The 60,948-nt window shown below is 37.7% G+C and overlaps 1 protein-coding gene and 1 long non-coding RNA gene across 3 annotated transcripts; both read left to right on the top strand.

Annotated features, from left to right (window-relative positions):
• The first annotated feature begins 2,279 nt into the window (after window positions 1-2,279).
• On the top strand, window positions 2,280-58,929 carry ptpn12 (protein tyrosine phosphatase non-receptor type 12). Of its 2 annotated transcripts, XM_062994309.1 has the most exons (17): window positions 2,280-2,668; window positions 25,572-25,680; window positions 27,846-27,922; window positions 28,877-28,972; window positions 29,259-29,297; window positions 29,550-29,621; window positions 29,906-29,965; window positions 30,058-30,200; window positions 34,558-34,624; window positions 34,729-34,806; window positions 34,919-35,017; window positions 36,715-36,800; window positions 45,608-46,368; window positions 54,890-54,954; window positions 55,056-55,089; window positions 56,757-56,861; window positions 57,783-58,929. In XM_062994309.1, the coding sequence occupies exons 1-17, from the start codon at window positions 2,570-2,572 to the stop codon at window positions 57,842-57,844; spliced, it is 2,052 nt and encodes a 683-aa protein (XP_062850379.1). In that variant the 5' UTR covers window positions 2,280-2,569; the 3' UTR covers window positions 57,845-58,929. The 2 variants fall into 2 exon arrangements, with proteins under 2 accessions (XP_062850379.1, XP_062850388.1); XM_062994318.1 differs by lacking the exons at window positions 2,280-2,668; window positions 27,846-27,922 and having other exon boundaries at window positions 25,669-25,680.
• LOC134322468 (uncharacterized) lies at window positions 40,922-44,407 on the top strand. Its single transcript, XR_010013966.1, has 3 exons — window positions 40,922-41,036; window positions 44,001-44,101; window positions 44,215-44,407. It is a non-coding gene; the product is annotated as an uncharacterized LOC134322468 (long non-coding RNA).
• Window positions 58,930-60,948: the final 2,019 nt, after the last annotated feature.

Below are 60,948 nucleotides of genomic sequence, written 5' to 3'. Positions count from 1 at the left end.
CAAGTTTTTTACTCAAGAGGATTAATCACAGGTCTCCAAAACCAAGCCGCTTTGACCAACCATGCAAAACATTGTTAATGCAGTTTAGAACTATTATTTTTATTACTGTTATTGTTATAAATATATTATATTATATACTTACGTTTTTATTTATTATTTACTATTGTTGTAATATGTCCAATATATAATAGGTGTTTGGCCTGTTCTTTTAATGGTTGTGTGTGATATAGCAGATATAGTAGTAGAAGATATAGCACAAATAGCACAACACTTCTTTTTAAGGTGTTTTATGTAAAAATAAATGAATAAAAAGCATAGTAAAACCGTGAAATTCCAGTGATTAGTTTGGTTTTTCAGCTGACACATGTCGAAACATTCCTGTGTATCACATTATGTAGCTGGAAGGCAGTTATTTTAACACAGGCAGTTGCACGCTCACCATTGCACCAACACTGGGCAGCAATTCATTGGTGTGTTTAAACCCAGAGAATCACTACACAGAGAGGGACAGAGAGTTCAGTGATTGCATGTTATTACCTGTTCTGGTTAAAAACATTCAAAGTTTAAGGCTAGACAAAGATTGTGTAGAGTAAAATCACATCCATGGATATGGTCCATGAACTTGTGTATTGTTTATGAATGTGGGTGAAGGCAGGAGTGCAGACATGCTGTGTGATTTGTCGGGAGGTTGTCAGGACTTGTTGCAGTGAATTCCTTTGCTCAGCTGCTCAGGCCAGTCTTCTTCCTTCTAAGCATTTTAGCACACTCTGTATGTTCATATTTAGGATACCAGTGTACACACACACACACACACACACTCAGGTTCACAAGTACGGACAGATCAAGTCCTAGCATGAAATAACACAGCTACAAATAGCCTATCAATGTTAAATATTGCTGCATTAATAGTTTATTTAGTTAATGCTAGGGCTTGGTGTCTAGGTTTCTAATGTTAAATGCATTAAATGTGAAATAGCCTTACCTATGACATGTCCAACTGAAGTCAAAAGTTTATATATAGTTGTAGGGGACATGTTGATCAATCTTTAATCTTAAAGTTTTACATGTTTTTACAACTTTTTTTTTTTTTTTTTTTTAACTTTTTTCAAGCAAGCCGCTGCTTCAAAATCGACATCCTTAAACTCAGCTAAAGTTTGTTGCTGATCACATGGAAAGACAAATAACTGTGGGAAGGTCTTGTTTTTGTACAGCTAAATCTAAGCCCATACCAGTGCAAAGCTTGCATGATTTGGGACAGTGCTACCTAAATTGCTGCAGATAATTTGTAAGAACACCAAACCCACATAGAAGTAAGGTGTGAGCATCATGATATGGAACTGCTTTTACTAGAAACAGTACTGGGGCATTACATGTGATTAAAAAACATGAATGAAGCAATAAACATGTACATTTTGGAGAAAATGTGTGTTCTTTGCCACAAAGTTTATAAAGTTACCTGTATACCTGTATCTGTATAAGCATGACCTAGCCAATCTCCTCAGTGGTCAATGTCTGTAAGAAGGTTTCATAGTCTCATTGTGTTTGATGGGTTTGGTTAGTCCTTATTAGCCCTATGTGTAATTAAGTAATTAAATGTGTGTGTGTGTGTGTAATGCCAAGAAGGATACTTTATTATTCAGGGCGTATTCCTGCCTTGTGCCCAGTGTTTCCAGATGGTGCTGGCTGCACCACATCCCTGACCAAAATGAAGTGTTAATTAAATAAACAATTCATCAGGGCAGCACAGTGGTGCAGTTGGTAAGGTGGGTGCTGTATAGCAACATGTACCCTGGGGTCTTGGTTTGATCCTTGCCTCCTGTCAGTCTGTGAAAAGTTTGGCATGCTAATGAAACGAAAGGTGTACCTTGAAAGTTTGAATGTGTGTTGCTGCGACATTAACCAGTATATGAATGAAAGAATGATTCACCGGCTGTAGTCGACATGTCTAAAGGTATAACAATTATCCAGCGGTTCTGCATTGAGGGTGAGTAAAATCTGTGTGGAAGGCACGCACTGGCTTCAACGAATCAGAACCAAGCTTGAGATCCTGATCAGATTGACAGCCAGATCTCGCTATCGGTAGTTAGATATTGATTTGATAGACAGACAGTGTAAACTAATCATATTGCTTAAACTCGTTCAGTATTGAAAGTGAGTAACCAATAACAGCGTCGGGTTCTGACTGGAGGGTGGAGTCTTGTCTTAGCGGCTTTTGGGCGGTCCAGCCAGTTTAGTTTTAGAGAGTAGAGTTGTTAATGTGGCAGTGTAGAGTCAGGGAGGGGCGAGCAGGACATTTTAAGATAAATATATGTTTGTGTATATAATAATATAACAAAATTAATATAGACGGCCTACAGGGATAAAAAAGGACATATTTACAGTTTGGATCTGGATTACATTGTATTCTTTGGGGAGCAGAGAGGAGCATGGAGGCATAAAGATGTGGGAATAGTGGTCAGAAAGGATTATTTTTGCTTAATGATATATTTATTTAATTTATTTTTCTATATTTTCCTACCGGGATTATTTGTGTTTCGGCGGGAGGTGCCGCTGATCAGAGACTGTGAAGATGGATCAGGCGAGTATTTTGAGGAAGTTTATTCAGGGGGTTCACGCCATGCGATCCGGGGATCAGAGAGGCGAGGACAACTTCGGCTCCGACTTCATGGTAAGAGGCGTGAGATCTGTCTCGTTTCTTCACCACATTTACTGTACAACACGGTTTTACTCTACAGTCCATAAAGTAACAGTCTGCTTTTCATTTTTACTAATTACATCTAGTGGTCAGGTTGTCCTTTATGCACTAGATCATTGTTTGCTTTAAGAGTGGTGTGATCCCCTGTGTAGCCTCCTCTACATCCTGCCATAACTCCAGCTACCAGGCTTCCGCCGCGGCCTAATATACGGTCGTGGAATTCCGTACATGTTTTAATTATTCTTCATCTACGCATCCATGTGACAACATAGCAGCTCTACTAGTAGGCTCACTCACTTGGTTAAACTCACCGTTATTCTTACCGTCATTCCAAATCTTTACTGGTTCTATCAAATTAAAAAAAGCCTAATATTTACAGGCTGACATGCTGGATGGGACGCTGGTGGTGTTAACAGGAGTCAATACAACGCAGCTAAGTCTTCACAATAACATTCCTCCTTCAGATTGCCTTTACTGCTCATTACATGAGCAAAATATCCTGAGTGGTGGATTACAGAACAAAAACGGAAGACGTTTTTGCAACGGTATTCATTTATTTTGGTGACAAGGATAAAATGATGGTCAACTGTTTTGAACTTAGTCGTTAAGAACACTGCATAGAGTACGTTACTTTACGTTATATAAATTTTTTTGTATTCATTGTTTATTGATGCATTGTATCCTAAATACATCCTGGTATTTAGTTTTAGGATCTTGTTTGTCCAGTTACTACTGTTAAAGTTTTTACATGTGTCTATAGCTTTAAACCTCAGCGCAGTCACAGATCTGTTTGTACAGAGGAAGATTACTGCATTAACTTATATTGCTACATTACATTGCTACATGTCCTCTTTTGCGCTAACAGTTTTCTTAATGTGGCGAAAAGTCCATCAAGACCATTGTTTGTTGTATCATTCCTTTTTTTAAGTTAAGACGGATAACCACTATTCTCTATTGCCACAGCGTGTTCGGGGCGGGTCAGCAGAGTACATGGTGTCAATGGTGAATTACGGAAAGAATAGATGTCTGAAAAGAATAGAATGTCTGTAGTCTGTTGTGTGTATAGAAACATGAAAACGGTTATTTTAATGATAATAAATGTGAGCCAAGTGAATAAATTCAGTGAACAGTACAGTGTAACTGCTTTGTCAGTTGTTGGAAGGCTACAGTGTTAGCAGTCGCTACTAGCTCAGTTATTGTCTTTGTCCAAACGCTGTTGTATCTTAATATTCAGCGTGTTTTAATCTCACTTTTAGTCACAATGTTTAAATAAGGACAATTGATTTTGGGTTTTAACAGTACATCCATATCAGTGCCCCTGAATATTGCTTTATATGTGAAGACAATACATTTTGGGCGTTGGAGAGACACCGATAAGAGACCTCAGGTTCTCTAGCTGCACTACTATTATTTAATAAATAGATCAATAATACACTTATTTGTGTTAAATTCCATTATTTTTCTCAAAAGGTGCAATTGTCAGTTTATTGTTGTGCTTCCTGCATATAATGATATATCCAAACACATAATGAAATGCAATTTATTAAAAGCAAATGTATAATAAGATGAGTGCATAAAAACAGCAGATTTTCTGTTGTGCTTACAACACCATAGACACAATTATTTAAGCAAGTAATGATTACAGAACAGGTCATTTTTTCTGTGTTGATATTCCATTTAGTAAAAAAAATACTCCTGAAATCTAGCTTTACTTGTAGGAGAAGGGTTATACTGTGCAACTGTAGGTTTTTTCTTTTTCTTTTTTTTTTTTTTTAACAATAAGTATACTACAGTATGGAACACTACGGCTCTCTGAGTTCTATGTAAACTACCATGACCACAAGGTTGCTGGCTGGCCCAAACACCAAAAAAGTTTATACTATTTTATACATCATAATTTACTGTAACTATAAATACATCATATACTGTAACTATATAAATATATACACATACTCTTTTTTTCTCCACATTCTAAGTGTATCCAATTTCTCTTGATTGCAACCTTTCTCCTGCTGCTGTGGCCCCCACCCCCAATTGAGGAGGACTGTCATGCATCCCCTCTGACACAAACTGAAACATTAGGACCACCCGACTAATATACTGTCAAAACACATTTCACCCTCCGAGACATGAATGTCACAAGACGTGTGAAGGTGTCCAACGGCCTTGTGCTAGGCCGTTACCAGCAGGTCCTTTAATTTCTCTGTATTGTGACATATTCACCTCATACCCAGTATTAAAATTATCTAAAAATTTAGCCCTGGTAGCTCCTCTGTTGGTCTGTACCAGCCTTTATGTAGCCTTCATGTCATCTGGCATCAATGAGTCTTGACTGCCCAACAGCCTGTTGATGGTTTGTGGGTTGTCCCTTTTTGGGCCCACTGTTGGTGGGTACTTATATGGTGTTTCAGAGGTACTAAAACCCAGTCAATGTAGGTCCCTTTAAAATTCACTTTGGAACTGTCCATGGGTTGGAAAGATCCAAAAATTCTAAAATAATTTGATACTGTTTTTGACATGTTAACCTTTAAAGCATATATTTTTTATCCACAAAGTTGAATCAGTTCATCTGGACACAAGTTTGTTGTAGAGATACGTTCGTCACTCAATCCGAATGATTTCTCCAGTCTTCAGACGAAACGTATCTCTACAACAAACTTGTGTCCAGATGAACTGATTCAACTTTGTGGATTTGTGTACCTGGATTATTGAGCATGCATCAACAGATATATTTTTTATGTTATGCTTTATGTGAGCTTTCAAAAATCCCGTAATTTTTCTGTTTGTCTGAGTTGGTAAGACATATATACACATTCTTGTTCAATAGCTAGGTAGGGAATGAATAGTGATGGAGTCACAGTTTGTGACATATCTTTTGTATACATATGCAAGTTATAGTATAGCCCCGGTGTGTTTTCTGTTCACGTCAGGCATTTTTACCAAAACTTTTTGATTAGTCAGTGTTAATGTAATTTATTCATTTGAGCTGCGCATGCTGATACTAAAGAACCATTTACCATAATTTCTTTCATATGCAGTGAGTGTCAATCTGGCTTTTTGAGCTTTTTGTAGATTAACAAATTACATTTGGTCTGGTTTTTATCTGAAAAATTATGTCTTGTATTTTCTCCTGGTATATTTACTGCTGCTTTCCTCTGCCTTGTCCTAATGTTAAGCAATATCACTAAATACTAAACGGCTTCCAACAACACTGACAAGCGGACATATCAGTGGACTAGATTATATTATTCTACCTGTGTTACTTCTGTATTGCTACACGATTTCTTTGCAACAGTTATCTGGATATCTAGGAAACTGTCAGATCCTTCATTAATCCTTTTATTTAGCTTTGTGTTTAAAGTTTTTTCAATAAACACAGATATAGCTTTAGGCATCCAGTTAAGGACATGGTGTCAAAATGGTACTTTCAGAACAGAATAGACATGAGCTAGTTTAGTTTTATCTATGCTTTGTATATAAAACTTACAAACTACATATACCTCCATGTCAGCGGTACCTTCACACACATGCATGTCACCCATGCCATGGGCACTGATGCACCCCCATACCAAAAAAGACTGTAAATACTGATCCTTTGGTGCATCCTTTTTTTATACCAAATCATGATGCCCTCATCTGTTATTAGTTCACCTGCTTATTGTGAAATGCTGTAACTTAAATATTCTATAAACCTTTCACTCTTATTTCGCCTTTTAATTCCAAATGTGTTTACAAAATACAATGAAGCTGATCAGTGAAAACACTAACATTTGTTCTTTTTACTTTTGTCAGTTACAAAAAGATTCAAGAGAATTAACAAATCACAGATTCTTTTGCGTTTTCCATTACAAAACTGAAAGCTTTCCACAAATACTTTTAAGTCATATTAAGAATGCATCAGTGTATTATAAACTATGGCAGGGGTTTATGCTATACAGTACATTCATTTTTATTAGTTTTCAGTTTTATTATGATGTGAAGATTATTAAATGCAAAAATTCCAGAAATAAACTATTCATAAGTTTGAATGGCTTAAATAGTGTGGTGTTTTCCTGCTGTACACACGGTGCGGTTCAATGCATAGTAGCTGTTTGTGTTCACATCAACTGTTATTTGCACATCAGCGATATTGCAGTGCTGTAGTGTTTAAATACTTTTGTTTTACTTAATATGGCCCCAAAACACAAAAGTATTGATGCTGGTTATTCAGCTAAGTAACACCATGATACTGTTATTACAGCTCAGTTTTATTACTATCATTATTTGTTAATGTCTAATTGTCTAATTTCTAAATAACAACATCAGAGCTATGAAAAAGGAAAAAAACATTAAATATAAGGTTCAGTATGGGGGGGGGGGGGGGGGGGGGGGGCTACTGTATAGATACTACTACTGTGTTGTCTTTTCTTATTAGTAGTAATTGTTTGCACCATCTGACATTTTCTGCACAGTGCAACTAATTTGTTTATGATATGATAGAAATATTACCTTAAACTTTAATAAAACTCTTATTCTTCATTGAGCTAAATTCAATTTTAGTACATTTAATTTACATTTAATTGTAACCCTAGCAGGAAAGACAGGGTTTTTCAGGCTGCAGGACAGCAGTGGGGATTTCCTAAATATCTTCTAAACACCTCAGGCAAATCAAGAAGATTTTTAGTGAGAGGAATGTACAGTAGATGCAGAATAGGTCATACCAGATTAACACACAGACATTTAATACTAGGAGAAAAACCCACACTTTGCGTAGACTGCCACACCCTAATCACCATAAAACACATCCTGATTGAATGCCCAAAATACAACAGTGAAAAACAGAAACTACATATGCCCAAAACAATAAAAGAAATTTTAACCCAACATAACTCAGAAATAATCCTCAATTTCCTTAATAATATAAAACTGAAAACCTATATATAATACAAAACAAATAAAACTAGCATAAAACACCAATTTCTGCAGTGAGTGTCATAGATATAACAACATGGTGTTATGTAAACAATGCTGTGTATTTTTTGATTGTTTTTATATTAGGATGTTTACGTATGTTTTCCTTGGACAAAGAATTAACCATATAGGACATTTGGCAGCATCTTATTTAAAATAAAAACTTAACTTCATCATACAGTCAATCCAGTACACTGTACACGTGATGTTTGATTATCTACAATTGCCTGGTAACACTGGCAATAGTTATTTTGTATAGGCTACGATAACACTGCTAAATACTGTCCAAACAGTATCAGCAGATGTCTATTTTTAAGTAGCATGATTACATTTTAGTATTATTTAAAACAAAAGTTTTTACAAGTCTAAGACTGAAGTTTATGCCTTGAAAAGAAAACATACTGGTACAATTTAAATCCAAGTGCATTATCACCTGTATAAAACTGGACAGTAGTACTCCTGAAGTCTAAAAAACACCCTGAGAACATTTTAAGTAGTCTTTATCTTAATATTATTTTATACAAGAGTTAATAAACTCTAATGCAGCCAAATTGGCCAGTGAACAGATAGCTAATTAGAGATGTTAAACACGCTATGCATTATCATATTCATTTTTATCAGCTGACACATAAATAACATTATTGTTCTTGTTTACATTTGAAAAGATTTCGAAGTAAGCTTTTTTCACCTGAAATATTTCTCAGTTTGCAGTGCCTAAATGTGTCTGTGCTACTGCGAGTGCTGCTGTTTCAAAAGTGCTGTTTTATTTGTGGACCATACATTGTCTGCAATTAAAACTATTACTATTGAAAATAGGTTTGTGATTTTTTTTTCCCATTTCATTTTTAACACTTTATCCTGGTCAGGGTTGCAGTGGGTCTGTTTAACCTAGAATCACTGGGTGCATAGCAGTAACACATCCTGGACATGACACCTATCCATCATGGGGTCATTCTGGATCAAATCAGAACCTAAGTATCAGCAATACATCATCTCAAACTTATAAATATTAGTCATTTATGTGCAGTATATATTCACTTTCCATTTTAACCAAGAGGAGTAGGCATGTTTGTGATCATGGACTGGGTTCTTATATTCCAATCTAGTATTGTATTGTACTATTTTATAACTGTTATTTATCACTCTATGAGCAGTGTTGTTTGTTTTGAGCCATGAACTTGATCTCTGTAGGGTATTATTTTCTTCTGGCAAAATTGTGTCTCTTTACATGAAATGTTGGATATATGCTATAAATAGTCGTCAGATTTAAGAATGACTTAAGTCACTACAGAGCGATGAATGAGGAAGGATTTAATGTTTGAAAGTTAAAATGCTACTGAACAGATAATATTTAGCAGGCTCGTCTGCAGAGCTTATTGTTTTTTTAGTGCTTCTATAACCAGTAAAGGAAGGACTTTAGTAGTCCAGTCACACACCTCTCAGGAAATATTTAGCTTTTCTAGTTTGCTTCTGAAATCTGAGCTGTGTGAAAGCATACCTACCAGACAGAATGAAAGAAAAAAATTATTCTAAAGTTTCAATTAAACACTGCTTTATAGACATGGTCAGACATAAATATGGCTTTGTACTGGTGTTGCCATGATAACTTGTTTACAGTTGATGCTTTAATATCAAAACTGATAAAAGTCACAATGCAGCTGAAAATATTCTTTAAAATGTTATAAATGTTTACAGTTTTGCTAAATTTTTTATTGTTTTTTTTATATTTAGGGGTTGCCACAGCAAGTCTGTTCTGCATACCTGACTTTTAACACATACACAATTTTCACGCAGGATGCCCTTCCTGACACAAGTGTCTCTCCCAATGGCTTGGCTGTTTTGGCCAACCACTCATGATTAGATATAAGCCAGTTATATCTGTTCAGATGCCTGATAGTCTGATTGCATCGCTGTGATTCGAACCCCGGATCCCCAGATCTCAGCAGTGGTGAGCTAGTGCATTATTGCTGCACCACCCAAGCATCCTATCAGTACATTTCTATTATAATTGTTCATGTTTATCTTGATGAACAGTGATCACCACTGTTAAATCCATGGAGTAAACACAATAGCAGTAGCAGAAATAGCAGGGTAGAAAGTTAATTAATGATGACCCATTATACTGCCAGTGTTTATCTATAGTGATTTAATTGCTGTATGATCAATAATTGTTTCTTTTCTTTTTTGGTTTGCCTTCTGAAAAAGTTGTCCACATACTTTAGGCCATGGAGTGCAAGTTAATACATACCTGTCCAGAAACATGAGCGGTGGCTCCTGTATGATCACAAACACACCAAGAAGCTGTTCAACTCAGTGTGACCCCAGGATTTATGCCAAGTATTGTGTGTGGGGGTTTAAAGTTTTATTTGCTGTTAACACTGCATGATAGTGTGTTGTTTTATCCTAGTTTGTAGAGCTTTAAGAGAATCGAAGCTGATAATAAATCTTGAAGATTCTCAGAACCAGTTTATGTGCTCATAAAGCAGGAAATGATGTAATGTGCTTGGCATGGGTTGGGTTATGGAGGGCTGGAATTTAAGCTGTTTGCACATACCCTATCTGACCATAAGCATAACTAATATGGAGAACTGCTACTCCCTGTTGCAGATACAACAGCTTCCTCTTTTTTGGTGAAGCTTTCCACAAGATTTTGGTGTGTGTCTGGGAATTTGTGCTCTTTCATTTACAACAGGATGTGAAGTCAGGTGCTGTTGTTGTTAGTAATGGCTTGGCTTGCAATTGAGGTTCCAGTTCATTTTATAGGTGTTCAGTGTGGTTCAACTTCATGAAACCAAATTCAAGGTTAGTTTATTCTGGACCTGGAGATTGGGAAAAGAAGTTTAATATAGCACATTTATTTAGTATATTTACTATTAAACACTGAGTGTAAAAACACCTGAACTTAATAATTAGGAGTGGTGTCCACTTACTTTTCAACATACAGTGTACTTTGAACTGTACTGATTAATCATTTTACTGGGTGCACTTACTGTGTGCGAGTTGTTGGCCCACTTCTACCCTGTCCAACAGGACCATTGTAGGACCAAACATCTTTGTGAGAATTTTTAGTACAGCAGTCATTGTGGAATGACAGTGGCATAGTTTGTTTGATGTTTGATGTTTGTTAGATTCCATGTGTCTTATTATTAATTTTTATAGCATCCTATACTAATGTGAAAGGTGAAGCACCAGCATTTATGCATGCATCACTGTGCTGGAACAGCATGTTTGGAAATACAGTAATTGCCCAAAGCCAACTACGGACACCTGTGGAATGTGTTCCCTCAAGGGTTGAATTAATACAACAGCAGCAAATCAGCATTACCAATTTTGGTGGAGTGAAAGTGGCTTGGTGACTAGCAGAAACAATGTAAATACGTCAGCCTTGTTCTATGTTTTTTAAAGGCAGTTTTTAAGGCTACCATTGTATTGTTATACATGTACACCGATCAGCCATAACATTAAAACCACCTCCTTGTTTTTACACTCACTGTCCATTTTATCAGCTCCACTTACCATATAGGAGCACTTTGTAGTTCTACAATTACTTACTGTAGTCCATCTGTTTCTCTGCATGCTTTGTTAGCCCTGCTGTGTCTGATCCACTCATACCAGCACAACACACACTAACACACCACCACCATGTCATTGTCACTGCAGTGCTGAGAATGATATACCACCTAAATAATACCTACTCTGTGGGGGTCCTGACCATTGAAGAACAGGGTGAAAGCAGGCTAAAAAGTATGTAGAGAAACAGATGAACTACAGTCAGTAATTGTAGTTGTAGTGCTTAACAAGGAGGTGGTTTTAATGTTATGGCTGATCGGTGTATATATTCATATATACACACACATACAAACACACTTGCAATCAGAAATTTTCAACACCCAAGGATCTATAGCTCTAAGCTTTTCTGCAGAGCTAGAATTTGCCTTAATTGAAGTCTTTATCAGTTGGATGATTCAGCAAACTCTGTTTGCGCTAAAGTTGGGTTACTTGGCTGGGTCGGGAACTTGATTAAACCATTGGGAACTCAATAATGAACTTGCTTTAATATTGTTTTTTTAAAACTACAGTTTACTGGAATAACTGAATGGTAAATAATTTTATAATAATTAAATATTCAATGATGAAATATTTATTGATTTCTAATGATAACTACTTTTGTCTACTTTTAGGGCTTGTGTGAAAATCTAATAATGTTTTTTGGTTATTTTTAGGCAGAAATTTTGAAAATCAGATTTGGGATTCAAACTGCAAGTGCATAAGATCTCAGTGGTGGTGGGCTAATGCATCAAACTTCTGCGCTACCAGATCAGACAAAAATCAGAAAAATCCTGAAGGGCTCACAAACCATTGAAATACATATTGTTTCAAACATTTCCTGTTTTATGTAGTTGCTAGTGTACCTTCAGGGGGGTGGCTACAGAAAAGTTGTGAAATATTGTAAAATATGAGTGGGCTGCAAAAGTTAAATGGAATAGAGGTGGGCATGTTATCGATGACCCATTTTGAGCATTTATCTTTTGTGTGCTTGCTTTTCTTTACTGTAGCACTCCCACTTCCTGTGTTTGCACTTTTTTTCTGAGCAGGGGAATGGGTTTTTTATTTTTTATTTTTTTTAAAGAAGACATTTACCCACCCACCTCCCTGTCTGTGTCCTGTACTTGCATTTCTTAATCAAAACTCAACCACTCTGCTTTCTGTACAGGACTTGGGATGGGGGGAGGGGGGGATTTGTGTATTGTATTGCTTCTTATTTTGGTATCATGATGTTGTGGTGTCTCTCTTTTTTTCCTTTCACTGTGGACAGTCATTTGCTCACAGTAGGAAAGCCCTGAGTATGTTCTTGATGGCATCTGTTTTTAAGTTGCTTTAAATAATAATAAAAACTATAGTAAATTAAATATTCACATATCTACGGTTGCAGTCGTAGATGGTGATGTGTTATAGAATTAAATAAAAATATACAAAAGTGTTAGACAGAGAAACATATTTATTGATGCATACAAGTAATTTCAGAACATAAGGGCCAGTGATAGCTCAGTGGTTAAGGTACTGGACTAGTAAACAGAAGGTGGCCGGTTCAAGACCCGCCATCACCAAGTTGCCACTGTTGGGTCCCTGAGCAAGGCCTTTAATCCTCAATTGCTCATCGTGTTCCGCTCATTGTGTAAGTCGCTTTGGATAAAAGTGTCTGCTAAATGCTGAAAATGTAAATGTAAGTTGACAATATCTGATAATAGCTAGTTCTCTTAACAAATGTTCATGTGGAGTCCTTTGCCTTGATAACATCTAATAAGTGTTATAGGATTTAAATTTGGAGACTAAGGCCACTACATGGCGATGTCCTAACTGGTCTTCCCACCCTTAGATACAACCAGTTGTGTCTGCTGAGTGCCGGACTAGGCTGTTGGCAGTGCTGAGACTTAAATCTGGGTCTTTGCAGTGTTTGGCCACCCAAGAACTTTAAACTACTTCTTGTTGTATATAACAATTTAAACCTACTTTTGTTTTAGTATAACTTAAGATGCAGGGCTGTATATTGTCCCTTTGTACACCATACCATTGTCTTAATTCAGAAATGTGTGAAATTTTAAAGTGTAATGTTTATATATACGTGGCATTGCAGCAAAACCTGTATAATAATATTCAAATGACAGTCATGCCCCAAAAGCTGGGCTTATGTGATTATAGCACTAACTTTACTTTTGGTTATATTTTTCAAGTCAAAGAATGTCTGTCTCTTCCTCTGAAAGGCATGTGATTGCGTGTGTGCTTACATGTTTGGGCATACAAAGCATGTGAACAATTTTAGATTCTGTATGTGTATGTTTAATAATCATGAGGGTGTGTAAAGTTGCTTAAACTGCTTTCTCCATCCAAGCAAATATCTTTGCTTTGTAAAAAAAAAATGAAAATACTATCACCTGCTAAATCTGATTGAGGATTGTGTCATGTTTTCTGTGAGGTATTGCATTCAAACTAGTCTGACACACCCTAACGTAACCTCTAAAGAAGAAAACACATCTGGCAAAGACATCATTTTGCAACATCCATAGTTGTATACTGTTGTGACTAGGGGTGGGTTTATAAAATTGATTTTTCGATTCAAATCGATCTTTATTTGAACGATCCGATATCGATTCATATAAACGCGAGATCGATCTTTTAAATACGCCCCTTTTTACGGTGCACACGGAAATCTGTTACCCCCTTTAATTTCGCGTGACCAGCCAGTGTTTTTTCATGCAACGAGATCTGACCTGCACATCAGTTTAGCATGGCAGAAGCTCAAGTTATGACGGGTCGGTGCTGGATTCGGGAGGAACTCGATCAAAACTCGGCTCTCAATCAATGTGAGAAACAGCGAGGGGAAACACAGGGGAGAGGTTGTAAACAGGTGGAGCGCAATATAGTTTCTATCAGAATACATCAGCACACGCGAGTTTTACAGTATTTCTGACCTGATCGTTCTCTACAAAACAAAATATTTATTAACCTCCAACTCACTATAGAACAAGCCATGCTGCTCGTGTTGCCAAATCCACTCAGATTCATTTATTTCATCAGCGCACAAACTTTGATCACTCGCTACTTGTTGATGTGCATGTTTGGACGTGGTATCATTAAACCTTTCATCACTTCTCACGTGTGTTTTCGTGACAAAACGTAGTTTTGGAGACCAGAGAAGCTCGCCTGTGATTCCCCCTGGTGATAGATGGTGTAGTGTAAAACCCCCCATCGCCGATCAGTCGTGTAGTGTGAACATTACAGCGACCAGGTGTTAATCAGAGTGTCATGTAGTGTAAACTTGGCATAAGCTGTTCAACAGCCAGGTGTATGTTTACATTACATTTACAATGTTGTAGCGTGTCAGACATATAAAATAATAATAAAAAATGAATGTTGCTGTTTTCTGTTTTGGATTAATTATTTATGTAAACAAAATACACATATTTTTAATAATGAGTGTTCTTTGTACAATTATCACATTCGTTCTCTGAACATCTGTACATATTTAAACAAAACCTGTTAATGTAACTCAAATATGCCTAAATGTGTTGAATCGAAATTGAATCGAAAATCAGATCGAAGATCGAATCGAATCGGGACCTTGTGAATCGGAATCGATCCAGGAAATTAGTGGCGATACCCAGCCCTAGTTGTGACATTGATGTCATCGCAGCCATTTTTAAGCATAAACTGGCTCACACTCTCACTTGCCTTACAGGTTTCTCCAAGCGATTATTGTTAATCGCATTAAAATTCATTAAAACAATTTGCAAAAGTGAACTGGAAATGACTTAAGAGACAAAAGAGTAAAACATCCATAGGGAAAAATAAATGTAACAATTATTGTTTTTCTAACAGAAAAAAAAATCAGCCAGTGTATGGCTTTCTACAAAATGTTTTGGACACTTGCAAAAAAGGAATCTAAACAACTCTTGAGAGAGCAAATATGTGAGTATGTATGAATTAGCAAGGTTGAAAGAAGGTTGGTTTTGCTTTGTGCTGCCTGTGTTTGTCCTGCCTCATTGGTTCTTATCAGTAAATGAGCTGTACTAAGCACATCAGAGGAAAGGCTGATAAAGAGCCGTGATGCCCACCCCTGACTCACTGACCACCTTCAGGAAAAAAAGAGAGAAAACATGCCTTTGTGTGTAAATGCATGTGTGAGAGATTGGCCTGTCACTGGGCGGGCCAGGAGGTGATGGTGCATTTCCTGCCTCTCACTAAGCTGCAATATGACACACAGAAGAATCTTCATCTATGTTCCACCTCTAATGTACCTAATTTCTCACCCAGTATACACCATGTGGCCGAAAGTACACTATATAGACAAAAGTCAATTGCAAACAAAGTGTAATAATAAATAATGTAATAATAATAAGGTGTAATTTAGGGACAGTGGTAGCCTAGTGGGTAGGGCTTTGGGCTATTAACTAAAAGGTTGACAGTTTGAATCCGAGCTCTGCCATGCAGCTACTGTTGGGTCCTTAAACAAGGCCCTTAACCTTTTTTGCTCCAGGGGTATTGTACAATGGCTGGCCCTGCACTCTGACCCCAGCTTCCAAACAAGCTGGAATATGCGAAGAAAGAATTTCATCGTAATGTACATCTGTTTATGTACAGTGCCTTGCAAAAGTATTCACCCCTTGACTTTTTACCTCTTTTGTTAAATTACAACCTGTAATTTAAATGTTTTTTTAAATCTGAATTTTATGTAATAGATCTAAACAAAGTAATTTAAGTTGGTGAGGTGAAATAAATAAATAAATAAATTTTTTTTTAATAATAAACTGGAAAATGGCGTGTGTGTATGTATTCACCCCCTTTGCTATGAAGCCCCTAAAAAGTTCTGGTGCAACCAATTACCTTCAGAAGTCACATAATTAGTGAAATAAAGTTCACTTGTGTGCAATCTAAGTGTCACATGATCTGTCAGTATATATATATACACCTTTTCTGAAAGGCCCCAGAGGCTGCAATACCACTAAGCAAGAGGCACCACTAACCAAACAAAACCATGAAGACCAAGGAGCTCTCCAAACAAGTCAGGGATAAAGTTGTTGAGAAGTACAAGTCAGGGTTGGGTTATAGAAAAATTCCCAAATCTTTGATGATCCCCCGAAGCACAATCAAATCCATCATCATCAAATAAAAAGAACATGGTACCAATCTACAAATCTGCCAAGAGTGGGCCGTCCACCACAACTCACAGACCGGGCAAGGAGGGCAATAACCAGAGAGGCAGCACAGAGACCACAGGTAACCCTGAAGGAGCTGCAGAGTTCCACAGCAGAGACTGGAGTATCTGTCCATAGGACCACATTAAGCCGTACACTCCACAGAGCTGGGCTTTATGGAAGGGTGGCCAGAAAAAATCCATTACTTAAAGATAAAAATAGGAAAGAACGTTTTGAGTTTGCTAAAAAGCATGTGAAAGACTCCCCAAATGTATGGAGAAAGGTGCTCTGGTCAGATGAGACTAAAATTGAACTTTTTGGCCACCAAGGAAAATGCTATGTCTGGCGCAAACCCAACACATATTATCACCCCAAGAACACCATTCCCACAGTGAAACATGGTGGTGGCAGCATCATGCTGTGGGGATGTTTCTCAGCAGCAGGGACTGGGAAACTGGTCAGAATCGAGGGAAAGATGGATGGTGCTAAATACAGGGATATTCTTGAGCAAAACCTGTTTGTCTGCTAGTGATTTGAGACTGGGATGGAGGTTTACCTTTCAGCAGGACAATGACCCTAAGCATACTGCAAAAGCAACACTCGAGTGGTTTAAGGCGAAACATTTAAATGTATTGGAATGGCCTAGTCAAAGCCCAGACCTCAATCCAATTGAGAATCTGTGGTCAGACTTGAAGATTGCTGTTTACCAGTGGAAACCATCCAGCTTGAAAGAGCTGGAACAGTTTTGCCTTGAGGAATGGGCAAAAATCCCAGTGGCTAGATGTGGCAAACTCGTACAGACTTATCCAAAGCGACTTGCAGCTATAATTGCTGCAAAAGGTGGCTCTACTGACATTAGGGGAGTGAATAGTTATGCACATTGAAGTTTTCTGTTATTTTGTCCTATTTGTTGTTTGCTTCACAAAAAAATTCACAGCTTCAAAGTTGTAGGCCTGTTCTGTAAATGAAATGATGCAAACCCTCAAACAATCAATTTTAATTTCACATTGTGAGCCAACAAAACACGAAAAATGCCCAGGGGGGTGAATACTTTTGCAAGGCACTGTATATATGACAAATATAGGCATTTTATGAAATCAATCACATAAAAGAAAATTCTGTGCTTCCAACTTTGCCCCAACAGTTTTGGGAAGGCTTTTTCATGTTCTAGAATAACTGCGCCCCTAAACACCAAGCAAAGTCTCTAAAGACATGAAGAAAAACCATATGCTCTTTTAACTGAACGGGCGCAAATTCCCACAGACAAGTCTTGTGAGAAGTCTTATCAGAAGACTGCCTGTCACTAGCTGAAAAGATCACGTAGAGGTCATTCTATTTTTAATACCATTTGTTTTTGTAATAGAATGTTTTGACCTTTTGGTCACGTATCAAAATACTTTTGGCCATTTAGTGTATGTATGCACATGATCATGAGCTTTTCCAGACCCCATTTCAAAACCATGGGCCTTATCTCACCCCACTAGATTTTGGAGTTTGGCTATGGGAATTTGTGTCCATTCAGTACAAAAAAGCATTTGTGAGCTTCTCATTTAGGTCAGAGCTCTCATTTAGCTTAGAGATCCACAGGACTGGTTACATAGAGGATAGCATGCTTCTCTGTACGTTATATTGTGTACATAGTGGAAGCCCGCTGTTGGTTGGCCTAAAGAAACGGCTGGCAACTGTATGCTCTTCCCAGCCAGAACAGGGCTGGAATGCGTGTTACAAAAGTGAATTGAAAAAGAGGGTATGCTGGAATGCAAAAATAAGTAGAGAAAAGCAGCAAACTGCATGTTATCATACACTAGAGTTGGAATAGTATGAACTGTATGTCTTCTTTTGTCTTTAAGATATAAGAAGTTCTAGTGCATCCTTGTGTGGTGTGCACTGCTTAGCAAAGCAGTCTTTTTAGTCGTAGATTAGGTTAGGTTTAGGCGGAGACAGTACGAGCAGTATTTCCTGTAGTGTCTCAATACTTCAGCAAACTACCAAAGTCATCTCTCATATAACATGCAGAATTGGTCATACTGCCCTCACCCACCGACACCTCCTGGTTGGCGAGCAGGCACCAACCTGTCAATTATGTGCTACAACCCTTACAATTAAACATATTTTGTTAGAATGTCCTACAATTTCAGCCATCAGAGATGACTTTTATAGGGTTAAGAACATGAAAGAATTGTTCGAGAAGATTCCTCCAATTAAAATTCTAAACTTTTTAGACAGACTTGATATAAAAGAAATGATCTGAACAAATAATGATGTACAATTTCAATAAATGTCTATGCCATAAATATAGCCATTATGTTGCTGATATGGCAATAAACCCAAACAAACAAAAATATAACATGCAAACTCTTTGGGTCAGTTCATTCAGGTATTACCAGGAATTATTATTTGAATTAGAAGCAGCTGATCATGGATGGCAGTGCGTGGATCTCAACGCATGATGCTGCATACTGTGAGGCCTTGCCCCTGACAGGTATTATTAGCTGCACACATGTTGGAAGGAGGTGCGTGTTAGGCCTCAGCTCACCTTGGGGATGGGGATGGGGTGGTGGCAGAAATGCCTAGAAATTCAAATGAATGAGTAATGGACGTGCTATTTGAAGCTCAGTAATGGGACATGTTTAGTAATCAAATTCTGAGTGAATCAACAAAGCAACATTTGTCATTTGTAAAGGTATGTTAAGCAGAAATAGGGAAGTGCTTTAAACTTAGATTCAAGATCCTTTGTGAGATTGTTGGATGCCACTGAAAAAGGAGTCAGCCCAGTAGACTAAGCTACCATTAAAGTAGTTTCATTAGACCAACCTTTTATTTGGACAAGATTGAAGTCAAGACAATCTGTCGGGTAATTTTTGGGTAGGTGGGTAGGTGCTATTAAAAAAACAACTTGAAAACATTTTATAAGTCTGTCTATGGCTTGTCAAGGTAAAATCCAAAGTTATAATGACATTTAAGTAAGCTATATCCCAAATTTCTAATTATTGTACTAAATAGTATAAGATAAGATTCCTTTATTGAAGACAGTTGTAGTATTGTTTGGCGTGTTTGAAAAGACAGTTTGGTGTGGTTTTAAGAAAAGCTCTTAACAACGCTGCTGTATATAGCCACATAGACTCAGAAGTACTCAGATTTTTAGCAGTTGCTCACATACATTCGATTTGTCAGAGCCTTATTACAAGAAGAATGGCTTTGTTTGTCATATATACATATACACAGGTGTACAGTACAATGAAATTCTTTTTCTGCAGATCCCTGCTTGTTTGGAAGCTGGGGTCAGAGCGCAGGGTCAGCCATCATATTAAGTCTAGGTTTAAATTGGCAATCTTCTGATTGATGGACCAAAGCTCTACTTACTAGGCTACCACTGTCTCTCAATAATCCATCAGTAATTTTGTAAGTTTAGGAGAGAGTTGGGTTGGAGTCAGACTACTCTAAAGCTAAACAAATGATAGTTTTCCTTGTACACTTAGGCCTGTCATCATCAAAACTAGAAAGGTACAGGATTCCAGCGATTCCATGTCTTAATGAGGGTTTGACGTTTATCTGATCATTGTAACCATAGCAACCTCAGAAAAGATCACAATGTTATCTTTTTTAAAAATGACTATCATTGTTCTCATTCGATAAAATACAAGCCTACACGTAACCTTTTACATTTGGTAAAACAATAAAAATGTGATCTGTTCCTTCTCTTCAATCTTTGTTTAATTAACAAATGTAAACAAATTAACAATTAAAAGTCTGCAACATACTGCTTTGCATGTGAGGCGTGTTTACTGCTGTGCTAAATCACTGTGGTCACCATTGTCTGAATGTGTACTAATTTTGACACTTGTACACAAGGTAAAATAAATAAATAAATAAATAAATAAATAAAAGGTCAATAGTGCTGCGATATAGCGAAGTTACAGAATCAAACTTTGTTGATATGAAACTCTTAGGTTATTGGCAACAACAGTTAAGCAACAACAAATGCTAATCAAATTTTGAACTTTTTAACTGATTTCAACATTGACATTTATCCATGTACCAATGCTGTTTAAATATTTGTTCATGAATAAACAGATTTTTTTTAGGTTTTGAAGCAGCCTTTTACTGTGTTATGTGTGCATGTGTGTAAATGTAAGGGCGTTGCCATGCCCTGGACCCAGTAGAATCCCATGGGGGTCTGATAGGGGCGTTAAGTGGTGCTGATTGGAGCAGAATAAGCTAACAGGCCAATAGGGAACAAGCTCAATTTGACTGTGTCACGCCGGTTATTGTTCTGCCTCAGTGCTGACAGCAACGGAAATATTACACCTCTGCTCCCTCTCTTTCTCATACACATCTTTCTCTCTTTCTTTTTCTATCTCTCTCTCTGTCTCTCTCTCTCTCTCACACACACACACACAAACACACAAACACACACACAGACACACACACACACACACACACACACATGCCATACCAGCTCCCACAAACAAAACCAGCAGCAGAACTTCCTTAGTTACGTGGGTAGCCAGAAGAAGACAGAACTCTCTTTTCATGTGTAGTTCTTCTTTCAGGCCTGGCATAACTAAACCATTAGCTCTTAGTAACCCGAATATGTAAAATAAATTGGTTTACCGAGTTACAGAGCAGTGTTTCTTTAAAACACAGACTGTCTGGATCAGGTATAAGTACAGACAGGCTGGAGTTAGAGGCTCTTTTTGACTTCCGTTGTATTTCCTCTTTTGAGATGTGTTTTGCACTGAAATGGGTCTCCATTGTGCTAGATGGTTTACGTAACTGAGGAAGAGGATGCAATCAGAGCATGTTCCATTAAACAGGTTTTTGAGACAGATGGCTGAGCATAATAGACAATGTGTGTATTTGCCTAAAGTTCCCTCTGTCTTTGAACAGGACAGCAAATTCTACATCCTTGTCTTATTACTTTTCAATTTTTTGACTGTCTGACTTTTTAAATACAATCATCTCTGTTTCTATGCACCATATGGCACAGAGGTGCATGTCTGAAATAAATTAAGATATTTTAGCTCATTGTGTTTGCACAAAGAAGGGTTGCATGTGTGATCTGAATAATGTAATACCTGCGGTGTTGTATGGGGGTGGGAGCATCACAGTTTGCTGCTGCTGCATACCAAATGTGAATAAATATGAACGAAGTGAGTGTGCTCGTATGGCACAATGATCTATTACTCGAGCCCACCACTGCTCAGAACGAGGTTCGAATCTCAGTGCTGCAATCGGCCAGTTAGGCGCTTACACAGACACGATTGGCTATGCCTTTTTTTGGGGTCAAAGAAGCCCTGCAATGGGTTGGCGCCCTGTCCAGGCTATTCCTGCCTAGTGTTCCTGATTGAACTGGACCTGCCGTGACCCTAACCAGAATAAAGTGGTTGATAACATATTGGAGCAGAATTCAACATTGCAATAACCTTTGTAATTAAAAGCTTGCCAATATGAATGTGTTAAAATTTAACCACAATACTGCAAAAAGTAATCTAGATGTGTTAAAGCTCAGAAACAAAATACTAAGAGTAGGTATGTTAGCACTGGAATGCCACTAGACTAAAACCATACAGTGATTTGAATGCCCTAAATAATGATGTATGCAGAAAAGTGGTGCGTATTGTGATACTTGCTAGAAACACAAAAAAGAATCAATATTTTTGCTATTATGTTCAAGTCTCTTATTACTACACTGTCTTTTTTTTTTAACATGTAGGGTGGTCACGCAGATTGTTGAGCTTAAGCAGGTTCAGGATTTGGTCTGAAAATCTCATTAGGGTAACAAACTTTATTTACTGTAATTTGTAAGTAATAGGCTCCTCATTATCATACTTGTTTCATGAAACTCCAAAAAATGTGTAGTTTTTGGACATTTTCAAAGATTAAGATGTTTTGAAATTCTATTCTCTGATATTCCTTCAATTTCCTATTTGTTGCATTTTAAAGACACTACTGCACTATACTGTGCAACACGGTATTCAAAGAGTAAGAGCATTTGGACCTATAAACTTAGTTGACACAGTTTTATTAATTGATAAAACTAAGACTGTTTAAATATTTTCAAACAGTCCAATCAATTTAATTGTGAACTTTTTTCCCTGATTATTTTTTAAGCCACCTCTCCCAATACAGTCATAGACCATTGGAGCTTATCTCCGCCGCCAGCCCCACTCCCAATTGAGGAGGGCCGAGGCTGTTGCTTCTCCTCCTCCTTGCACTGCCCATGATCGCTTTTTTCATCTGCAAGCTCACAGACTGCAGTATCATGTGCCTTGAGCCACACACTGCCATCCGTGATCAGCTGCCCCCTGTGCAGGGACCTTGACTGGTCAGCAGAGGTTGTAATTGCCCAGCTATGAAGAACGATGTTTCAGTTCACAGCTATTTGTGTGTCTGTGTTGGCACTTGGACGGCTGATAGCAGAGCTAAACTGAAGAGATTAAAATCTTGGCTGATAGCAGAGCTGAACTCAAGAGATCTAGATCTTAGCAGTGGCGGGTTAGAATGTTTTACTGCTGCGCCACCCGAGTACCTTATTTTGTTTGTAACCGTTAATAACTGTGGGTTGACTCAACTTGTGATAAGGACATGAAGGTATTTTGCAGAGCAGGATTTTTCAGTTTGTTACCCAACTTCCATATGGGAAAATTACACTTTGTGTTTAAAGTGTGCAGTTTCTTTTTGACATCAGCCTTATAATAGAGAACTTGTAATATTACAGATTTATGTGGCAATCAATGCCTTTGTACATTTTGTTGGCTTGGTTACATTTTGTAAACCAGTTGCATTAGTCTGCATTCTCTTACATGTAGGTTAAACTAAAATAGTTAGTATCAGAATAAAATCGCTACTGTAAAAAACTCATTCATTCATTTACTTTTATAGGTTAAAGGTTTTGTTTTATGGAAATAAAGCAAACTGCAGAAATACTCTCATCTGTTGTGGTAGGAAGTATTATTGCTGCTCTTAGATTTAAGAATAAATCATTTGTGTTTTAAATATGTGGCTCATTCCTCGAGGTGGTTTTTGTGCTCTGTGTGTATTGTCTTGACCCACTTGGTGTTTCTGCACTGGCTGTGCAATGAAATTTTAATTCAGATGTGACTAAAATAGCTTTAACATAATTACTTATAGAGCTGTTTCAGTGCTATTTTCCAACAAGTAATCAGGCTTGAAGTATACTATGCATAATCCACTTCTTCCCATCGATGTTCTTGCTTTTCTTAACAACACCAGCCAGATTAATCAACTTTAAGCAAGAAATTATTTCATAGACTGATGTTAAATGAAAGTAAATGGCAGTTTCTTGTGAAATGTTTGTAGTTCTGTAAAAAAGTAAAAAGAAAAACAAAACATTTACTTGTAGGTACATAGTATAGCTATTTTATTGAGGAGCTCCTCTAAGACATATCAAACCTCCTTTGGTCCTCTTTTATTTACTAATACAGACTAATTTACAGATTTTATAATATTCTTTATATGTTTAACCTGTTGCGTTATGAAAAGAATAAGGCCAAAATATGCATATGTGACTGAGAAACCATGCCGCCCACATAATTTTCTCAGAGGCTCAAAGGAAGTAAAAGTAAAACAGTTAAACGTAAGTAAAAAGTAATAGTTTGACTGAGGCAAACACTGCTCATTCTAGTGGACTCTTTATGGCGTTGAAAATCAAGGAATTGGTCTACATGTATGATCATAATATGCTGTGTAATTATTAGAAAAGCACTCATATGACTGGATAGCATTGGTGCAGCTGTGACTGAACTACTTACAGTTGATGAATGAGTAATGTAAGGCTACAGTAGGCACAGGTTCACTGTGACTGAACAGTTGAGTATCCTTCAATATGTGGATGGTAGGGTCAGAATTTAGTTCTGGCTGGTGTTCTAACGATTGTTGTCCTGGCAGACACTGGGCCTCCTAACACCTTTCAATCGTCATTTAAATCAATAAAAAAATTTAAAAAAAATCTTAAAACCTGTAGTAAAAATTTCATATTAAGGTTAGCATACCAGACTTGGCACAGTGTAGATTTAACACCGGATGCCCTACCGGCCACAAACCTCCTTTTTTTTTTTATCTGGGCTTTGGATCGGCACTGAAAATGCACTGACAGATGCATCACCCAGCGGCTAAGCTGTTTTGGCCATCCTCCTTCTTCGGACGTCATGTCAGTGCAAATGCCTGACCATCTGACCAAGGTTCAAATCCTGAATGTTCTGATATTATTGGTAGTGGGCGAGCGCACTTCTACTGCTGCACCACCTGAGTACCTTTGGCATGTGGGACATTTAATTAACACCCACACACATTTTATTAGGAATACCACACTAACCTACATACTAAGTAGGAACCTCTTTGCTCCCAGAATAGTACCCACTTTTGGGTATTTCTTAGCAAAAATAATTAAGATGTTAATCCTTGTTACATTAGCTTATGTGCTTTGTTTGCCTGGTAGAGTTATTAATTAGTAATATAATTACTGTCTGTTTTTGTTTCTTCAGTTTTTTTTTGGATGTTGTTTGACATTGGATTTAGGGCCAATTTGCAGATTCTTACACCTGTTGTATATTACTTGTGTCAAATGACTTGTAATGCGGTAAATTATCCAAACTGGCTGACAAAGCCTTGTTGTGATGTTTGATGTGTGTTTACTATTTGAAGAGCTTGACGTTCCGCTTGCAAAACGCCTGTGGTCAGAGTTGAAAAATGTAATAATCTATAAAGGCACACTCAGTCTGGGTGGTCTGTGTTCCTATTTCTACTATTAAGCTGCCACAATTAGTTTCATGTAAGTAGTATATTTAGTTAGTACTAGGACAGCAAACTTAAATTGGCCTGTAGCTTTTGGTCCCAAGCCCGAATTAAATAAAGAAAAAAGGGCAGCTCCTAAATACGGGAGTAGCTGAGAAGGAAAAAGGTTAAGTTCTCAGCAAACTGTGGGATTCAGTAATTAATTTTGTGATCATTTCATTTTCATTTTCATCTTTTTATTTGCTTGTTTAAATTTTTGCTGCAGCAAATATAAATGTAATTTTAATGTTTTTTTAACAGTATGTATTTTTCTGTTTATTTGTATGGTGCATTTAAGAGGGTTTCGCTCTTATTTTTTATAATTTTGTACTTTCCTTCTGCAGTTGTTTAGTTTGTTTCCATCTCATAAATAAAAGCCACAACTTTGTATTCTAATTGTTTTTGTTTCTTGTTTCTCTGTCTCTCTCTGTCCACAGAGATTACGCAGATTATCAACCAAATACAAAACAGAAAAAATCTACCCCACTAATGTTGGTGAGAAAGAGGAAAATGTAAAAAAGAACAGATATAAAGACATACTACCATGTAAGTAATGCACAAAGTGTTGTCTTTACTGGTGTTATGTCATTCTAGACAAAAATGTGTTGCTTCTAGAAAAGTAAATAATGCAGAAATACTGAACCACATTTACCAATGTGTCCTCTCAAAATATGTCTTCCATCAAATTCATTATATATCCTCATTTTACACAAGCAAAAAACACATAGTCCATCTTCCTTAAAGTATAATGGCTATTTGTGTTGCTTGTGTTGAATTTTTAATGCAGTAGGTTTTTTCTTCTGGTGTCAGGATAGCATAACACACACAGAGCTTTATTTATATACCTGATGCAACTTTACACCGACCGGCAATTTTTGTACAGGAAGTCTAAGCAAGTACGGATGAACATGCTACATTTTTTGTATTCTTCCTCTGCTCATTAGCGTATCTCGACCAGCCAGTGGGAGTCCCTGTTGCTGCGGCAAGAGAGAAATCTGACTTTCCCTCCCTCAGCCATGAATTACTTGTTCCTGTTGTTTGCCCAGTGGCAAAGTAAACAATCAAACCTAAGAGTCAAATTTTAATGGTGCTAGGCTGAAGTAAAGTAAGGGAACACTTAAATCACACACTGATCTCAATGAACAAAAGATTGACATAAAAAAAAAATCATTTGACAGAAATTGTGTAATTTGTTAAGAACAAAATGATGTAACAACTGTCAGTGGAAACCAAAATCATCAACCCATTGAGGCCTGGAGACATTCTTTTTTTTTTTTTTTTGTCTGGGTTTGGGACCAGGACTGAAAACGCACTGACAGATGCGTCACCCAGTGGCTAAGCTGTTTTGGCCATCCTCCTTCTTCGGACACCATGTCAGTGCAAATGCCCGACCATCTCACTGAGGTTGAAATCCAGAATCCTTTGACCTTAGTGGTAATGGGCAGTAATCAAAGTAAAAAACACTGAATTACAGGCTAATCTAATAAGCATAAATTTCACCACGGCAATTCATAATGTGACCTAGTAGTGTGTATGGCCCACACATGCCTGTATGCACTCCAATGTCTGGGCGTGCTCTTGGTGAGACGGTAGATGGTGTCCTGGGGGATCTTCTTACAGATCTGGATCAGAGCATTAATACACTTTTGGACAGTTTATGGTGCTACTTGGTCCAGAGGTTCTCAGTTGGATTCAGGCCTCGGGAACATGAATGCCAGTCAGTGGCATTAATGCCTTAGTTATTCAGAAACTGTCTACACACTCAGGCAACATAAGGCCAGGCATTGTTCTGCACCAAAAGAAACCCAGGGCCCATTGCACCAGTGTAAGGTCTGACAGTAGCTCTGAGTATTTCAACCTAGAACCTAACTAGAATCAGGGTGCCCCGGCTATTACATGGAGATTTGTGTGACCTTCCAAGGATATGTTTTTATAGACCATCACTGACCCACTGCTAAACCAGTCATGCTAGTTGATGTTGAAGGGCGCACAACATCTTTAGATTCTTTCACGTCTGTCACATGTACTCGTTGTGAACCTGCCCCTTATCTGTAAGTAGAACGGGGCACCAGTGGTGGCCTGGCGGTTCTAGTGTTCTCTGGCGAATGCCATTCAAGCTGCATCATGCTGGGCTGGGAACACAGGTCCCACTACAGGACATTGGGTCCTCATGCCACCTTCATGGAGTCTGATTCTAACAGTTTGGTCAGAAACATGCACACAATAGGGGGGTGGGGGGTGTTGCTGTTGCCTCTCCAGTGCACTTATCACTTTATTTGCAGAAAAACAGGTAAAATTGATTCACAATTGCTTATGCTTCATAATTGGACAGATTGATATTCCTGCAATTAGATTGACTTGGTGTTACAGTGTGACAATTAAGTGTTCCCTTCATTTTTTGAGCAGTTACAGTTGAGACCATTACATTAAACACTGAAGTGACCAGTGTAAATTATATTGGCAGGGGAAACTCTGTCAAGTATTGTCTAGCTGCTCATATATGCAAATCAAAGAACATCATAAGCCAATATAATTGTATAAATTAACAGTTTTATTATTTTAATAATAATAACAATAACAATAGTTATTATTAAATCTACACATACAGCGTTCAGTCAAAAAGAGTTAAATTAATGAGAATAATTTTAATAAGATTTAAGTGTTTGAAACTTTATATATAAACCTTTCTTTTTCTCTTTCTAACCTTTTAGTTGACCACAGTCGAGTGAAAGTCACACTAAAAACATCCAATCAGGACAAAGATTATATCAATGCAAACTTCATCAAGGTATTGTGTGTGTGCGTGCGTGCGTGCGTGTGTGTGCGTGCGTGCGTGTGTGTGTGTGCGTGCGTGTGTGTGTGGGCGAATTAGGTTGGTGTAGAGCGGATGTGAAGAGCGGCATGTGCATGTACACGTGTTATTAACTGCAAATATCACCAGTTTGAATACAAAAAAAACCCCTGCATTTTACAATGCTCCAATCTGAAACAAAAAGATCTCTAAACACACACATACACACAACTGCAGAAACCATGAGAGGATTAGCAACATTAGTTGGGCCAGCTTGCATACATGTTTAAGCCTGATGAGTCTTAGTGGAAGTTATAATAGAACTAATGCATATTCAGTAGAGCTTGTGCTTGTGTATAGTGCTAAAACGTCTGTTAACTGGTAAGAGCAGCTAACAGTTTTACAGTGACTGTGCCAATTTAGTTTTTACTTATATAGCAACAGTCTAACCTCTTAGTGGTAATGTGATGGTGTGGGAATGTTTTGCTGCTTCAGGGCCTGGGTACCTTACAATTACTGATGGTGCTCTTTATCAGACATACGCCTTTGGGATTCGCTGGTAGTTGTGATCTAAAGCCCAATTAGCATTGAACACCACACAAAATTGAATTAACAATATGCAGTGTTTCTTACTCAATGACTGTGTTTAGGAAGGGAAAAATCAAAAGCATGTCCTTTCAAGAATTTGATCTGTTGTACAAAGGTGTTGACGTAATCGATTTCCAATGTGCTTGTTTCTTTTCAGTATCCTGAATAAAGAAAATTTTATTGAATTTGAGAAAAATGTAAAACAGGAGCATGTCTATTAGTGACATCAGACTTTGGGCCCCCACTATATGTAGCATCTACAGGGAAGAAAGTGGTAATTAAGTAAAAACTACACCAATGCAATCAGAGAAAAACTAATTCTATTCCTGTCTGTGCTGTTTTTTTCTCTTGCCTTGTATACAGGGCGTAGATGGGCCTGAGGCCTACATTGCCACGCAGGGCCCGTTGCCTAACACAGTAATAGACTTTTGGAGAATGATCTGGGAATATCATGTTGCTGTGAGTGCCTTTAATTCCACACATTGCTGAGTCACATACTTTGTGTTTTTTTTTTTTCCTTACATAACCATATTATTTGTATTCATTTGCATATACTGTACATGTAGTCTACTTTGTTGACCTAATTTGACTATGGCACATGATGATGGCAGTGTAGCCTCTTACATAAAGCAACATCAGGGCCCAGCCAAGCATTAATTCTGTCATTTCTTTCAGAGATGCGTTATAAGTGTGAATGTCAAATGTATAATGTGAAATGTAATTTTTTTTTTACTTTATCCTACAGGTGATTGTTATGGCGTGTCGAGAGTTTGAAATGGGCAGGGTAAGAGTATTTAAATTTTTATACTATGTAGTTTCTAGGAATTAAGTGTTTCTTTTCATTAGACAGAATAAAAGCCTTTCCACCAGGAGCTTGAGTTTCAAAAGCTTTAATGTGGATTATGTGGTTCAGGATGATTTACATAAGATGACAAGGCTTTTATATAATACTATCTTTTGGCACTCAGCCAGCATGTATATTTTCACACTTGTTGGTGTTCATTTGAAAGAAAAACCATCTGTTTCCTGCCTGCAGAAAAAATGTGAGCGGTACCACCCCCAGTTTGGAGATGAGCCCATGTCCTTCGGTCCTTTTACAATCTCCTGTGTGAGTCATCATTTTCAGCATACACTTCCCAGCATTCACTCTTTATACTCTTAGCCATGATCACCATAGATGTCAACCATTACTTATGATATCCTCATATGATTGTTTATGAAGCTCGTGGTCAGATGTCCACACACATACTTTGACCATTTAGTGTGTGCAGTATAATAACAGATGAATATGTACATGTGATTACCAGGCATGTAAATGCCTCTAAAAGAAATATACAGTAGCTCTTCAGTAACTTGCTCTGCATTGTTTTCCCCATCCACCCTCTCTTTTAGGAATCAGAACAAACACGAACTGATTATTACATCCGTAGTCTAACAGTAGAGTTTGACAATGTGAGTATCCTCCCTTATCTGCATGCATTCTGTATGATGATCCGGGCTTCATCTAATCTCAAACCTTCTTCTGTTCTCTTTTTTCCCCTCAGGAGACTCGTAGAATAACACAGTTCCATTACATCAACTGGCCAGACCACGATGTTCCCTCATCTTTTGACTCCATATTGGACATGATTGCTCTGATGAGGGAGTATCAAGAGCATGATGACGTTCCTATCTGTGTACACTGCAGGTAAAGTGTGCTCTTAAATGGCTGCGTTTTGTAATTTACACCTCCATTTGTCACCTTCATCAGGTCAGATCCAGTGCAATACAAGCAGATGGCTGAACTGTTGAGGGTTAGGGGTTTAGTTTGAGAGTTGGCTCTGGGCCAGGTGGAGGACATCCACTGCCTGATTTGCTTTGCGATATGCCTAATACCTAGAATATGCTTGATCATAATTATTTAAAATGTGTTTACAATTCATCAGTTATTTTCTTTAAACGGTTGGGTAGTAAACAGCCAGCACTGATGTCATTGTGCTGCTTGTTTTGGTTTGTGCTCATATGGAAAATAGCTACCAAGAAGTGTGTGATAGAATCATGTGCTTCCTAGGGCTGGGCGATTTTGCAAAAAAGAAAAATCTCGATTATTTTAAAATTATACCCAATTGTTGATTACGATTTCGATTTTTTTTGTTCTTGTATAATGCAATTAAAATAAGACTCAAATTTCTTTTTTTGCATTGTAATTAAAGGCTGCAGAAGTGCAAAAATAGTAACAGCACCACCTATAATGATCCTTTTAAGGGACTCAAACTTTATAACAATACTGATATCACAATAATTAAAACTAAATAGATCTAAATTATCTATATCCTTATCTATCTACAGTATATCTAAGAATAGCTCACAAACAACTTTTATTTTAAATAATGTTCAGCAGAACCTCCTTACATTAGGAAAAAACTACAAAAAGTTATTTACAGGTTTCTTAAAAGGAACACGAGCCTGTACTGTGCTGTTTCCACCACTGAGTGAGTCTGTATCAGTATCTACATTGGGGGGGCATCAAGTGATCACTCAGCTCAGCTTTGATTTTGTCCTCTTGTGATTTGGGGGGGGTGGATACGACATTTTAAACATTTAAGGATGTGTAATGTGTCATTTTAGTCCCATAAAACTTTCAAACTGTATTAACCACTATTATGTGTCGTAGAATGATTCGATTCTATTGAACGGCCCTTTAAGCCAAAATAAAGGAACCGATTCGCGCATTTGGGAGTCGTTACATACATACGACTCTTTAAAAGGAACCGAGACAAAAGATCCGACTCCCTATCGCAGAATTCACTGCAGCAGTTTCCCAGACGCGATTTTTTTTTACTCAGTAACGGATGTGATTTAAAATGTAGCGAATTACAATTCTTAGTACAAAACTTACTTAAGTAAAAGTAAAATTACAGGCTGTAAAATCTACTTTAAAAAGTACAAGTACACAAAAAAACCGACTCAATTACAGTAACGCGAGTAAATGTAATTCGTTACTTTCCAGCCAATCCTGATCGCGCTCATCGGCTCCGTATTTTGATTCAGTTCAGCGGTGTTTGATTCAGTGAATCTTAATTAAACTCTTCTGTTTGTGTCTCGTTTTGCTGATCGTGTTTGCGCTCCTTATTACTGAATCTAACCGTTACCGTGTATAATCCTTGTTGTCTTCCGTTTACTGTTTTGGTTTTCGCTGGTTTTGGACTCTACCTGATTTTGTACACCGTTTTCGCCCTTTTTATATTAAACTTTCCCTGATTTATATTCCGCGAGCGTCTGGTCAGTTTCTGCTTTGTGACATGTTGGTATTTTAATTAAAATATGAAGTATGTAAACAATCGCGATTGTCACATTCTAACATCGGGTGAAAACGTTCATGCGAGTTAACCGAATTAATCGTGAAAATTGCCCAGCCCTAGTGCTTCCATAATTAGAGAGCTAGACTGACAGGAATAATACATCAGTCAGTAATGAGATATATTAAGTTGTGTGATTCCTTGTGGCAAAGCTATAGGTGTACAATTGAAAAATAAAGTAGAGTATAATTAACCAAACAGCTATTTTATCCAAACAAATAGCAGGGCTAAAAACTGAGTTGTTGAAGCACCAGCTGTTCTGTCCAATGGTGTGTGATAGTTCATAAAAAGAAGAAAAGAGAGAGGAGGTCAGTATACCCTGGCAGCAGTTAAGAAGGACCAGCGCCACTCCACCACTGACACAGCCTATGTCCAGTGTGAATTTGTCTGTTAATTTGGGTGCTGTCCCAACACTTCTGGAGGCAGCTCAACCATCCAGGGTGGTTACTCCGTGACAGCCAAAGGGGGGCGCAACCCTGTCTGTGTTCTTTGGAACACGTTTGAAGAATGCCAGAATGCCGGTTTAGCCTGGAGAAACAAGATACAGGCCTCACAAACACGCCTGTGACACTGAAGCAAAACTAGTGAGCCAGCAAAAGCCCCACAAGAACCAGTATTTTTTAAAGGCTCTTCCTGGTGCAATGCATTACGACTGATGTGAGAGAGATTAAAGAAACCTTCACAGGCAGTCCTCTGCTCCTTCATGTCCTGTGACGGCCATTAGTGGCTGGGCATATGGACATGATTCTGTGATTTGAGCCCTATAACAATCTCCATCTTGCTGCTTAAAAATAATTCATGAAAAATATATTTAACTTAATTAAATTTATTTAACTGAGAAAGACTTAACTGAAAGCAAAATTTACTCTACAATAAAGTTTAAAGTTATAAATCTCTGTTTTACTTTTGTCAGCTGTGAAATAAAATGATATGCTTCTAATTGTTGGTAACAGTTTGGGGAAGGTCTTTCTGTTCCATCATAATGGTGTGTTTTGATGAGTTATGTGCAGAGGAACTCCAGACCCCTGCACAGAGCCCTACACAGAGTCCTGCACAGTCCTGGACTCAATTATTGAGAACGAAAAAAAAAAATCTTGTGTTCACAAGTTTCTGATATTGACGTATGCAGTTTACATGACCTGATAATAATCAGATTAGTGCTGTGCTTTGGAAAATATTCGTGTGGTTGCCAACACTGTTGTTTCGATGTTAATATTCATTGATTTTTTTTTCTTTGGGGATCTGTATACAAACAGGGTCCCATTGACTTGGCATGGCTGAAGCGTGACATCATGTCTGTTCCCTTATGCTTCCTTACTCATGGAGGAGGGGAAGTGTGTGTGTGTTCGTGCCTGTCTGGTAGAACAGAAGCTCCAAACTGCCAGTTCAGTGCTTTTTAGCGGCTTTGATCAGTACTCAATTAATTAGAGTCAGGAAGTACCTCCAGGCAGGTCATTATTGACCCACTTAAAGCCATATGGATGGTTGACAATGTCTTATTTAAATTAGCGCATTCCCCCTCAAGAAATCTTTCAGCCAGCTGTAGAATTGAGAGTAGAAAATTTGAGTGTTAAAGTTGTTAACACAGTTCTTGTTGGATTCTTGTTGATGAACTTTTTTGTATTGAGAGAGTTTTTTGTATTGAGGCTACAACATGTTCAGTAGTATGTTTTCTTGTTATAGCTTGCTGGATTGAACTCGTTAATATTTTAATGAATTGGTATTAGCTTTTAAATATGTTGTGTGGTAAAGAGTTTTAGTTTTTTTTTTTTTTTTTTTTTTTTTTTAATATATATTGACATTACTAAAACGTGCTCTCAAACTTTTTCTGCCAGGAACACCGTCTTAGAAAGGTAGTTTTTGTACCTTTTTTTTTGTAGGTCATTTTGGCCAAACAATTTATTTGTTTTATCAGACCACACCTTCTCCAGAGGGCTTTTTTGATTAGTTTGATCAGCAACAAACCTCTTTGCATTATAGCTCTTTATATCATGCTGATTTAAAGCCTGCTGATGCCTGTTTTCCACAGTTTTTAATGAATAACTGATTTATAGGGTTTGATCTGTCCATCTTGACCACCAAAATGTATATGACAACATGGCATTATAAAAAAAAATTGATGTATGTCTCTTTTTGTCTAACACATTTTGAAATATCTCCAGAAAACCTACAATAAAGTTAACTTGTATATCAAAGCTAAAGGGCGGCACAGTGGGTAGCACTGTTGCTTCACAACAAGAAGGTCCTGGGTTTGATTCCCAGGTGGAGCAGTCTGGGTCATTTCTGTCTGCATTGTGTGTTGCATGTTCTCCCCGTGTCTGTGTGGGTTTCCTCCGGAAACTCCGGTTCCCTCCCACAGTCTAAAGACATGCAAGTTAATTAAATTAATATATCAAGTCTATTAAAACTTTTGATCTGTGAGTTGTATGTATCTAGTTTATTATATCTTTATTGTAGAGTATGGTAGTTTATTATATCTTTATTGCAGAGTATTGTAAAAAATTCTGTAAAAAGTCAGTGAGTGGAGATTAACTGCCAATGTTGAACTGTAAAAAAAAAAAAAAAAAAGCTACAATATATCCATATTTTTACATTTTAATATTTATGTGATTTAGTGATTTTTGACCTTTATTTCACTTTTTATTGGCTATAAGAACCCTCATGTGAACTGACTATGGATTAAATTTATTATACATTTTTTGGCAGTGCCGGTTGTGGGAGAACAGGTGCCATTTGTGCAATCGACTACACATGGAACCTGCTAAAAGCTGGGGTAACTATTGACATCTAATAATCCAGCTACTAGTAACTTTAACTGTATCGGCTTTTGTCCCCATTAGCTCATAGGTCACATGTCTCAAACGACTTGTTTTGTAGAGAATTCCAGAGGACTTTAATGTATTTCAGCTGATTCAAGAGATGCGGACGCAGAGACACTCGGCAGTTCAGACTAAGGTGAGCTAACAGTGGTGGTAAATAAAGTTAAGCTTTTGAGGCTTCCTGTGTTTTTTTTTAATAAATGCAGGCATAAAAAAATTATTTATGTCTGTTTCTCTCTTTCTTACAGGAGCAGTACGAGTTAGTCCATAGGGCAATAGCCCAACTTTTTGAGAAGCAGCTGTTGCTGTTGGAGAGTCCCACGAATTCAGAGTTGACAGATGGCATGGTGAGTCTGAATTCTTCACTGTTCATTCACAATCTGTGCAGCATTTGGCTCTCTGGTAGCTTCTTCCAGCTCTGGAAAAGATTAGATTCCCCTACAGACTGTACAAATGTTTTTTTTTTATGTTTAGATGTTCTCTTGTCAAATTTATTAAAGTAATTAAAAAAGAACATCTGTTACAAATGTCACAATTATTTCATAATCACTGTAATTTTATTTAAAAAATCCCACATCCACATTGGACCGCCACTAAATAGATTAATTTGATCGGTGGACCATTTTTAGTACTGAAATGACACTTTGTGATAACCTGACAGTGTGTTGTACTAACAGGGGTTTGTTAGATGCATCAGGGTTGTCAGTGCTGCGATGGTGATGAGAATTGTAATGCCAGTAATAAACACATTCCCATGTCACCCCCATCCACCCGAAGATTTGTTCAAGTCTGTGAATTCCATTTCATAAGCTTCAGATAACCTTTATAAAGTAGTTCATGGTGGATTTTTTAAGGTATGTTTGGGACCATTTTTAGCTTCATATAAGCTTCAATTGCTTTTTCATTTTAGCATTTTTTTTTTGTATTTAGTAGAATCCATCTGCCAGTGCAATGTTTACTGTGCCACTGGCTGCCACGCAAACCCAAAGCATTATAGATCCACTTCTGTGCTGAACATTAATCAGTCTGCAGCACGTGTATCCAAAACGTCCCTGTAGATTTTTTTGGCATGCTTAGACTTTTGTGATGAGATTGTACTTAATGTTTACTTTTGATTGCTTTCCTGGTCTTCCAGATCTTGCCTTAAGTTTCACTGCTTTATATCAATTTGTCATTGTTTCCCAATAATTCTATGTAAAATGATTCTTTTCACAATAGAATGAAAACCAGTAAAACACAATCAGTATTGTAGGCCATTGTTATAGTAGTATGTGGTTTAGGCAACAGCTCTTGTCTTTCTTGAGAAGAGTTCTTTTGGTAAAGAATATATGTTTTGAAAAGCTGTTTTGCTCCTCAGTCTATTTATGTAATATAGTTGAATATATAGTACATCATACGCTTGTTGGAGATCTAATTCCAAAACCATCTGCATTTATATGTGTGGAGTTATTTTTTCCAAGTTTTTGTAAATACCCAGCGACTAGTTGCACATGCTGTATGGTTCCACATTCAAACCAGAATTTTACTTTTCAGAATCTAGGAAATGCTGAATCCTAATGGCTTTTTAGTTTTGTCCCAGTTATTATTTCTGTATAAAAACTTGAGATGCTGGTTTTTGCACTTTTTGTTGCTGATAGTCTGGATGTTCTTTTTCATATTTGGCAAGTACACTCTGACATTTATTTTTCCTTCACCTGTTACCAGTTAAACCACAAATTGTGGTACGTTCCAGAACAGTGTTACTTGTATAACCTTAATTATATTTTGCTTCTGTTCTAACTTTTTGAGTATATTCACATTCTATAGTTTATATTGACAAAATACAATTTTGTTTGTCAGTGAAAACACTTTTTATTAGTTAGAAAAAATTCAAGTGATTTAACAAATTACAGTTTTTAGTTTATTGCATTTTTAGAACACGTCTCAACTTGGAAATTTGGCCTGTAAATAAATAATATATTGTTTTATTATGTTCATAGTTTTTTTGTTTTTTTGTTTTCCTGTGTCTGTCTTGTTGTTTTTCCCGCCTACTCATTTACTCAAGGATGAAGGCAGTCCGGAAAAACCCAGCCAGAACTCGGATGAGGACCAATGGGACACTCCCCCACCCAAACCACCACGTATCCGGAGGTAAAACCCCACCCCCTTCATAGCCCACAGTCCACTGTCTGAATTGTGATGTGATGGAAGGTGTGGCTGCTTTGTAATACAGAGTACGTAGAGTCTTGGGTGAATGGGTCGGCTTATATGGGGCTCATATGATGGGGACATTCAGCAGTCAGGGGTTCTTGTCAAGTTCTTTGTGTCCTTACATCATTGTTCAGAGACCTACCACATGCACACAAACACAAAATGTCAAGAGCTCTTGTTTGACATCGTTGTCATCATAGAGATCAAAGACATCATATATTCTGTCTTTCTGCAGTTGCTCCTTTTTATTCTGTTTTGTACAGTAGGTGTTTACTGTGTAAAGCTGTCTAGTTGAAACCTCTAGCTGTTGGTAAGCAGTAGGTTTCTATGTTTTGTTTCTTTCCAATCATTATTTAAACCCTCCAAGCCCCTGTGATGTACTTTGAAATTATTTTAAAGTTTTGCTGACATTCTTGCTAGTTTTGCTGGCATCATTCTTATGTTTATAGTTGTTTGCTCTTTTTTGAGCTATGTTTTCCTTTTACTCTGAGAAATAAATTCCATTAAGACAGGAAAAGTCCTGCATAGCTATCGGGCTCCCTGTAATGTATGCTGAATTTATGACTAACATTAAAAGCTCCCCATCAAGCCCATATGTGGAGAAAAAAAGTGTTTTGTGTGTGTGTGTTCACACACATTTACACAACTGCTCTTACAGTTTGGATTAAAGCTTCAATACAAAGACAAAATTCCAAGATTACATTTCTTATATAAAAACTCTGCTTCTTCCTATCTATCTATAAATCTATGTATAGAGAGAGAGAGAGAGAGAGAGAGAGAGAGAGAGAGAGAGAGAGAATGAATATTCCCACGGTCAAGCATGAATGTGGGTCAATGATAATATAGGGATATATTTTACTGTAAAACAATTTTGACTATATGACTGAAATCATGGACACACACACATCAAGTCATTTTGAGTAGGAATGGTATGGTAAAATTAACTCTTGCTGATATTTGGACTTTTCAGCAAGACAATGATACCAAACTCACTTCCAAGTTAACCAATTCTTGGTTAAAGAGTCAGTCCTGGAAAATCTTGGAGTGGCCTCTCAGTCTCAGTTACTATAGAAAATCTTTGGTGGAATTTAAAGACAGCAGTTGCAGCACAGAAGCCATTAAACCCCAATGAGCTGGAAGCTTTCGCATGAGAAGAATGAATAGTTGAATAATAGTGCAAAAAAAAAAAATTTTTATTTCAACTCAAAATTATGTAAAATTGTGCTATCAAATTTGCTTGTATCAATCAATACATTTTCCCTGCTTACTGAGATTTGTGGTTGTATAATTTCATTTAAGTCTAGACATGTCCCCATAACGCCTTAACTGAGACAAAATTGAAAGATTTCCAATGTTTTTACTGATCAACTTAATTGTAGTTTGTAAAGACAAACACATTTAAAATTTGATGCTTTCAACACACTCCAAAAAAGTTGGGATAGAAGTAAATTAAGCTGAATTGATAACATAAAAAGAGTTTTCCATGACAAGGATGAAAGAGTTATTCAGACTGTTATCAGAGAAAGCTGAACCAACAACTGTTGTGGTGGATTGCGTCAGTGGCCGTGGCATGGATGACTTGCATATATGTGAAGATACCATGAGGCATGTAGGTGTTTATTTCAATTTTCAGAAAGACATGCTTGCTTTCAGCAAGACGATGCCAGGCCAAAATCTGTATGTGCTAGAACAGCGTGGCTTCATAGACATGAAAGGCAGAAGTGTAGTTGACTGGCCTTTCTGCCGACCACATCTGTTGCCCACTGAAAATGTATGGTGTATCATTAATTTGTCGAATCAGACAGTGGTGACCTGTTGAGCAGCCAAAGTCATGTATATAAAGTAAGAATGAAGAAAAATTCCTCTTGAAAAACTGTGACAGTTAGTGTCCTCAGTTCCCAAACATTAAGTCTCATTAATAGGAACACTGATAGAACACATGGCCTGTTGGAGGCTTGAAATTTTAAATGTGTTTCATATATTTACACACCACAGTGAGGTTGATTAGTAAAAACATCGGAAATCGGTTAGTATATTCAAATATTGATAGCAGATGCTTTTGAAGATATTTGCTAATTGGCTATGTATATTTGTATAATATCCAGAGGGATATAATCCTACACAGAAAGCAAAATCGTTGGCCATTAATGGAGCTTGCATATGTGAGACAGAGGCCTTAGGGCAGTGATAGATAAGTGGTTAAAGTACTGGACTAGTAATCAGAGGTTTGCCAGTTCAAGTCCCATCACCCCCAAGTTGCCAGTGTTGGGCCCCTAAGCAGGGCTCTTAACTCTCAATTGCTTATTGCTTATGCTTTGGACAAAAGTGTCTGCTAAAAGTCATAAATGTAAATGAGGTTTGAAATAACCCATTCACCATTGTTACCTCATACCTAGTGTGTGGTTTGTCACATCTGTGTTAATAGAGTGGTTTAGTTTCAAAAACCTGGACAAGAGCAGCAAACTGTGTTTACCACAAGTCTTGGTGCACTAAGTAATGGCCATGTTTGTGTGTCAAATTGGTAGTTCTAAAGTTAGTAAGGCAGATGAAAAGCCAATGTGTCCAAACCAACTTTCTCTGAAAGACTGATTTGTTACTTCTGATTTGGTGTTTGGTGCTCAAAGAGCATGCAACATTTCTTTTGTTAAATCAGGTGCAGGGCAGCAGTTTAGTGTCTATCTTTGGGCACATGACCACATCCTCCCTCACTTTGGGTTGCAGGGGAGTCTTAAAATGCGTGTATGGCATGGTGTGTTTGTGCACATGTGCCTTCTTGAAGGGGATTTCTCATGTGGTTCTTTTGAGGTCAACAATTTTCCATTTCTTTTTTTTTTTTTTTTTTATCTTATCTGTTTATCTACTCTGAATTCACTGTAACTAATAGTGTGGTAAAAGTGTAGCACAGTGATTACAGTGGTGTAGAAACAATTTTTTAACCACTTCTGTGTTTTTAAATATGCCTTCAATGTATATTCTACTTAAAATGTACACAAGATATCTTTTAATTTTGTACTCAAAAATAATAACAAAAACTATGTTTTGATAAACAATTCGAGGAGGGAAGTTGCTCAGACATCACAAATAAAAAATGTTGTTGGCAGCTTCAAGTTACCTTTTAGTACTTAGCTTTTGGCAGCATTGTGTTTTCATGTTGACCTAATCTTTTTACCAATTTTATGAAAGCAATAAAAAGCATTTATTTGTTTTGAGTTATTTTGTTTTAATTTATCAGCTTTATATATTTTATTTAATTTATACACTAATTGCTAATAAATTGGCTGTAACAAAAAAAAAACTTATTTAATGAATTACCATTTGGGTTTAAAAAAAACAGTGCAGACCTTTGATTGGTCGAATGTAATCATCAAGAAAATGCAAACGCAGTAGATTTTATTAAAGTAGTGCTATGCCGTCACAGCCCATAACCATTGTGCAGTTGGAAACGGACTATCACATTTTGTATGCCACTGATAGTTATGGATGTGGATGCATACTGTACTGTAGTGTACTATAGTGTATCGTACAATGCAAAAGGGGCATGCCACACTACCATCCTTTGAACTGTTGACACATAAACGTTTTCTGCCACCTTGTGGTGAAAGCTAAAACACATTTAAGAGTTCCAATTTCTCCCTATATGGAAGAAACGATTAAATGAAATGATAACAGTGTTGTCTTTGTTGCTCAATGAATAGAATTAAAAGAATATAAATGGTGGTGTCAGGAATATCCAAGCAATCGATGCAAAGATGTGTTTTATTTAACGAATGCATGCATTTGTGTTAGCAGCTTGAAGGGAATACTAAAGAACAGGATTAGTTGTTGATGTTTACCAGAGTTCTGTTACAAACAGTAAGCAACAGTGACAATTATTTTTAGTTAGATGTGTTAAAGCATTTTTGTTGCAGTTCTAACATTTATGTTTAGAATAAAAAAGGATCCTGTGGATGATTTGGACTTTGTAAATTCAACCAGCACAAAGCTATATTGTGAGGGCGAGAATATGACTATATGAATATGATTTTTTTTTTTTTTTCATTATCCTGATCAGGGGTCCAGGTGTTACGGAGAATTCAGTTCCCCCTGTTTCCCCTTTAACGCGCATGTGCAAAAATCATGACTTTTTTTCAGTCGCTTCGTTGAGCGTCGGTTTATTTGGAATATGTGTTTATAGCGGTATGTTCTTTTCACATTTCATGTTGTATGTTAGGTAGTTTGTGATTAAATACATACTTTAAAGTACTGAGTGAACTACTGTCAGAGGTTTTATTGCTCCACCGCAAGTCAGAGGTTTTCACACTGCTGTCTTCAGCCTTGCTGTCAAACAACTAGAATTAACGTGTCAGATTTATTTGTAAATAAATCCTAATACAGGACATGCTCTTATTCACACACTAGTTTGTTTCTTCTCGTTTTGTGGCACAAGATAAAGTTTTGGTGCAGATACAAATAAACTATATCGTACAGGACAATAAGCAGTCTGTGTTATTATTTAAGGTTACTCATCTCAGCTGCACTACCATTTACTTTCAAAAATAGTTTAATTCATGGTGATCTCTCTTGTTCATTTAAACTTCACAAACTGCATCCATGTGATTTTAAAATTAACAAACAGTATGTAGAACAAGTTTAACCTATAGATCAGTCCATTACACTAACAACACAGTGGGGGAACAGATTTACCTGAAGGCCTGGGGAATATGGTTCCCCACATATATATCACTGTGTGTGATTATAAAACACTACAGTGATGCTGGTGATGTATTTACCTGTTGCTATTATGTAGAACAAGTTTAACCTATAGATCAGTCCATTACACTAACAACACAGGGGGGAACAGATTTACCTGGAGACCTGGGGAATATGGTTCCCCACATGTATATTACCGTGTGATGATTCTTTTTTTTTTTTATTGCAAACTACAGGCACACACACATTTTAAGAACAAAATATCTGTATTAGAAATTAGTGTTAAACTAAATTATGCATATATTACAATTATGCAAATATATAATAAAGAAATCCACCTCAATGCAAAGTAAAACTTAAATACTTGAAAAACGAACATATTTATAGCTTAATAAAATTTTTTTTTAAAAACTAAATAAAATAAAATCTGACGTGCAAATTTATTAGGGGATGGTGCCCTGAGATTGACTAGCATCACATCCATAGTGCACTCCTGCCATACGTCCAGTTTCCCCAGGAACAGTTCTGGATTCTCCACGGCCATGACCAGGATAAAGCAGTTACTAAACAGAAATGAATGATTAATTTACTATCTACTTTTTAAATAAAATAAAAGAGCAACATAAAATAAAATACAGCAACAAGCAAACTTTTTAGAAATAACGTCCCAGTTAACCTTGGTCTAATCTTCAGTACATAATGAAGATCTTCCTCTACTGGTGGGTTGCCAACACATGACTGGTGGTACCAAAGAAATAGTAATAATGCCTTAATTTTATTGGCTTTTTCATTGCACCATGCTATTATATACAGTGTATCACAAAAGTGAGTACACCCCTCACATTTCTGCAAATATTTCATTATATCTTTTCATGGGACAACACTATAGACATGAAACTTGGATATAACTTATAGTAGTCAGTGTACAACTTGTATAGCAGTGTAGATTTACTGTCTTCTGAAAATAACTCAACACACAGCCATTAATGTCTAAATGGCTGGCAACATAAGTGAGTACACCCCACAGTGAACATGTCCAAATTGTGCCCAAAGTGTCAATATTTTGTGTGACCACCATTATTATCCAGCACTGCCTTAACCCTCCTGGGCATGGAATTCACCAGAGCTGCACAGGTTGCTACTGGAATCCTCTTCCACTCCTCCATGATGACATCACGAAGCTGGTGGATGTTAGACACCTTGAACTCCTCCACCTTCCACTTGAGGATGCGCCACAGGTGCTCAATTGGGTTTAGTCCATCACCTTTACCTTCAGCTTCCTCAGCAAGGCAGTTGTCATCTTGGAGGTTGTGTTTGGGGTCGTTATCGTGTTGGAAAACTGCTATGAGGCCCAGTTTTCGAAGGGAGGGGATCATGCTCTGTTTCAGAATGTCACAGTACATGTTGGAATTCATGTTTCCCTCAATGAACTGCAGCTCCCCAGTGCCAGCAACACTCATGCAGCCCAAGACCATGATGCTACCACCACCATGCTTGACTGTAGGCAAGATACAGTTGTCTTGGTACTTCTCACCAGGGCGCCGCCACACATGCTGGACACCATCTGAGCCAAACAAGTTTATCTTGGTCTCGTCAGACCACAGGGCATTCCAGTAATCCATGTTCTTGGACTGCTTGTCTTCAGCAAACTGTTTGCTGGCTTTCTTGTGCGTCAGCTTCCTTCTGGGATGACGACCATTCAGACCGAGTTGATGCAGTGTGCGGCGTATGGTCTGAGCACTGACAGGCTGACCGCCCACGTCTTCAACCTCTGCAGCAATGCTGGCAGCACTCGTGTCTATTTTTTAAAGCCAACCTCTGGATATGACGCCGAACACATGGACTCAACTTCTTTGGTCGACCCTGGCGAAGCCTGTTCCGAGTGGAACCTGTCCTGGAAAACCGCTGTATGACCTTGGCCACCATGCTGTAGCTCAGTTTCAGGGTGTTAGCAATCTTCTTATAGCCCAGGCCATCTTTGTGGAGAGCAACAATTCTATTTCTCACATCCTCAGAGAGTTCTTTGCCATGAGGTGCCATGTTGAATATCCAGTGGCCAGTATGAGAGAATTGTACCCAAAACACCAAATTTAACAGCCCTGCTCCCCATTTACACCTGGGACCTTGACACTTGACACCAGGGAGGGACAACGACACATTTGGGCACAATTTGGACATGTTCACTGTGGGGTGTACTCACTTATGTTGCCAGCTATTTAGACATTAATGGCTGTGTGTTGAGTTATCTTCAGAAGACAGTAAATCTACACTTCTATACAAGCTGTACACTGACTACTCTAAGTTATATCCAAGTTTCATGTCTATAGTGTTGTCCCATGAAAAGATATAATGAAATATTTGCAGAAATGTGAGGGGTGTACTCACTTTTGTGATACACTGTATGTCCTTGACTTTCCCTCTGGGATTAATAAAGTGATCTATCTATTATAGCCTGTGATGGATGTGACAGATGGTACCACCAGTCATGTGTTGGCAACCCACCAGTAGAGGAAGACCTTCATTGTCCGGCATGTACTGAAGATTAGACCAAGGTTAACTGGGACGTTATTTCAAAAAAGTTTGCTTGTTGCTGTATTTTATTTTATGTTGCTCTTTTAGTTTATTTAAAAAGTAGATAGTAAATTAATCATTCATTTCTGTTTAGTAACTGCTTTATCCTGGTCATGGCCGTGGAGGATCCAGAACTGTTCCTGGGGAAACTGGACGTACGGCAGAAGTGCACTATGGATGTGATGCTAGTCAATCCCAGGGCACCATCCCAGATTTTATTTTATTTCGTTTAAAAATATATATATTTCTATTAAGCTATAAAAATGTATTTAAGTTTTAATTTGCATTGAGGTGGATTTCTTTATTATATATTTGCATAATTGTAATATATGCATAATTTAGTTTAACACTAATTTCTAATACAGATATTTTGTTCTTAAAATGTGTGTGCCTGTAGTTTGCATAAAAAAAAAAAAAAAAAAAAAAAAAAAAAAAAGAATCATCACACAGTAATTTACATGTGGGGAACCATATTCCCCAGGTCTCCAGGTAAATGTGTTCCCCCACTGTGTTTTTAGTATAATGGACTGGTCTATAGGTTAAACTTGTTCTACATAATAGCAACAGTTAAATACATCACCAGCATCACTGTAGTGTTTTATAATTACACACACAGTAATATACATGTGGGGAACCATATTCCCCAGGTCTCCAGGTAAATGTGTTCCCCCCTGTGTTGTTAGTATAATGGACTGGTCTATAGGTTAAACTTGTTCTACATAATAACAACAGGTAAATACATCACCAGCATCACTGTAGTGTTTTATAATTACACACACAGTGATATACATGTTGGGAACCATTTTTTCCAGGTCTCCAGGTAAATGTGTTCCCCCCTGTGTTTTAGTGTAATGGACTGATCTATAGGTTAAACTTGTTCTACATAATAACAACAGATAAATACATCACCAGCATCACTGTAGTGTTTTATAATTACACACACAGTGATATACATGTGGGGAACCATATTCCCCAGGTCTCCAGGTAAATGTGTTCCCCCCTGTGTTGTTAGTGTAATGGACTGGTCTATAGGTTAAACTTGTTCTACATACTGTTTGTTAATTTTAAAATCACATGGATGCAGTTTGTGAAGTTTAAATGAACAAGAGATCACCATGAATGAAAATATTCTTGAAAGTAAATGGTAGTGCAGCTGAGATGAATAACCTTAAACTAGTGTGTGAATAAGAGCATGTCCTGTATTAGGATTTATTTACAAAAAAATCTGACACGTTAATTCTAGTTGATTGACAGCAAGGCTGAAGACAGCAGTGTGAAAACCTCTGACTTGCGGTGGAGCAATAAAACCTCTGACAGTAGTTCATTCAATACTTTAAAGTATGTATTTAATCACAAACTACCTAAAATACAACATGAAATGTGAAAAGAACATATCGCTATAAACACATATTCCAAATAAACCGACGCTCAACGAAGCGACTGAAAAAAAGTCATGATTTTTGCCCTTGTTTTCCTTTATCATTTAGTTCTCAGCTTGAGGGTGACGTCCGAGAAGAGATCTTGCAAGCACCTGAGCCTCGACCTGTGCCACCCATCCTCACGCCATCTCCTCCCTCGGCTTTCCCCACAGTGAGCGATGTGCGCCAGGAGAACGATCGCTACCACCCCAAACCCGTACTACATATGCTGGCCTCTGAGCAAGTACCTGACCTCAATGAGAACTACAGTGAGAGTGCCCAGGAGGCTCCCTCCATGCCTGTCTCTGTGCCTGCCACCTCCCCTCCAGAGACCAACAAACACACCCCTCTGAATGTCGAGATCAAGAAAGTGCCATTGCAAGAGGGCTTGCGTAGTTTCGAGACCAATAGCGCTCTACATCGAACACACGCTTTCAAAGTGCGATCCAACAACAGCATGCAGTCACAGGATTCTGAAAACCCTTCCCGTCCTGACAACCTGCCTTTGCGCGTGAACAAAAGTCAGGGGTCCTGGACACGGTCCACAAAACCATCGTCTGGCTCTAGCCCTCCCTCTGGCCCAGCATCTGAAGAGACTGGCACTTCCTTTAGGACCCCCCTGTGTTTTACCAATCCACTGCACTCTGACCATTCAGACCCAGAGCCTGAGGAAGGTGAAGACTCCCAGCCTGTTCCATGTCACACCGAATGTCAGTCAAATGTGTCCACGGCCACCGGGACGGTTTCTGTGCCTCATGATGACCACATTTCCAGAAAGATTACCTCAGTGTCCATAGCTGGTCTTGGCTCAAATGCAGATGCAGAGACAGGTATGTTTGACCGCCGGTAATTATTCCAAACAAAACCCTGCAGCAGACATTAGTGCTCCACTCCAGAAGAAAAACCAAACATGAATTTAGCGTTGAGATTTGAACTGAGTATTGAAATGGAACTTATTTTTAAAAGAAATGAACAGAATATAGGAACCCACTTTGTATGCACATGTACAGTCACTAAGTACTTTGTTTAGTCTGTACATTTATTTATTATTTTATAAGCTATATCCACCATACAGATTAACTTTGTGGGTATGTAATTACTGACTGTTGCTCTGTACACTTAGTCACCCTTCTGTACCCCATTTATTAATCAAAAGAGACCCAAAAGCTTCCCTCAATGAGCAGCTAATGTTTGAGTGGTGGTTCATTCTCAGCACTACAATGACACTTACATGACATAGTAGTGTGTGGTGTTCTAAATGTACCAGGTGCTGTGTTGTTGGGATTTTCAAATTTAAACATACTGGCCTGTTTTAGGAACACATACACTGTTAGTACCAATTTTAGGTGTTTAGTTAAAGAACAATTTTCTTTTTTATGCTGTTTTAATCTTCCTCTAGTCCTATAAAACCAAAAGCCTTTTGTGATCAGAAAGTGCTGACTGATAAAATTTTTGTTGAACTATTTAATTTTTTTCTTCCCAACACTGACATTGAGGTGTTATAACATCCCAATACCACTGCTGCACCTGATACACTCATCATAGTCTAACATATTTACCATTACCATTATTACCACCACCTACATTTTTTAAAATATCATGGCAAATCTGGTCGGTAGGGTTCCCTTTTGATTGAAAATTGGAGTCCAAATAGGTGGTGAAGTGTTCAGTGCAACCGATGTGCTTCTTTATTGTATACCCACAAAGTTCATCTGTATGGTAGGTGTGATCTATAATTAATGAATGTACATATTAGATAGGTGTACCTAATAAAGTGCTCGGTGACTACAGCTATAGCTATTTATTTTTGTATATACACAATATGGCAAAATGAATATGGATGAATATTATCTGACCATAAGTTTGTTGGAAATCCTGTTCCAAAATCATGACTTGATATGAAGTGGCTATAACAGCCTCTACTCTTCTGTGAAAATTTACACACACAATGTCCTCTGACTTTTGTTGTGTTTTTTTTTTTCATTTGCATTTTCAAAAAAACAAACCATATTCATGTAACAAATCTGCATTTATTTAATACCAAAAATAACAAACTCAGATTACAATGATAATAGAATAAATTTAATTTTCTTCATGTTCTCTTGTAGTGCTGTTGCAGAATGTACGTAGATATGATTACTGTACCAAATATTACGTATGGCCAAGTGACAATGTCGACAATGTTAAATTGCATTAATTCTACCTTTTTGTGTACATCTTATAAATCCAAGGAGGTGGTAGCCAGTCGTTAGCATCTATTAAATCTGCATAACTGGCCAAAACATAAACATTAGTTGCAGTTTAGCACTTTCATTTATACCATTTTGTTTTAGCTATGTAATCGGGTGGCACACTGTCCAGGGTTTATTTTTGTCTTGCTCTCAGTGTGTAGTGAAAATAATAAATAAAAACACATTGGCATGTTTCTCACATTCAGCAGAGCTTGCTTTTAATCATTTTTTAAAGTAGCATGTTACAAACCCCATGTTTCAAAAAGGCTGGGACATTTTGTAAACATACAAAAGTACAGAAGTTTCCACTTGATTGTAGTTTGTTAATATAAACTTATTTTGAATTGTTCTGCAAGGGGTAAGATAACCATAGACTATTAAGCAGCTAAAGTCTTGTTTTAAGCAAGAATAGGTAAAAATTCCACTTGCTAAACTGCAACAATCAGTGTCCTCAGTTCCCAAACAATTAAAAAAAAATTAATAGGAAAGGTGATGGAACACAGTGCTAAACATGTCTCTGTCCCAACATTTTTGAGTGTGTTACAACCATGAAATTCTAAATATGATTATATTTACAAATTACAATAAAGTGAAAACATTGGAAATCTTTGCATTTTACTTGTATCAGTTAAATAAAGATTAAAAAGAATTAACATCACATGTTTTTCTTTTAATTGTGTCGTACAAGATGTCCCAACATTTCTGGAAATGGAGTTTGACAGTCTAATGCCCATAATAAACATATTCAAAATTTTAGCTTTATTGCAGCAGTTGTAGCTCATAGTAGTCCATGACTAAAATAGCAGCCATAAAAATATCAGTCAGTGCACCCTTATTGGATACTTTATGCTGTAATTAAAATAAAACATATTCTTAATTATTAGATTTTATTTTGATGGAATATTCAAAAATATTCACTCAACCATACAAGCTGTGGTCATTGGTGTCATTGTAGCATTAAATGGCTCACAGATGAGTTTGAACAGGCAGCAAGGAGATCACAGAGTCCATGGTGAGTAGGCCTTTTTATCTGTGCAGGTTTATTAAATGTGTACAAACACAACTGGCCATGTCTAAAGGCGGGAAGGATGCCTTATAGTGCTGGAACGGTGTCTCTTGCTGTCTGGTCAAGGATATTCCTTTGTGTTACTGCTCTATGTATGAGTGCTAATTAACCCTCTTATATGTCTACCAATCATGTCCTGCTGCTACACCCTATCTGCTACAGAAATTAAGTAAATCATTTGTTAATATTCATTTTTATTACATTACTTTACAATACTTTAATTTTGTAATTAACAACAATAATTAAACCAAAAGAGCCCAAAGACTAATTAATTATTTTACTACTAAATAGTATTTATTGAACTTGCTGCTAAACGTTCTGGTCTGATAATAGCAGCTGCATTGTCGACTGATTATCATAGCATTGAGACTTTGTCATCAGTCTATTTCAGACAGCCATCTGTTCAAGCGTAGAGAGCAATGAAAAGAGTAGCAGATTACTTATATACATAAGTGTTCAACATGCCTGAAATCTCCTCAGACTGGCAGCTTTTAATAGACAAAAAAGTGTTGATGAAATGAAATGCTGTGAATGTGATCAGCGTAAAGAAAGCTTTTTTTTTACTTTTGGATGCTGGTGCTTTGTCTAATGCCTCCTAGATCTGATGATTATTTTCTTATTTATTTTTTTATTGTTTGAAGAACTGGTTATGAGTTATGTTTGGTTCTGTGTTTATGATTTTATTTTTTATAATTAACTGCTCTGAGAGATTCAGTCGCCACACCTGAATGTTACCTTTATCAACCTCTAAGAACCTTGCTTCACTTTTTAACCACTTGCTTTTCACTCTCTGGTTGTATGCTTAACCCTCTGTTACTCTTTTATCTTTACAGACAAACACTTGGTTGCAGTTTGCTTTCAAAATATTAAAATGTGTAAAATGTTTTATATTAAAAAAGCAAAGTGAAGTGAAATTAATTCACTTCACATTCATTGCTGATTTAGCGTAATAAAGCTTTATTAGAGCGTTTGGACAAAGGAGTTGCTCTGTACACTTTTTTTATACAAACGGGCAGGACGTTTGACGTATGTGTTCTAACGAGTTCACTGAATTTGAGCATGGTACTGAAATAGGAAATCACGATTGTAACCAGTCAGTTCGTGAAATTTTTTTCTTTCCTAGATATTCCATGATCAACTGTGAGTGGTATTATTGAAAGGTAAAAACGCTTAGGAACCTTAGCAACTAGCCACAAAGTGGCAGGCCAAGTAATGTTACAGAGTGGGGTCACCCAATTGCTAAGTTGCGTAGTGCATAAAAGCCAACGCTCTGCTGACCTCGTTTGGCATTAATATCAGCACACAAACTGTGTGCTGGGAGCTTCATGGCATGGGTCTCCATGGCCGAGCAGCTGCATGCAAGCCTTACATCATCTAGCACAATGTCATAGAGGGGTGTAAGACAACACCACTTGATTCGTTTTCTGTGGAGTGACGAATCACACTTCTCTGGCAGTCTAATGGATGAGTCTGGGTTTAAAAAATGCCAGAACATTACCTACCTGACTGCACTGTGCCAGCTGTTGAGTTTGGTGAAGGAGGGATATTGTTATGGTTTTTAAATGTCAGATGTTGGCCTAGGTTCCTTAGTTCCAGTGAAGGGAAATGTGTCAGCATCCAGGACACTTTGGCAAAGTGGGCCATTTTCTGTTTCAGCAAGACTGGACAAAGCATGGTCCATTAGGGCATGGTTGACTGGCCTGCACAGAGCCGTGACCTCATCCCCATCAAACACCTTTGAGATGAACTAGAATGAAGATGGTCACTGTCTGACCACATATGCGCACACACAGATATATAAATATATATTTAAAACCTATGGGGTTTACTGTCTATCTGTCTAACTGTCCACTTTTAATCTGAGGCTGTGGAGATGGCTCTTTCTGTCCTGTACAACTGCAAAATCAGAACTCATCTCGGTGCAGATGAAGAGATGTGTGATTTGGAGTTGATTCTGAGCTGCTGAAGGATCTAACTGATTGCATGTGCTGCTTAGTGCAGTGAGCTGTGGCTGTGTACTCTCAGGCTGATGATTAGCAGGTCTGTTAATCAGACAAGCTTCTCATGTCTCAAATAGCAAACCTATTTCTTCAGAAGAGCACTAAAACCTGTGCTTTTTGAAATAGGGGTAATGAATGGGAAAGGGGTATTTGAGACATTGCAGGGCTTGGCTTGTTTTGGGCTTGATTTTGGCCTTGGTGATTTTGTGAGTTCCCCTAAACTTTGTGAGCCGGATTTTTGTGGGTTTGTGTGAGGTTTTGTAAACTAGGGGTAACCGTGCTCTTGTCTGCTTCAGACAGTGACGAAAGTGAAGACTTGCCTCCCCCTCTTCCCGAAAGAACTCCTGAGTCCTTCTTTTTGGCCACAGGTGCGTCTCAGCCGTTTTTTTCACCCTCTATGTCCACAAGAGGGCATCAGCAGCAGTCATGGACCCGTGTTCTACTCATGGATAAATGATTAGCGGGCAGGAGGTTTGGTAAAAGTGACTTTAACTTGATGTGAAATTTTTCTGTTTCTGTTGTATGAAATGATCTTTCCCAATTTTTTTGTTTTTACAATAAAATAACAGCAGTTCGTAGCATCAAAATCGTTCATTCTTAGGTGTTGTAACATTTAAATAACCATTGGAAAAAATATTCATCTTCAGTGGTTCCGTCTACAGTTGCGGTTAAAGTTAAAAATACACTTGCAAGCACGTAATATTTATTTAAAAGATTTTATTTAATTAAAATTAAATAAACCTTTAAACCTTCTTTATTAGTAACTTAAATATTAAAACTACTTTGTTTAAGAAAAAAAACATTGGATCATTTATTAATTTGCTGTGTCATTCTATAATGTTGTTTAACGTTGTGGCATTGCCTCCTAATTCTTCCTTAGTGATTGACTACACCTGGTGGCTTCTCTGTGCTCATATAACTCATATTTGAGCACCCATTACTCTAAACCACAAGCATTACAATGGAAAGTCTAAAGCTTTGACAAGACAGCCATTTCTAAACACCTTAAGGTTTTAAGATGATTTTTGTAAAAATTCATGGAAAGGGCATGGAACAATAAGCCTTTTGCCAACTTTAGACAGAAAACTCAAACTATTACTGTAAACTATGTGGACATTTGCCTGGATGAACAGATATCTTCCAAAAGAAAAATATTTGACCAACCTTTGGGCTTTTTTAAGTGTAAATGCCCTTAATTGGCCAATCCACTGTTTTAAATAATACACTTACATTGAATACAACATACATTTAAATAATAATAAAAATAATAATAATCGCCAATGATAAAAAAATTAAAAAGTATTCATTCAAAGTAAATAAATAAGAGATGTTTATGAGATGTAGAGAGTAGAATATACAGGCGGTTTATTACTAATGTTTTTCAATCTGCCCACAAAATTCTCTACAGTGTGCTCAGAATAGTAGCCTTGCCATTGGGCAAAATGATTCAATTTAGCACACTATTTAGTATATACTGTAGAATAGTATTTGGAATACAACATCTCTCCTGTGCTCTGTGTGCACCCTAATACAGAGTTTCATGCGTGCATAGTATTCCATTTCATTAGTTTTATGTTTCCATTCATAATTGTTTTCACTCTTAACTCACTAAAGCTTTGCCAGTGCTTTGGGAAATTAATGGGCAAAATTAAACTTTTAAAAATGGCTATCCCAAAGGACTATGTGGTTGAGCTACACTAATTTTGTCAAGTAGGGTGGTCAAAGGTTTAAAGAGTGAAGATAACCAATTTTTAGTATTTGTGTCCAGTTTTGACACAGCATATTTGATCATATTTTTAGAAAACAGACTTTTAAAATGATGAAACTAATGGACCTTTGCTTTTGGACTACTGAGTGGCTCCCTCTGTTTAGTTAAGAGTAGTGTGTACCTCCGTACGTAATGAGGCACTGTGTAAGAAGCCGCTGTTGGATGGTGTAAAGATTAAGCCAGTGGGTTCGGTTCACACATGTCAGATATCTTGTGTGCTAGCAGGTGGCCTTTTTTGGCTGGTGCAACTTGGGGGAAAATATTCAAACTGGTGTATGACCTCTCAACATCTTTATCCTCATTCAAGACACTAGAATATATTGTGTGTTTGTGTCCTTCTGAGTGCTTCAAATGAGTTTTAAAAAATTAGCTTAACAATGGCATATCAGCTAGGTAAAATTGGCCAGCACACCTCTCAGATGTAAATGCATTTAATTTGTTTGTCAAATATTTTGCTTAATATTTATATTCACTGTGTGGCAAAAAATATGTGGACACCTGACTATGACCAGACACCAGAGAAGTCAAAATGTTTGTAAAATTGGTAAATAAGACAATTACAGTGTATCACAAAAGTGAGTACACCCCTCACATTTCTGCAGATATTTAAGTATATATTTTCATGGGACAACACTGACAAAATGACACTGACACAATGAAAAGTAGTCTGTGTGCAGCTTATATAACAGTGTAAATTTATTCTTCCCTCAAAATAACTCAATATACAGCCATTAATGTCTAAACCACCGGCAACAAAAGTGAGTACACCCCTAAGAGACTACACCCCTAAATGTCCAAATTGAGCACTGCTTGTCATTTTCCCTCCAAAATATCATGTGACTCGTTAGTGTTACTAGGTCTCAGGTGTGCATAGGGAGCAGGTGTGTTCAATTTAGTAGTACAGCTCTCACACTCTCTCATACTGGTCACTGAAAGTTCCAACATGGCACCTCATGGCAAAGAACTCTCTGAGGATCTTAAAAGACGAATTGTTGCGCTACATGAAGATGGCCAAGGCTACAAGAAGATTGCCAGGCTACAAGGCTACAAGAAGATTGCCAACATTCTGAAACTGAGCTGCAGTGGCCAAGATCTTCCAGCGTTTTAAAAGAGCAGGGTCCACTCAGAACAGACCTCGCGTTGGTCGTCCAAAGAAGCTGAGTGCACGTGCTCAGCGTCACATCCAACTGCTGTCTTTGAAAGATAGGCGCAGGAGTGCTGTCAGCATTGCTGCAGAGATTGAAAAGGTGGGGGGTCAGCCTGTCAGTGCTCAGACCATATGCCGCACACTACATCAAATTGGTCTGCATGGCTGTCACCCCAGAAGGAAGCCTCTTCTGAAGTCTCTACACAAGAAAGCCCGCAAACAGTTTGCTGAAGACATGCCAACAAAGGACATGGATTACTGGAACCATGTCCTATGGTCTGATGAGACCAAGATTAATTTGTTTGGTTCAGATGGTCTCAAGCATGTGTGGCGGCAATCAGGTGAGGAGTACAAAGATAAGTGTGTCATGCCTACAGTCAAGCATGGTGGTGGGAATGCCATGGTCTGGGGCTGCATGAGTGCAGCAGGTGTTGGGGAGTTACATTTCATTGAGGGACACATGAACTCCAATATGTACTGTGAAATACCGAAGCAGAGCATGATCCCCTCCCTCCGGAAACTGGGTCGCAGGGCAGTGTTCCAGCATGATAATGACCCCAAACACACCTCTAAGACGACCACTGCTTTATTGAAGAGGCTGAGGGTAAAGGTGATGGACTGGCCAAGCATGTCTCCAGACCTAAACCCAATAGAACATCTTTGGGGCATCCTCAAGCGGAAGGTGGAGGAGCGCAAAGTCTCGAATATCCGCCAGCTCCGTGATGTCGTCATGGAGGAGTGGAAAAGCATTCCAGTGGCAACCTGTGAAGCTCTGGTAAACTCCATGCCCAGGAGAGTTAAGGCAGTTCTGGGAAATAATGGTGGCCACACAAAATATTGACACTTCAGGAACTTTCACTAAGGGGTGTACTCACTTTTGTTGCTGGTGGTTTAGACATTAATGGCTGTATATTAAGTTATTTTGAGGGAAGAATAAATTTACACTGTTATATAAGCTGCACACAGACTACTTTTCATTGTGTCAAAGTGTCATTTTGTCAGTGTTGTCCCATGAAAAGATATACTTAAATATCTGCAGAAATGTGAGGGGTGTACTCACTTTCGTGATACACTGTACATGGAGTCTGTGATGCCTTTTTCAGTTCTTTTTGTAAAACTATGTATTTGTTTTACTCCAGATCCTCTGGATGTAAAGGTGGAAGTAAATGATGGAACAGAAGTGTCAAAAAAAGCCTTATTCCAGGTAACCAGAAACATTATCCGACTGATCACTTTTACATTGACTTCTAAGATATTGAGTCTTAACAAATGGAAGATTGATTATTTCTGGTTTTAACTTTTCAGGAAATGATACACACACAGACGATAACTTCACCAGGTAGGTATAATATTATTATAGTGTACACACACAATATTTGGGTCTAACATCAAGATTTAACATAAATTAATATTTTTGAAAAACAACCAAAAAAGGAAAAAATTAAACTTGTTTTTACATGTACACATCTTATTTAGCAGAAGGAGCTGTTGATAATTAGCTCAAGAACTAAATCAAATTTATTGGGAGTATTTGCTGGGTAGCAGTAGTGATTTGCAGCATCTTTATTTTTAGATCATATTCGTTTAAATATTTTAGTGTAAAAATTAACAAAGCATGTGTCCTAAACTGGCAGTTTTATTTCCATTTGTCACTGATTAAAGTTTTTTTGTGTGAGGCTTAAGTTTTAGTATACTTACTGACCTGTAGTGTACAGTGCAACAAGAAAGAAACTATATTCCTGTCTTTAGTGACATGTCTTAAGAGTTTTTATAATACTAGGACAAAGTTTGAAGTTTTTAGTTATATTCCATCTTTCTGGTGCTCAGGTGGTGCAGCGGTAAAAAAAACAAAAAAAACACGATAGCACACCAGAGCTGACATCTCGAGCTCGTCAGTTCGAAATGCAGCTCTGCCATCCTGCAGTCTGGCCGCCTACATGAACAATGATTGGATGTTGTTTAAGGACAGGGTGCCGGAGGGACCTCATAACTGATACAATTACGACCTCTGCTAGCTGATTGATGGCACCTGCACACAGTCGAGGGATAATGTGGATCAGGATGTATCTCTCCGTACACAAAGCTGATCTGCATATAGTGCAGGTGAAAAGATGCATTCGGCTACTGCACATGTGTCGGAGGGGGCATGTCATAGTCACGGCTCTCCTCAATCAGGGTGGAGATCAACATCAGTAGAGAGAAAGTGTAATGCAATAGGGTGATTGGATAGGACTAGATTGGAAAAAATTCCAATCTGTAATGTAACCTTAAGTTTAATCCATATTACTTTACGGAACTGTAAATTCTTACTTATTACTCCATATTACTTTACGGGACGCTGTAGCCTAGTGGTTAAGGTACTGGACTAGTAACCAGAAGGTCGCTGGTTCAAGCCCCACCACTGCCAGGTTGCTGCTGTTGGGCCCTTGAGCAAGGCCCTTAACCCTCAATTGCTCAGACTGTATACTGTAACTGTAAGTCGCTTTGGATGTAAAAGTACTTAATACAAAAATTCATGATGGCCACGTAGAAGATTATGGACTGTATTACACTAAATTTTATTAGTGTAATAAAATTATTATTACACTATTTTTAGTGTAATAATACACTAAACATTTTTATTAACCAGTTTATCCTAGTCAGGGTAATGGTTTCACAATGGAAACACGCCAATCCATTGCAGGGCTTCGGGCCATCTTACATCCCAGACATAGCCAAACATGGGTTAGAATCTGGGTTAGAATCTCAGCAGTTATGCTGAGCGGAATAGACCGCTGCAGCACCCGAACACTGCTGAAAGTCATAATACCTAAGATCTATTAATAGGCTGACTGAAACATAACATGCAAACAGGGGCTGTAACTGCATTCATTCACTCAGCACTGTTCCACTGCAGAAAAGGTCAAATAAAAGAGCACACCAATCCCAAAAGAAACCAAGGCAACCATTGTCATATAGTGCATGTTTTTAAAAACGAGTTATTTTATCAATCTTATTTTTATTTAGAAGGAGGGCAGGAAAATGGAAGGAGTTCCAACAACCAGGCAAAAAACACAGCGAGCATTATTAAAGCAGATGTGAAGACTGAGCAGGAGCCAGTTTCACAGCTGGGTGAGTAATGAACCTGCTGCATTCACATGCTCATTTAAACACCTTTTCAATAAAACAGAACCTGAAAGCTCGGCCTCTGCCAGCACATAGTAGCTCACTGCACACACACACACGCCTTTATATAAGTTTTTTCAATGAACTTTTGGAACTTAATGAAAATTATTTCTTATTTTGTTAACTTTAATGTAAACTTTAATGATTTTAGCTTTTGAATATAGTCCATGTGTACAAGTCTTGTATACTGGTAATTTGTACATAATTTACCCTGCATGCCTACCTGCCAGAGTCAGTGTTATGGAAGCACTCTAAAATTATTCATTCATTCATTCTCAGTGACTGCTTCATTCTGATCAGACTTGCAGTGGGTCTAGAGCCTACCCAGAGTCCCTAGGTGCAGAGTCAAGTCTGTTACAGACCATTATTCATTCACTTTCACAGCTAGGGTAAATTTTAAATAGTCAATCTTTCTGTGTGGAAAGGTGGAAAGCAACCTAGTGTGGCATGGTGGTGCAGCTGGTAGTGTGGGTGCCACACAGTAATGTGGGTCCTGTGGTCTGGGGTTTATTCTTCTCCCTTGTCATTGTCTGTTAGTACTTTGGCTCGTTTTTCCAATATCTGCATGGGTTTTCTCCTACTGCTCTAAAACAAGCCGTTGAGTGGAATAGCTCACATTTCGTCCAGTGCTTCTGAGTGGTACCAAAACCACCATGACCCTTACCAGGATAAAAAAACAGTTATTAAAAATAATGAAGTAAATAAATAGGACAAAACCAGAGTACCTAGAGGAAACCCACACAAACACCTAGAGGTCAAAGTCAAACTCGGCCACATTTAGTACTCAGCATTAGCTTCTGTCACTTTGCTCTGCAAATACCTAATTAACTCTTTCTTTTTTTTGTCATGTTCTTTTTTTTATATCAGGATTTGGCAACCGCTGCACACAACCCAAAGGCCCAAGAAACCCTCCTTCTGAGTGGACATAATGATTAAGGAACTCCAAAAGTTGATCCAAAATGCACAAAGGCCAACACAGATTCTACTATCACGGCTACCGTCACACCCTATGTTGTCTACTCTAAGTGCCACTGGAGAGCGAGGATCAAAGCCTCCATCTCTCAGCGCCGTCCCAGTATAAAAACAATTAATCAGCTGTTCTTCAGATAATCTTCCATGTTGCAGTCACACTTCTGCTGCTGCTGTATGTGTGTTGACTGCCATGGGCTCACTGCACTGGTGCTATACTTTCTCTTGGCTGGGACCACCGACTGCTTTATTCCTCTCTAGCAAAAAAGTAACTGAGCGAACAGACCTAATGTAGTCTGTGCTGCTGTCCTAGCTAAAGTGTTTCTATACTTTGCAACTTCTACCATGACAATTCATGACTTCTATTATGACAAGATATGTATCCATAGGGACCGAGAACTACTGTTATTTTTGTTTGGTTGGCTTAGATTTTTTTCCCTGGTAATTCCTGGACTTCCATATATGCATTATATAGGTGTACAGGACAAGTAGGTGTATAATAACAAAATGTGCTATCGCTTAATATTCTTATTAACAGAAGATGTAAGAAGTCTGTGCATGTTGCCCTATTTACTATCACCTGTAAATTATTCACCCTCCTGTTATAACAAATACTTCAGGGTTGTTTTTGTTGCTCTCTCCCTTTCAGTGTTTATAGGTTGTTGTTTTTTTTTCAAAGGCTAGCTGTTTTATCCGCCATTTCTGGAGATGGAACAGGCTTGAAATTGTAATAATGTTTGTTTTTTCTATGTAAATTGTATTCTAAAGGTTATTTTTGTATACACTGCTTCCCCGTCCATGAACCATGCTCTGTACCACTGGCCTCTCAGAGCTTGACTGTGCCTTTTTGAGAGCATGCCCCTTCTGTCGGCTGTAAGGGCAACACCATGTGTGAGTGAATGAATGAGAGTGTGTGTGAGTAATAGAAAGGAATTTACAGCATTGCAATCAAGCCACTGGGTTCCTGCTCAACAACCCTTATACAGATCTGTTAGTATGTTGCAGAAATCAATCATCCTCTAAGTAAAGGAGACATCAAGAGGAACATGCTGCTTGGTTTTATTTGTTGCTAATTACTTTGCTTGGTTTGAACTTTAAGTGATATACTTGGTGTGGCTAGTGCTAAAGTTGTTTTTAGGGACAACAGATGAACTATCAGCACATTTACAGTAGTTACACAAGAAAAAGCTTATCACTGGCTCTACTGGGGTCTTTCCAACAAACACATCAAGTCCTTTTTTGCTACTGCATCTGCTGGGACAAAATACAGGTGTGGAAAAAGTCAGTGGCTCTTTTCAATCGCTTCTTATTGTATATTAATCAGATTTAATATTTCACATCATTAAAAACATGATTTTCACGCAGAGGAAACATGAGTAAAGCCTGTTAAACCTGAGTAAAGAATGTTTTCAAGACATTTTGAAAGCCAGAATTTAAATAATTTAAAGAAGTAAGTTATGCAGCAGGCATTAATGTAATCTTGGTTACTGATTTTAGCCAGCCCTGTAGACATTTTTTGTAAAACATCATGTTACGATGAAATGTAAGAATTTTAAATTTTTAGTTACTAATCTGTTTGTAAGGCCTTAGGACTACATCAGATGAGAGTGATTTATTTCAAATGGAGGAAACTTGGTTTAGTGATGAATCTATTTTCTTCAAGTGTTCAGCAACAGCTTATTCAGAGGGTCCCAAAATATTCTAGAAAACTACTTGTGTATAGTCTCATCTTCGATTAGAGATTTTGAATTTACAATTCTAATTCTCAAAGTTTAGACAAACAGTGTATTTATGGAGGTAAACAAAAAGAAACAACTGGTAAACGTAACCAACGTACATGCTTACAGGACCTAGATGATGTGTGGAAAAATGCTGCAAAGAAAGAATGCTTTTAAAAATAGAAGTGTTAATAATTTATTTTTGTCAATTAACAAAATGCAGAGTGAATGAACACAAAAGAAAACTAAATTAATGTAGTATGTATTTTGGGTGACCACTCTTTGCCTTCAAACAGCACCAGTTCTTCTAGGTACACTTGCACACAGTGTTTGAAGGAACAGGGAGGTTGTTTCGAACTAACCACAGATCTCCTGTAAATGTAGGCTTGCTCAAATCTGTCTGTCTTTTTATGAAATCCCAGACAGACTTGATTATGTTAAAATCAGGGCTCTGTGGGGGTCATATTATTACTTCCAGGACTTTTTCCTCTTCACGCTGAAGGTAGTTCTTAATGACATTGGTTGTATGGTTGGGGTCATTGTTTTGCTACAGAATAAATTTGGAGCCAGTCAGACGCCTCTCTGGTGGTATTGCATGAAGGATAAGTATATGCCTTTATTTTTGAAGTCTTTGCCAGAGAGAGACCTTGCTGATGCAGTATAACTACCTTGTGCTTTGTTTTTGTGTTTAGTCTTGCCATGGGGTATGACCTGTGACATGAGACTGTCTTCCACAACCTAACCTTTGGAGCAGAGTTTGGCTGTTCCTCACCCAGTTTTAAGCTTCCTACACAGCTGTTTCTGTTTCATTTAATGACTGTTTCAACCTACATATGAACATCATGATCATTATTACCTGTTTGGTGTAATTGGTTAACCATACATCTGACTGTAATTCTACAAAATCGCTGACTTTGTGCAAGTGTACCTAGAAGTGTATTTATTAACACTTTTAATTGTTAGCATTTTTAATTTGTAGCATTTTCCAAATTTTTTTGCACACTACTGTATACTGATCAAAAAAGGTATGGCTAAACAAGATTCAAGATTCAAACATTTGAACTCAAATAATTTAAATGGGTAACAACATATATTTGGGCATTTAGTGTAGTTTAGATTTAAATTTTCATTAACTGCTTTATCCTGGTCAGGATCAAGGCGGTCTGGTTTCAGCAGAAAGTACTATACTTGGTGCAGGGCAGGAATATCTTGGTCAGGGTGCCATTCCAATTGCAGGACTTAAGCCACCTGCAGTAGTTGCCTTTCTAACCTGCTGCCATGGGGTCCAGGAATTAAACTTTATTCGTGTTTACTGTCACTGTGAGGAGGTTCACATGTTCTCCCAG

The sequence above is a fragment of the Trichomycterus rosablanca genome, chromosome 1, assembly GCF_030014385.1.
Source record: "Trichomycterus rosablanca isolate fTriRos1 chromosome 1, fTriRos1.hap1, whole genome shotgun sequence".
Classification (NCBI taxonomy): domain Eukaryota; kingdom Metazoa; phylum Chordata; class Actinopteri; order Siluriformes; family Trichomycteridae; genus Trichomycterus; species Trichomycterus rosablanca.
The sequence above is the reverse complement of the archived record's forward strand: the minus strand, read 5'-3'. Positions and strand labels throughout refer to the sequence as shown.

Coding starts and splice junctions, on each gene's coding strand:
- ptpn12 (XM_062994309.1), top strand. CDS start 2,570: ATGGATCAGGCGAGTATTTTGAGGAAGTTTATTCAGGGGGTTCACGCC. Junction 36,801..45,607: donor AAACCACCACGTATCCGGAG/GTAAAACCCCAC, acceptor TTTATCATTTAG/TTCTCAGCTTGAGGGTGACG. Junction 56,862..57,782: donor GGAGCCAGTTTCACAGCTGG/GTGAGTAATGAA, acceptor TTTTTATATCAG/GATTTGGCAACCGCTGCACA.